Source organism: Meriones unguiculatus, chromosome 9 (assembly GCF_030254825.1).
Source record: "Meriones unguiculatus strain TT.TT164.6M chromosome 9, Bangor_MerUng_6.1, whole genome shotgun sequence".
NCBI classification, from domain to species: domain Eukaryota; kingdom Metazoa; phylum Chordata; class Mammalia; order Rodentia; family Muridae; genus Meriones; species Meriones unguiculatus.
In genome coordinates this window covers 56,244,399-56,316,487 of record NC_083357.1, presented here as the reverse complement: position 1 = coordinate 56,316,487, position 72,089 = coordinate 56,244,399, and the positions used below count along the sequence as shown (strand labels likewise).

At 40.8% G+C, this 72,089-nt stretch overlaps 4 gene segments (V, D, J or C); all 4 read left to right on the top strand.

Annotated features, from left to right (window-relative positions):
- Positions 1-20,099: 20,099 nt before the first annotated feature.
- LOC132656614 (T-cell receptor alpha chain V region CTL-F3-like) lies at positions 20,100-20,614 on the top strand. The segment is given in 2 exon segments: positions 20,100-20,151; positions 20,262-20,614. Coding segments are annotated over 2 exon segments (405 nt in total).
- A 13,835-nt stretch (positions 20,615-34,449) lies between these two features.
- LOC132656613 (T cell receptor alpha variable 23/delta variable 6-like) lies at positions 34,450-35,043 on the top strand. The segment is given in 2 exon segments: positions 34,450-34,501; positions 34,655-35,043. Coding segments are annotated over 2 exon segments (441 nt in total).
- A 6,757-nt stretch (positions 35,044-41,800) lies between these two features.
- On the top strand, positions 41,801-42,386 carry LOC132656353 (T cell receptor delta variable 1-like). The segment is given in 2 exon segments: positions 41,801-41,849; positions 42,073-42,386. Coding segments are annotated over 2 exon segments (363 nt in total).
- Positions 42,387-71,215: 28,829 nt separating this feature from the next.
- LOC132656352 (T-cell receptor alpha chain V region PHDS58-like) lies at positions 71,216-71,715 on the top strand. The segment is given in 2 exon segments: positions 71,216-71,261; positions 71,387-71,715. Coding segments are annotated over 2 exon segments (375 nt in total).
- Positions 71,716-72,089: the final 374 nt, after the last annotated feature.

The window sequence follows — 72,089 nt, the reverse complement described above, 5'->3', positions numbered from 1 at the left end:
TGGTTAGTGTCACCCCAAGGTACTTTATATTATTAGTGTCTATTGTGAAGGGTGTTGTTTCCCTAATTTCTTTCTCAGTCCTTTTGTCTTTGGTATACAGGAGGACTTCTGATTTTTTTGAGTTGATTTTGTATCCTGCCACTTTGCTGAAGGTGTTTATCAGCTGGAGGAGTCCTCTGGTTGAATTTTTGGGGTCACTCATATATACTATCATATCATCTTCAAATAGTGACAATTTGACCTCTTCCTTTCCTATTTGTATCCCTTTGATCTCCTTTAGTTGTCTTACTGCTCTGGCTAGGACTTCAAGTACTATGTTGAAGAGATATGGAGACAGTGGGCAGCCTTGTCTTGTCCCTGATTTCAGTGGAATTTATTTAAGTTTCTCTCCATTGAGTTTGATGCTGGCTATAGCCTTGCTGTATATTGCCTTTACTATCTTTAGGTATGTGCCTTGTATCCCTGATCTCTCCAAGACTTTAAACCTGAATGGGTGTTGGACTTTGTCAAATGCTTTTTCAGCATCAAAGGAGATGATCATGTGGTTTTTCTCTTTCAGTTTGTTTATGTGGTGGGTTATATTGATGGATTTCTGTATGTTGAACCACCCTTTCATGCCTGGGATGAAGCCTACTTGGTCATGGTGGATGATATCTTTGATGAGTTCTTGGATTCAGTTTGCAAGTATTTTATTGAGTATTTTTGCATCAATGTTCATAAGAGAGATAGGCCTGAAGTTCTCTTTTTTTTTGTTGTTGTTGTATCATTGTGTGGTTTAGGTATCAAGGTGACTGTGGCTTCATAGAATGAGCTTGGTAGTATTCCTTCTGTTTCTATTTTGTGGAATAGTTTGAGGAGAATTGGTGTTAGCACTTCTTTGAAGGTCTTATAGAATTCTGCATTGAAGCCATCTGCTCCAGGGCTTTTTTTGGAGGGGAGACGGTTAATGACTGCTTCAATTTCCTTGGGAGATATAGGGCTATTCAGTCTTTCTACCTGATCTTGACTTAATTTTGGTAGTTGGAATCTGTCAAGAAAATTATCCATTTCATTTAGATTTTCAAATTTTATGGCATATAGGCTTTTGTAGTATGACCTAATAATTGTTTGCATTTCCTCAGTGTCTGTAGTTATGTCCCCATTTTCATTTCTGATTTTGCTGATCTGGATAGTTTCTCTCTGCTTTTTAGTTAGTTTGGCTAAGGGTTTGTCTATCTTGTTGATTTTCTCAAAGAACCAGCTTTTTGTTTCATTGATTCTTTGGATAGTTTTATTTGTTTCTAATTCATTGATTTCAGCCCTCAGTTTGATTATTTCCAGCCGTCTGCTCCTCTTGAGTGTATCTGCTTCTTTTTTTTCTAGGGTTTTCAGTTGGGCCATTAAATTGTTTGTATGGGATGTTACAAATTTCTTCTTGCAGGCACTTAGTGCTATAAATTTTCCTTTGAGCACTGCTTTCAATGTGTCCCATAAATTTGGGTATGTTGTGCCTTCCTTTTCATTGAATTCTAGGAAATCTTTATTTTTTTCTTCATTTCTTCCTTAACCCAGATGTCATTGTGTAGTAAGTTGTTCAGTTTCCATGTATGTGTCGGCTTTTTGTTGTTTCTGTTGTTGTTGATGTCCAGCTTTAGTCCACGGTGGTCAGATTGTATACAAGGGATTATTTCAATCCTTTTGTATCTGTTGAGGCTTGCTTTGTCACCCACTATATGGTCTATTTTGGAGAAGGTTCCATGTGGTGCTGAAAAGAAGGCATACTCTTTTGAGTTTGGGTGAAAAAATCTGTAAATGTCTATTAGGTTCATTTGATTGAGGGATTCTGTGAGTGCTTTTATTTCCCTATTTGGTGTCTGTCTAGTTGATCTGTCCCTTGATGAGAGTTGGGTGTTGAAGTCTCCCACTATTAAGGTATTAGGATCAATGTATGATTTAAGCTTTAATAATGTTTCATTTACGAATGTCGGTGCTCTTGTATTTGGGGCATAGATATTCAAGATTGTGATGTCCTCTTGGTGGATTTTTCCTTTGATGAGAATATAGTGGCCCTCCTTATCTTTTTTGATTAACTTGGGTTGAAAGTCTATTTTATTAGATATTAGGATGGCTACTCCAGCTTGTTTTCTGGAACCATTTGCTTGAAAAACATTTTTCCAGCCCTTTACTCTGAGGCAGTGTTTATCTTTGTTGCATAGGTGTGTTTCTTGGATGCAACAGAATATTGGATCCTGTTTCCTTAACCATTCTGTTAGCCTATGTCTTTTTATTGGTGAGTTGAGTCCATTGATGCTGATAGATAATAGTGACCAATGCATGTTAGTTCCTTTTGTAATGGAGTCGGTGATCTTACCCTGTTTCATTGCTTGTTTTCTTTTCATTTTTGTTGGGATATTATCTGTATGCCCTGTTTTCTTGGGTGAAGTTGTTTTTGTTGGATTGGAGTTTTCCTTCTAGTATCTTCTGTAGCATTGGTTTGCTACAGAATATATATAGATATTGCATAAATTTAGTTTTGTCAAAAAATAGTTTGTTTTCTCCATCTATGTTGATTGAAAGCTTTGCAGGGTATAGTAGTCTGGGTTGACATTTGTGATCTCTTAGAGTCTCCATGATACTTGCCCAGGCCCTTCTGGCTTTCATAGTTTCTGATGAGAAGTCCGGTGTGATTCTGATAGGTCTACCTTCATATGTTACTTGGCCTTTTTCCCTTGCTGCTTTTAATATCTTTTCTTTGTTCTGTAGATTTAGTGTTTTGACTATGATGTGACATGATATGTTTCTTTTCTGGTCTAGTCTATTTGGTGTTCTGTAGGCCTCTTGTATATTTTTGGACATCTTTTTCTTTAAGTTGGGAAAATTTTCTTCTATGGTTTTCTTGAAAATATTTTCTGGACCTTGGAGCCTGCAGTCTTCTTTTTCATCAATTCCTATTATTCTTAGATTTTGTCTTTTCATAGCATCCTTGATTTCTTGGATATTTTGTGATTGGAACTTTTCTGATTTTACTTTTTCTTTGAGAGAAGTATCAATTTCTGCAAGTGTGTCTTCATCTCCAGAGATTCTCTCTTCCATCTCTTGTATTCTATTGGTGATGCTTACTTTTGTGGTTCCTGATCTTTTCTCCAAGTTCACCAGCTCAAGGGTTTTCTCAGTTTGTGTTTTCTTTATTAATTCTAATTCTGTTTTCATGCCTTGCACCATTTCTTTCATGTGTTTGAATTTGGATTCCTGTCTCTCTACGATGGTCTCTATTTCTTTGTTCATTTCTTTTTTATATGCCACTAATTTTATCTCTACTTGTGCCTCTATTTGTTTGGCTATGTTTGCCTGTGTTTCTTTAAGGATTTTGTCTATTTCTTCTTTCTTTAGCTCCAATTGACTGGCCAACTCTTTGAAAGATTTGTTCATTTCCTCCTTATGAGCCTCAAATAATTTGGCAATTATGGCTTTAAAATCATTTTCCTGTGCTTCTACTGAATTGGAGTATCCATCGATTTTGGGGTTTGCTGGTGAAGTCATGATGTCTTGATTTATGTTGGAAGTGTTCTTTCGCCTTCCCTTGGCCATTGGCTTATCTGAAACCTTCCCTGTTTGTTTTTGGATTCTGCAGATCAGACTGGTACTGTCTCTCTCTGGTGTCTGGAGAGTTCTTCAGGAAGCTGAGAGAGGTTCCGTGTCCTTAGCGTGTGCTGAGGACTAGCTGTACCTGTGGGAGAGAAGTACGCAGGTGCAAAAGGGGCAAATGCAAGCGTGCATGCGTGCGCATGTGTGCGTGTAAGTGTGCGTGAACGTGTGTCTCGAGGGACAGAGTGATGGCTAATGTTGAACCCTTGGGTGTGTGGGAGGGGCTCTGCACTGTATATGTTGCAGGCGCTAGTGATGATCGCAGCGCAATTTCTGGCATTAACTGCCTTAACTCCTCAATTAGACCCACAGAGCAGGAACTTCAATGTCCCAAGTGCCCCTCTCTTTCCCAAAGTGGGTATATGGGTGAGAGGGGGTTCGATGCCTGGCTTCTGTTTTAGAAGGACCCAGGATCTGGGGATCTGCAAATTCTCAAGGGTGCACTCACTTACATGCAGGTCAGTTGGCAGAGATCAGGGTATCCAGGCTCTCTGCTCTCTGGTTTGTCCCTACTTCTTTTATGTCCCCCTGCCAGCTCCGTGCTGCTGTCACTGCAAGGTTATGAGGTCTTGCTGCAGCTGGAGATTTCAGCGTGGTCACGTTGGTAGGGATTGGGGCAGCCAGGCTCTCTGTTCTCTGGTTTGGCACTGGTTAGTCTTAAACTGGAGGGCTGATGTGCCCCGCCAGCTCAGTGCTGCTCCACAGCCAGGTTAGAAAGTCCCTCTGTAACTGGAGACTGGGTTGCTAGTCCAGATGCTTTCTGGGAAGTCCTGGGGTCTCTTCACTGTGCTCTCCAAGCTTGGGAGGCCTAGCGCCTGGTGTGCCTAGCTTGTATGGTGTTTCTGCCTGGTTTTGGTGAGTATATAGCATATTCTCTGTCACTGTGGGATTGGGCATGCCGTACCGTCCAACTGTCAGTGATTGAGATCCTGCAGAGCTAGTATGGCATCTAGCAGACTCGGGCCCTGGGAGAAGGGTGCAGCCACTGCACAAATCTGGGACTCGGAGACACGTACTGCTGGCCTTTGCAAATAAAGGGCTTGGAGCTCCGCCTCAGCGGCTGCAGACCCCAGGCAGTTAGGTCTGCACTGAGAAAGATGAGTCCAGAGTCCACTGTGCCGAGGAGGAAGGAGGTCTGGGGGAGGGAAGTGCCGGGAGATCAAAGGGTCATTTCTCACCTTCCCCACACAAGTCCTCGGGTGAACCTAGACTAAAGTTTTCACCTCCTGCGATGTTCCCTGTTGTTTAGAAAGCTTCACCGTTGTTTTCCTGGGTTAGAGGTCCTTCCACTCACCAACTCAGTTGTTTAGCCATTCCACCGCTCAGAAACTATGTGTGTTAGTCGCCATCTTTGCTCCGCCCCCGACAAAATATAAATATTTTTAAACAGAATTTTAATATACCCATTTATGACAAAACACATTTTTTGAAACTGGTGACATAGTTGCAAATAGAATGGAGGAAAAATCACATTCTAAAGGAATTTACATTTTAAGTGAGGACCTAGTTCAGGCTAGTCATGATCATTAGCCTCTACTGTGAATCCTTTCTATTCAAACTTTCAAAAGTTCTTAGGCATCTACTTTCAGAGAAGGAAAGTAGATATTAGCTGTCTTATGTAGAGCCAGAGTTGAACTGAGGCCCTGAAATACAATCGTATTGACACTCTACTGTGGTTTCTATACATCCATAAGAATTTACATTCTGCATCACCTCGCTAACCATAAAAAGCAACCACAAAATGCTTACTCTAAGGTTTTGAGCAACTGTAGCTCTGATCGCGAGATGCCAGTGTTGGCATTGGTCCTGTCTCCAGTTGCTGATGTGAGCATCAGGTCTCTGATTGGCTGGTGGTACTTCTTGAGAGTTCTCATTTAATGTACAAGAAAGAGCTGAGGAAATGAGGCAGCAGCTTTGGAGCACACTTCTGCAGTAAAAATGGAGAAGCACCTGCGTGCCTGCTGGGTGCTTTTGTGGCCATGTTTTCAGTGTAAGTGAGTGGAGGTGTTAGCCATGGGCAAAGAACACTTCCGTAGGATTTGGGGGAAAGATGTAATACCTTGGGGTGGAAGGAAGGAAGAAAATCAACCTATTTCTAGATAACCTGAGATGCTTGTATAGGGTAAGGAAAGATGCTAACTACAAGTGCTAAGTGTGGATAATCGATGTCTGGAACTTCACACTGTTTCCTGAACAGGGGTGGCTGGCAAGACCCATGTGGAGCAGAGTCCCGAATCCTTGGTCGTACTTGAGGGAGAGAGCTGTGTCCTTCAGTGCAAATACAGTGTGAGCCCCTTTAACAACTTAAGGTGGTACAAACAAGACACAGGCAGAGGTCCTGTGTCTCTGGCAATCATGACATATGCAGAGAACAAAAGGTCAAATGGAAGGTACTCAGCAATTCTGGATGCAGTTGCTAAGCACAGCACCCTGCATTTCACAGCCTCCCTGCTGGAAGACACGGCCTCCTACATCTGTGTGGTGGGTGCACCATGCTCCCCAGGTACTTACAGCCAGTACCAAAACCTGCTCCTGGAGGCTTCAGGGAGGCAGAGGTAATAGAGAAGTCTTTCTAACATTGTATTGGGGAAACTGAATTTTGCTTTTGGGGTTATTAGTATCATTAGAAAGACAACTTTAAAATAGACTGAAAAGCAAGCTGGAGGATTTTTTAAATAGATTTTTGAGAGAAAGACAACAGCATAGGAAAGCAGAATATCCTGGCATTTACCATGAGGTGGGGAGATGGAAAAACCTTAGCCTTTTCAGTTAAGCACAGAGGTCAAAGGAACATCTAGGAAGCCAAGCATGTCAAGAAAAATAATTTAGGAGGCTGAGCCATGCATCTGTGCACAGAGGGCAACCAGTACCACACTCTTGTGTCACAGATAAAAGGATTGCACCAGAGATACACGCTTAGAAATTGTACCATCCACTAGACCTGCATAGGTTCAAACCAGACAGTGTCCCAGAACTGATAGAAAGAATAGGGGTAGGATAGTTGGTCCTACTCATAATAATGAAGCTATTTGAAATGTATATCTGCTCGGAAAGAGAAAACGAATTTTGTTTTTGCAGTAGATTTCTCACTGAGTAGACAAACCACACACCATTTTCCCATAACAAGGAGTTGTTCAACATAGAATGAACTCCATGGTTTTTGTTGCTGTTGTTTATTTTTATTTTGTTTCTTAAAAAACATGTATGTGAGGAGCTCTTTGTTTTGGCGGGTTTTGTCTCATTTGTTGTTGTTTTTGTTGTTGTTGTTGTTTTTATTTTTGTTGTTTTGGGTTTATTTAGGGCTCAAGAGAGAGAGCATGAGAGCAAGAGTGAGCCCAAATGAGCATGTGAGCCAGAGAGATTGAGAGAGAAAGAGAGAGAGTGAGAGTGAGAGGACAAAAATTTGGATGGGTAGGAAGATGGATAGAATCTAGGAGGAGTTGAGTGAGGGTAAAAGCATAATCAACATATTGTCTGAAATTTTGAAAACCCTTTCCAAAACAACGACAACAATTTTCAATAAACACCAGAAGTCTTCAGAGGAACAAAGAAGGGCTAGACACACTCTGGTGCTTTTGACTTGAGGAATGATAGACTGGTGAATCTTCTGGCTTTTTGTTTGTTTGTTTGTTTGTTTCACAACCCCTATCCTGTCATGCAAAAGATAATGAATTGGAACAGGGAATAGGCTCTCTCTCTCTCTCACTTTCATACTCACTAAAGTCTCATGAAAATCATGTTGCCTTCAGTCAGAGGCTCATGTTAAGAAAATCCTATTATTAGGGCAGCTGACCCATCTATAGTAGCCAAAAAGCAGATAAAATTTGCATGCACAAGAACTAACAATAAAAGTAATGAAAGTTATATTTTCTTATTTCTGCTCCATGTTTCTTTATTTTTCCTTTTATTGAAAATAGTTTTTTTTTCTCACATAATATATCCTGAATACAGTTTCCATGACCTCTACTCCTTCCATTTTCTCCTGTCTCTGCTCTTATCTGGATCTAACACATTTCTGTCTCTCATTAGAAAACAACCAAGAGCTAGGTACAGTGGCATATACTTGAAGTCCAGCTCTCAGGGAGGCAGAGGCAAGCAGATCTCAGTGAGTTCAAGGCCAACCTAGTAAACAAAGTGAGTCTAGGACTACCAAGACTACACAGAGAAAATCTATCTCAAAAAACAAAAAGAATCAGCGTTCAAAAAGATAAAAAATAAAACAAAACAGAGCTAACATTTTGGAATTGGACAAAAACAATTCAAAAGAAAGAGCCCAAAAAAGGCACAAAAAAGCCAGACCCACTTGTTCATACATCCAGGAATCCCATATATACTCTAAACTGGAAGCCATAATTATATGTATATATCCAAAGGACCTGAAACAGATGTGTGCAAGACTATGCATGCTGCCTCAGTCTCTCTGAATTTATATGAGCTTTGATCATGTTGATTTAGAGGTCCTTGTTTACTTGGTGTCCTCCATCCCTTCTGTCCCTTATATTCTTTCTGCTTTCTCTTAAGCAGGCTTCCCTAAACTCTAAGAAGTAGAGTGAAGAGATTTGATGAAGATATCTCATTTATGGCTGAAGGTTCCAAGGTCTCTCACTTTCTGTATAACATCTGTATGTGAGTCTCTGTATTTGTTGCCATCTGCTGATGGTTAACCAAGACACTGATTTATGAGTTTGGCAGAATGTCATTAAAAATAATTTAATTATTACATTTTTAAAGAATAATAATGTTTTCTTTTGCTCTAGGTCTCCGGGATATCTACTATCAGGTTCTTGGTCACCCAAGCAGTGTCAGGTAGAAGCTCCATATCATGGCGTGGGCCTTAGTCCTGATATTGATTGGTTACTGCCACCATTTCCTTAGTACATCTTGCACATAAGGCACCATCAAAGATCAAAGGTCTTGTAGCTGAGTTGGTGCTTACATATGTCTTTTGGTAGTGTGCAGAATATTTTTCTATATCGAAGATGCTAGAACGTAGAGGCAAAAGCTCTGTATAGGCACCAACTCAAGCTTTACTTGATAAATGAGTTGTGTAAGTGTTGATTTCCGCAATGGGACTTTGCCATTAATTTGTGGAGAGCAATGTATAGTCCTGACAACAGCTTGGGTTGTTTGGGGAATCTCATGGGACCTCTTTCACCAAGAACTCAATTAGATATAACCCAATCAGAAGTAATGGAAGCTTCATTTGGTGACAAGTGATGTCCAGTTGGGACTCTATCTTCCCCATTATTTGGCAATTTAATTTAGATCAACTTCATATATGCTTACATTTTATGAAGTTTCTACTATATTAGGTTTCTACAGCACTCCTCAAGTAGTCTTTAAAGTTCTTTAGCTCTTTCTCTCTCTCTCCTTATATTCCCTTCCCCATTCTCAGGTTCAGACAGTTTTTAAACTGTATAATGCCTATGTAGTGGATTGTTATCAAAGTGAAACTTGTTATCAAACAGGTGCCTCCCTAAGGATCGACCCAAAGAACCTGAGTGTATTTCCTATAACCCAGGATTCTACCAAGGCAGAGGAGTTACTTTGTGGAGGGAAATACTTTAAAAATGCACTAGAATGATTTAACAACATATTTTATCACACGAAATAAAAGATTCTTAAAATTGAATGTCAATTGCCATGACCCAATCTGAAAAGTAGGAATCACACACACACACACACACACACACACACAGAGAGAGAGAGAGAGAGAGAGAGAGAGAGAGAGAGAGAGAGAGAGAGAGAGAGAGAATGGATAGAATGTGAGACCCACAGAACGTTTTCTCATGTAAAGACATCAATACAATTATCGTAGGAGAAAGACTGAGAAAAAGGAGGAATGGTTGAACAAACCTTGACCACAAATCTCAAATTTGATGGAAGGTAAAAAGGCGCATGTCCAAGAAGCTCAGTACCAACCCAGAGGACAATGGCAAGGAAACCTGCCCCGAACTTCTCTAGAATGGCATTGCTGAGGAAAGAACAGTCCATAAAGCTGATCCAGAGAATGCCCAACACAGGAGAGTTAGCAAGTTCAGTAATTTTTCCTATGAAACTGTGTCAGCCTGAAGGTGGTGGGATGAGATATCTAAAGATATAAAAGAGAAAGATACTGCCCATTAGTGACTGTGTACTTGGTAAATTCACTTATAAAGGAAATACTGAGACTTCCTAAGGTAAATAAGAACTAGATTGTCCATCTCTTGTGGACTCTCATTAAGGGAAATCATAGAGACTACAGACTGTTGATGGCTTCTGGGACTAGAAGTGCCAATTTTCCTTTCCTTCCCTCTTTCTTTGTTTCCTTCCTTCCTTCCTTCCTTCCTTCCTTCCTTCCTTCCTTCTTTCTTTCTTTCTTTCTTTCTTTCTTTCTTTCTTTCTTTCTTTCTTTCTTTCTCTTTCTTTCTGAGATATGCCCTTACTGTTCAGTGATGGCCACACTTTGTCTTTAATGATTTATATTGAATTTTCAGACATTTTCTAAGGCATGATGGGTGTTTTCTTATGCTATTGCTATGCCTCTTTTGTCACTCATTATTGAGAACTCTCTTTGTTTCGTTTTTAAAGAGCAAGGTGTTCATAGGGAAAGGATTTTACAATGGGTTTCTTGGCTTGTGCTATACACATCAGATAGTTCTGGCTCATTAGTTGAACAGAGGTGTGTCATTAATGCAAAATACAATGCTGTATTGTAAGGGAATCTGAACTCTATATTTGTTAAAAGTCATTTTAATTTAAAATAAAGATAATTAAAATAAATAAATGAAATTATTATAGAAAATGAAAAGCATTCGTAGGACAGCTTGATTCATACAGTGGGTTCTGGGCCACGCAGTACTACAAAAAGAGACTTTAGGTCTTAGTCAGGGTTTGTATTGCTGTGAAGAAATGCTATGACAGCTGCACCTCTAATAAAGAGAAGCATTTAATTGTGGCTACATTACAGTTCAGAAATTTAGTCCATTGTCAGCCTGTCAGGAAATATGACAGCATGCTGGCAGACATGGTGGAGAAGGAGCTGAGAGTTCTACATCCATTTCTACAGGCAGCAGATAGAAAGAGTACCTGGGTCTGGCTTGAGCGCTTAAAAACTTAAGGCCCACTCCAAATGACACTTTCTCTAAAAGGCCACACTTCCTAGTAGTGCCACTTGCAATAAACCTATGTGGGAGGCATTTTCATTTATACCACCACCACACCCTGTCTTAATTTTCTACCATTATGATGAGACACAATGGTCAAGATAACTTGTAGAAGAAAGAGATAATGGGGGCTTATAGTTCAAGTGGTAAGTCTATAATCATCATGGCAGGTAGAATGGCAGGCATGCATAGTGCTGGATCCGTAGTTGAGAGCTTTCAACCTGGTCCACAAATGAAGGACAGAGAGAAAGGGCTCTCTGGAAGTGGCTTAGGGTTTTGAAACCTCTAAACCCATCACCAGTAACATACATCCTCCAAGAAGGCCACTCCTTTTAATTCTTACCAAATATTTCACCAACTAGTGAACAAACAGAAATGTATGCCTAACAGAGGCATTCTAATTCAAACTGCCATAGCAGACCCTGCCTCAAAAAAAAAAAAATGTGTTCTTTAGATTTAAAGAAGAACCCATTTTTAGTAAGTAATGCTTTTACCCATTTATAGTTTTTCCAGAATTCCTTTAATTAGATGACATTGCTTCAAAAGTCAAAGGTGAAATGTTTTATGCAGGTGTGCGGTCTGACCCATAGAGCAGCTGTGGCGTGTGAAAGACTCCTATTCTACAAGAACCTCACTCAAGAGTTGGGGACAGAAATAGTGTGGACCATTAACCACAGGAAAGTGGCTGCTTGAGGTAACAGGATGTATTTCAAACTTAACTTGAAATGCACAAAAACATGCATGTTCCCCCACACTGACTTGGAACAAATGTCTCTTATTTGTGTTTAACTAAGACAGCAGATTTTTAATTTTAGAAACTCACATAAGAAAAATGTTTACTTTTAGCAATTCTTTGGTCACTGTCAGTATCCACAAGATGGCAGGCTCTTCTCAAAGACTGGGGAAAAGTCTCAAGTGATTTTGAGTGAGAAAGTGGTGGGGGAAAGGGAGGGGGAGAAGAGGGGAAATGAAGAAGGGGAAGGGTTTGATGATTAAAAAAAAAAGAGGTGGTGAACTGTGTTTTTTTTCTCTACTTGGTGGAAGAATATCTTAATGTTTCCTGAAGAAGAAACATTAGAAACTTGAAACTAATTTGAGGGGTGAGGGCTTAAAGTATGAATCTTCAGTGATGAGAGAGGAAGAGAGAATGATAAAATCTTTTAGCATTTTGCTGGTGGTCCTGTGGCTTCAGATTAATTGTGAGTATGGACATTTATTTTTTGTATATAAAAAGTTGTTTCTATTACTCTAGAATAATGGTAAAAACACCAATGTTTTAAGTGTTTATTTAAGGGGTGGGAGGCCCATGGGCAATTGTCAGCATTCTACAGTGTTAGCATCCATATGCCCCCATTCCTGCTTGCCTGACCTTTGTCTTTCTGCACAGGGATGAGCAGCCAGCAGAAGGTGCAGCAGAACCCAGAATCCCTCAGTGTCCCAGAGGGAGCCATGGCCCCTTTAAACTGCACTTTCAGTGATAGTGCTTCCAACATCTTCAGTTGGTACAGACAGCAGTACGGGAAAGGCCTCGAGTTGCTGGTGTCCATCTTCTCCAATGGTGACAAGGAAGAAGGCAGATTCACAGCTCACCTCAATAAAGCCAGCATGCATGTTTCCCTGCACATCAGAGACTCCCAGCCCAGTGACTCTGCTGTCTACCTCTGTGCAGTAAGCATACAGTGCTCCCCAGGCACCTGCAGCCTGAACACAAACATACTATGCCACAAGTTCTGAGCTCAAGCATGCTTGATTTTGAAAGTATTTGCTTTATGAGAACACCTCACTGTGAACACATAGTGCCCTAAGCTTCATGTCCCCTATTCCTCCTTTTTTCTCATAACCCACTGAATCTATTTAGTGGTGCCATCCACTGGGATCATCCCCTGATGCATGGGAACCTACAAGTGTCCACCTTCCTAAAAAAAATGACTTTCCTCACCCACCATCTATCAATTACCAATATCTCCCCAGTAAGGAAAGAGGGGCCTCAGGATTCCTGTTGCCCTCCATACTTGAATTTCTAGCTGTTTTGGTTTTGTGTATGTCTGGTGAAGGAAATCACAGGTCCTGTGAGTTCATGATGTGCAACATCCACGTCATGTCCAGAGGACATTTTGAAGCTCTCCTCCCTTTCTTCAACATTTTTTTCCACTTCTCTTCCAAGATGTTCCCTAGGCTTCACTGTGATGAGGAGTAGGTAGAGAGGTTTCCCCTGTGGCTCTTCACTCACATTCTCCTTTTCTCAGCACTGGGAGCATTCTTCCTATCATTGGGATGCTACAGTGTTCCAACTCCTTCTTCTGTGGTATTTTCCTGGCCATGGAAGTTCTGATATAGATACCCCATTTAGGTTTGAGTTCTCAACACTTACTCTCATTGCCCTAGGTAGTTATGCATCTCTGAATTACGTCACTGAATAGAAAGCTTCTTTGACCAAGGTTGAGAGCAAGAATATTCCTATTGTTGGCTCTTGTTTGACATCAGCATCATTTATTCCTTGCAGCTGGGAGACACACCTTGTCTCTTCCTTTGGACGATCTATCATCAATGCTGGTTCATAAATGGAGTCTCAGATAGGGTCATACCTCTGTGAATTTCTTCAGAGATCCAGGTGTAAAGACTGGCCCTGCTTCTGTTCAGTGCATGCCAAAAAATTTCAAATTCACCCTGGTGAATTTTGTACATATCAATTCAGTTGGCTTTCTGCAGTCTCACAGTATTCTCTTGTCCCATGCAGCTATTTTTATTAGTAAAGAGAATAAAAAGCTTAACATATTTCACAACACTAGACACACATGAAAGGCAGAAGTGTCAACAGCAGCTAGTGACTATTGCTGTCACGCAGTCAAGATCAGCATCCATTTTAGTGCATGTCAGAGGCAGTATGTAAAGGTTATATGACCCAATGACCATATCCCAAGTTGGAACATGCATGAAGAATGATCACCCAGATGATTAAGTAATGGCAACATTATTACATCGGCACATGTCCAGTATCTTCCATAGCCTTATGAGGACCATATACAAGGAGACTGACAGCTCTTTCCTCTCTGAAATGGTGTTCTTTTGGAGGTTTCTCTCACTTTTCCTTAATTTCTCATGTTTTAATAAAGATTTCTTTGTACACACACACACACACACACACTCACACGAGCCCACATTTCTTCCATACACTAATATGAAATCACAAACTCAGAGCCACTATCCCAGGTTAAACTTTGGTGAGTATGAGTGTCTGGCACTGGGTCTTTTGGTCATTTACCTTGACATCCATGGGCTCTATATATCTCTTTCTGCATTCATGTGTTATTGAATTAAACTGTTACCTTTTAATCTGTTCTAGGAAAAGTCAGAGAATGCATGTCTTTGAAATTTCTTCTTAATCACCTCTGGACACTCAGGCATCTCCCAGTGTATTCTAGTGACAGGATGAGGTCCAGGTGGCAAGCACCAAATGGCAGATGATAGGATGGCAGTACTTCTGTTCCTATGTCTTGGTTTTAAGCCATTATCACTGTGTGTGTGTGTGTGTGTGTGTGTGTGTGTGTGTAGACTGAGCTTTCCTCTACCTGGTTAGGTTAAAAGCCAAGGGCTCTAGAAAACAGCCTTGATACATACTCAATAGATGGAACTAACTCTTCTTTCTTAGGAACCTAGTTCCAAATCTGGGTCTGATCTGTATTCCCTGTGATAAAGGAGAGCATGGATAAACTCTGGGAGTTATGGGGGGTGTAAGCCTACAACCAGCTGGTGAGGTCAATCTATCGATAATGGGAACAGGGACGCCTAAGTTCAGAAGGTGCATCATTGAAGAGGCCAGGTCTTCTTGATTATTTGTAAATTTACTTGAAAAATGTATCTGCTGAGTTCTGATCTCTAGCCCATGTTTCTGTCTAGCAGTGAACAACCTACAAGGAGAAGATTATTCCATGCCCCAAACATCTAGGAGGCTAGACATGTCAACAATATCTGCAGGCAAAAAACTTCCATAGCTGTACTGCAGAGGCACAGGCAGAGCACAGATAGAAGCTACCCTGCTAAGCTTAATAAATTTAACAGTGAGAAAGAAATAGTGGATGACTAAGAGTCACCACTGATGCAGTGGGAATAAGGGTTAAATAGATTGACTGTTGTGCAGACAGGCAGTCAGAGGGGCCATAGAGTTAACATCAATGTTGGACTTCAAGATGATTGGCTTTTTCATCAGCCTCTTGACCTGAGACAAGCTTAGCAGTGTAAAACAGAGGCCTGGTGAAGCTTCTCTCCATCAGTAGACCCCCTGCTGCTGTTGGAACTGAACAAGTTCTAGGCCTGCTCAGCACATGTTTATGTCAAAGCTGTGGGTCAATCATCCATCTTGTGTTTATTCAGACTGAGCAACCCTAAATGAGGGAAGAAAAATCTTTTAAAGACTCTTACAAACTTTAGTCTTGGAGAAGACATGAGAATTTTGTGTTCCTGAATGTCCTCTCTGTGTTCCCTGTTTCTCTCTCTCTCTCTCTCTCTCTCTCTCTCTCTCTCTCTCTCTGTTTCCTTCTCTTTATTTTTCTCTGTCTCTCTTTGCATGTGCTTGTGTGTGTGTGTGTTTAGCTTTCTCCATCAGTTGGTTCTGTCTACTGTGATTTCCCTGCTTCTGTGTGCTGTAGTCAATATTTTTCTTGCCTTGTACTTTAGCTAGCAGAGTAAAGAAATTTATCAAGGCCCCCAGATGGTCACAGTCCTCCACTCAAAGCAGTTTCCTGTCCCTGTCCTGGCTGCACACTGCTGCTTATTTCTGTGCTGCAGACAGAGTGCCCATGTGCCTGTTGCTGTAATGCCAACTCTCAGCGCTGATTCCTACATACCCTACCTATGGATGGAGGCTGTACTTACCTCTTCTCATGAAGAAAGGCCCATTATCAACCCTTTAAAAACTTCTGACTTTTCAAACTATCTTTGATTGAAGTAAAATACCATGTGCATAGATTCAAACAACAAAACACCAGGTTCATTTCTGGGCATTCTTACATACATGCCTTCAAGTGTAGTGACTTTGTATTTCTTCCCTTGAAAGGAAGGATTCAGATTACCAATCACAAAAGATTCCTCAAGCTCTGATATCACAATAAGGAGTCTTGTATCCTTGCAGATCATGAAGAAGGACTGCCCAGTACTACTGAAAGGTCCTAAAGGATTCATGTGCAGCCCCAAGGCCTAGATAGTTCTTTGAAACACTGAGATGAGTCTTATATTCTTCGAATTCCAGGAAGTGGTGGTTCATCACGTGTTATACTGAGTAGGTTTTTAAAATGATATGTTTTGAAAGTAGGTATTTCTATGAGGAATTATGTCTAGTATCTAGTCATCCTTGCTTCTAGCAAACACATGCACTATAGTTTTCAAATCCCTCAGCTTTTTTCAGCTTACATTTACTCTTCCTGGAATCTCAAACATCCATTCCTCCCATTGTAACTCATGTTTCATCCTCACTATGTCACTCATCGACCTCTCAAGGTTTTCAGGGACTCTGCTCTGCCCCACAGCATCTGGCATCCTTCGCTTTTTTTCTGAGCCTCAGTGCAGGCCTTGCTGATGCATGGCTGTTCTATTCTTCATGTCTTCAAAACAAGCACCATGCAGATGACACTGACTTCTGCTGCCAGCTTTCCCTGCAGCCTGCCCCTGTTTATCACTGCAGTGAGAGGAACAGTGTGAAGGGTAAACTGAGGAAAACACTTTCCAGCATGGCCTCTTTCTAGAGTGTGCCCAAAGAGACTATTTCCCTAAGAACTTTTTCTTTAAGTGAATGTCTTCTCTCTTCATACTCTGGGGAATCTTACCTTCCAGGCACCATTTCTCTTGTTCAAGTGAAAAGTAACAGGTATTCTCTACAATAGCAAAAATCTCTTTAATAATTACAGTTGAGAGGCTTTTGATGACTGCTTCTATTTCATTAAGGGTTATAGTTTATTTAAATTCTTAATCGATTTTGGTTTAACTCTGGTAAGTGGTATCTATAAGAAAATCAACCATTTCATTTAAATTTTCCAATGTTGTGGTGCACAGGTTTTTGAAGTATGATCTAATGATTCTTTGTATTTCTTTAGTGTCTGTTGTCACATCCCCTTTTTTATTTCTAATTTTATTAATTTGGACACTCTCCCTTTGTCTTTTAGTTAGATTGGCAAAGGGTTTGTTTATCTTGTTGATTTGCTCAAAAAACAGCCTTTGGTTTTGTTATGTCTCTGTGGTTTTAGTACAGAATTCTACTAGACTTTCAAAGAAAAATTAATACACCTCAAACTATTCCATAATATAGAAACAGAAGGAATATTGCCAAACTCATTCTATGAGAACACAGTCACCCTGATACATAAAATACACAAAGACTCAACAAAGAAAGAAAATTTCAAACCAATCTCATGAATATTGATGCAAAAATACTCAACAGAATACTTGCAAACTAAATCTGGGGACACATCAAAAATACCATCCACCATGATCAAGCAAACTTCATCCCAGGAATGCACGGATTCAACATTTGAAAAATCCATCAACATAATACACCATATAAACAGACTAGAAAAAAACCCACATGATTATTTCATTAGATGCTGAAAAGATCTTTAACAAAATCCAATACTCCTTCATGTTTAAAGTCTTAGAGAGATCAAGGATACAAGCCACATATCTAAACACAATAAACACAATATATAGCAAGCAAATAGGCAAAATCAAGTTAAATGGAGAGAAACTTAAAGTATTCCCACTAAAATCAAGGATAACACTAGGTTGCCTGCTTTCACCATAGCTCTTCAATATGGTATGTTGGTATAATGTTCTTTTAAAATGTATACACCTTACCCTTGTTCATTCAAATACTGATTCCCCCACCCATTCTCTGGTTTCAATCCAGATATTGCATTGTGATACTTATTCTAAGCATCCTGTCTCAACTCTTGTGTAAACAGGCCTAAATAAAGCAACTAGGCACAATGTTGAGCTGGGAGGAGCCAGAGGACAGGAAAGAGGGGAGGAGCTAGAGGGCAGGAAATGAGTGAGAGGAGAACAGGCAAGTTTGAAGGCAGAGCAGGAGGATAGATCTTGGGGGACTTGGAGTATGAACCAGACCTAAGATTTCACAAAAAAGCAAATATAATGTGGAAAATCTAAATGTTAGGAGACTATGAGGGCTTGGAGGTTTAGGAGGGAGTAACTATTGCCCAGCATTGTGTTCTAGGTTAACTAAATAAATCTAGTCTCTGTGAGGTGATTTGGTTATACAGCTGTTTAGGAGAACAGCTTTACTAAAAGATAATTATTAGACAATATTAATTGTCTCCTACAACAATGGTAGTTGAAGTTCTAGATAGAGTAATAATACAAGTAAAGGAGATAAAAAGGATGCAAATTAAAAAAAAACAGAAGTCAAAGTATCACTATTCTTAGGTGATAAGATAGAATACATAAGTGACCCCGTGATTCTACCAGAAAACACCTACAGCTGATAAACACCTTCAGTAACGTGTCTGAATAAAAAATTAACTCAAAATGTCAGAAGCCCTCCTTTATAAAAGTGACAAAAGGGCTGAGAAAGAAATTAGAGAAACAACACCCTTCATAATAGCCACACATAATATAAAATATCTTGGTGTAACCCTAACCAAGGAAATGAAAGCCCTGTATGACAAGAATTTTAAGTATTTGAAGAAAGAAATTGAACATTTTAGAAGATGGAAAGATCTCCCATGTTCATGTATCAGTAGGATTAACATAGTAAAAATGGCCATTATGCCCAAAGCCATGTACAGATTCATTGTAATACCCATTAAAATCCTAGCACAATTCTTTACAGACTGAGAAAGAGCAACCATTATCTTTATATGGAAAAATAAAAGATTCAGGATAGCCCAAAAAATTCTGTACAATAAAAGAACATGTGGTGGTATCAGCATCCCTGATTTCAAGCTATACTGCAAGCAATAGTATTAAAAAATGCAAGATACTTGCATAGAAACAGACAGGCTGATCAATGGAACTGATCAATGGAAATAAATCCACACTCCTAAGGCCACTTGATTTTTTACCAAAAGCCAAAACCATACACTGGAAAACAGAAAGTATCTTCAATAAACGGTGCTGGTCGTACTGGATGTCTGCATTTAGAAAAGTGCAAATACACCTATATTCCTTACTCTGCACAAAACTCAAGCCCAAGTGGATCAAAGATCTTGACAGAAAACCAGAGATTCCAGATCTATTCAAAGACAAAGTGGGGGAAATTCTGGAACTCATTGGCATAGGAGACAAGTTCCTGAACAGAACAGCAACAGCACAGACTCTGAGATCAACAGTTAATAAATGGGATCTCATGAAACTGAGAAGCTTCTGTAAGTCCAAGAACACTGTCAATAGAACAAAATGGCAGCCTAGAGATGGGTAAAAGTTCTTCAAGAACAGTACATCAGACAGAGGGCTAATATCCAAAATATACAAAGAACTTAAGAAATTAAATACCAACAATCAAGTAATCCAATTAATAAATGGGATAAAGAGCTAAAGAGAGAATTCACAACAGAGGAATCTCGAATAGCTGAGAAGCACTTAAAAATGCAGCTTCTCATATGAACTTACAGAGGTTGGCAGCAGGCATAAGACTAGCAAAGGATCAGACAAATGGGGACAGTGGGCATTCCCTCCCTTAGCTATGGAGCTGTTGGCAGTTTGTATCTGCTGAGAGAGAGAGATGCAGTTTAAAAATGCAGCTCCTGGTTCATAGACCACCCTCTACTGAGGGAACAAAGCTAAGAGTATATGAGAAGAACAGCTGGAAAGACAAAAATTGAAGTGTCTTATTTAAAAAAAGAGAGGGACAAAATGTGGTTGGTAGGGAAGTTGGATGGATCTGTTACAATTGGAGAGAGTAGATGAGTATAATAAAATTTTATTGCATAACATTCTCTAAAGAACCAATATAATGAGAAAAATAGATGAATTTTATCAGAGGTATGGGTGTGTACACTTTTACGTACACCCACCCCGTTAAATACCATAGGATACATATGGTTCATAACACAGGTGTCAGCTAGAGACCTGTCTGCTTAGGGTGAGGTTTCAAGTTTATTCACAGTGTCTTGTGCAGCCACCTGTGGTGCAGGTTTAAGGAGATCAGCAGAGGGCGTTGCTTTCTTAGATGTGGAGATGTGGGTTACATCTCCTTCAAGTGTCTTAGCATGACAGACTCACTGTGCAGACAGAGGTCCTTGCCCATGAGTGAGGAGTTTGATGAGGTCCTGAAGAAGACTTGCCCTGCGAGACTGGTGCAGTCAAGGACCAAGTGTCATTTCTTCTATGAACATGCTTCCTGTCACCTGTTCAGTTCTTGTGCTCCTCTTCATGCTCAGTAAGTTACATTTTACCCTAAGAGTTAATGATGTCTTTGTTGTACAACTATGGCAGTCTTTATCCTTCCTCCTCACATAGAACAGTAATTCCTCCTTGTTTGTTTTTTAGAAAGGAGCAATGGAGACTCAGTGACCCAGACAGAAGGCTTGGTCACTCTCACAGAGGGGATGCCTGTGATGCTGAACTGCACCTATCAGACTACTTACTTAGGTGTTTACCTCTTCTGGTACATGCAATATCTCAATGAAGCCCCTCAGCTACTCCTGAGGAGCTCCACAGACAACAAGAGGACAGAGCACCGAGGGTTCCACGCCACTCTCCACAAGAGCAGCAGCTCCTTCCACCTGCAGACGTCCTCAGCGCAGCTGTCAGACTCTGCCCTGTACTACTGTGCTCTGGGTGACACAGTGAGGGAGACTTCAGGAGAAGCTGCACACAAACCACAGGTGCAGGAGGCCTAGGGGAGCGGCCCTGTGAGGGAGGCTGTGTGCTTTCTCCAAGTGTTGCTCACCAGCTTCCTGAAAAACAGCATCAAGTCTCAGGTCAAATATCTAGAAACCTAGGATCTGTGGATATTCTGACAGGACAGGATGAAAGACAGTGCTAGAGACAACCCAGGCTGTGATCCCTTGAAATAAAGTTCTCTCCCTAACTGCAAGTCTTAACAGCAAACATCTCCAGGAAATGCCTGACATAGGATTTATCTCTACCAAGATGTCTTACAGAATCTAGGAACTCAAATTCTCTAACAATCTTTTGTTATTACCCTCAAATTTATGATTTAAATGAGAAACATAGACTCTAGTCTTTAAAATATTGCTTCAGTCTCATTCTACAAATTATTAAGATTCTTCCTTTCCTTGGTCCATTTTGCAGAGCATCCCCCAACTTCTACTCTTAGTTATTTGTCTGCTGCTTTGAAGAGACACCATGGATAATCAAGACAGCTAGTGAAAGAAAGCATTTCATTGGAGGCTTGACCACAGTTTCAGAGGTGATCATCATGGTAGGGAGTGTAGGAGAAGGCAGGCAGGCAGGATGGCCCTGGAGTAGTAGCTGAGAGCTTACATCTGATCACAAGCAAGAGACAGAGAGAGGGAGAAGCTGGGCTTGACTTTGGCTTTGGGATTCCAAAGCCCAACACCAGTGATATACCTCCTCAGGCACGGCCATACATCCTGATCCTTCCTCAATAGTCCACAAAGTGGGAGCCAAACATTGATAAATGAGCTTATGGTGGCCATTCTCATTCAAACCACAATGCTCCCTGACAGCCTTCACTTAGTGAAGCTGCTCAAAAAATACAGTTGTTGGCAAGTCCTTCCATTTCCTACACACCATGTCTGAAACAGCCTAGTCATAAAAGACTCTGTCCAAAAATCCCTTCCCCTTAAAGTCTATTCTTGTCTGCCAGTGCACTTTGCTTCAATCCCGATGATGTGGTGTTTGCACTCACCTGGGATTAGAATTGGGTTCTCTCATATTTTTTCTGAAACATGAGAAAGGAGACCAACGTTTTGATTCATCTCACTTTGTAAACAAAATGTTGGTTTAAAATAAAATGCTCTAGTACTTATACTTATCTCTCTGCACATAAAGAAAGAGCTGAAATAATAATAATAAACCACATTGCCTTTCAAGAAATATTCATGTTTATATACACAATGATCAGCAATAAATTACACATTTTCTTACTGGTTAGAAAGCACCAGGGGATGTCAAATTGCTTCTCCAAACACCCAAAACTACTTCTAATGGCATAGCATAGAATAGAATCTCTTAGGTGAGAGCTTGTCAAATCCAATAAAAGCCAGAATGTAGACTTATATTTAACCAAATGTATTTTATTTATGGTTCTTAAACAACTTTACCTCCCATCCAACCCCCAACCTCAGTAGGAGATTAGTATGGAAAAGGGCTGTAGGCCTTTTTTATCCCCTTCCTGCTGATAAGGGTCCATGGGTCTTTAGGGGATTACCAAACTTAGCCTTCAAGTTACCAGCAGTCCAATCCAAAGGCCAATATTAAACAGCAACATGAAATCAGCAAAAGCCACAAGACTTGGATGGATTAACCCAAGACGTACTCTGGAACATTTATCTTTGTGAAGCATGAAGATCAACACTGTGATGTCAATCCAAAAAGGGATGCCTCCATGGGGCCTTTTATTTATCTTCTCTACCCAGAGTCCTCCCCCCACCAAGGGATGTTCTCAGCTGGCCAAAGTCAGTCCCTTTGCATGAGAGGGCTCATAGCAAAACATCATGTACCCTTTCACAAGCCCACCTCCAGTAAACATCGTGTGCAGCTTAAAGCAAAACATCACATGACAAAGCTGAGTCTTCAAGGAAACCAGAAACTTCTACTTCACATGAGTTCCAAACTTGGGAACCCTTCTTTTAAGTTGTTAGTTAGGTGCTTCAAAAGACTCCTCCAAATAATTGCCATTGGCTTGGTTATCCGCACAGAATTTGAAGATAAGACCCTATTTCTAGGGATACCACTTACTTTAGACAAGGACTTCTGGGAATTTAGCTAAAACTGACCTGAAGACTCTTCTCTGATGACAGGTTCTCACAGTATCCAAAGGTTTCATGCAAGAGTTCAAAGGAGAAAAGCAATAGAAAATCTTACCAAGCAATAGAAAGATTGTGAATCAAAACAATGACCCCACAGAGCTAAACAGAGAATTCTCTGTAGATAAATATAGAATGGCAGAGAAATACCTAAAGAAATGCTCAATGTCCTTAACCACCAGGGAGATGCAAATCAAAACGACCCTGAGATTTCACCTTACACCCCTCAGAATGGCTAAGATAAAATCCTCAAGTAACAACACATGCTGGAAAGGTTATGGTAAAAGGGGAACCATGCTCCATTGCCGGCAAGAATGTGAACTTGTACAACCACTTTGGGAATAAATTTGTTGCTTTCTCAGACAACTAGGAATACTGCTCCCTCAAGAGAGCATTCCTAGGCATATATCCAAAATATGCTTAAATACACAACAAGGACATTTGCTCAACCATGTTCATAACAGCTTTATTCATAATAACCAGAACCTGGAAACAATCCAGATGTCCCTCGTTTGAAGAATGGATACAGGTATTGTGGTACATTCCACCAATGGAATACTTACTCAGCAATTAAAAACAAGGAAATCATGAAATTTGCAGACAAAAGGTAGGACCTAGAAAAGATCATCCTTAGTGAGGTATCCAAGAAGCAGAAACACACACATGGTATATACTCACTTATAAGTGGATACTAGACCTATAAGATAGAATAAACATACTAAAATCTGTACACCTAAAGAAACTAAACAAGAAAGAGGACTTGGGGTAAGATGATCAATTCTTACTTAGAAAGACAAATGGGATGGACTTGGAAGTAGGAGAAAACAAGAAACAGGACAGGAGCCTACCATAGAGGGCCTCTGAAAGACTCTACCTAGCAGTGTTTCAAAGCAGATGCTGAGACTCATGGCCAAACTTTGGGCAGAGTGCAGGGAATCATATGAAAGAAGAGAGAGTTCGTAAGAACTGGAGAGGACAGGAGCTCCACAAGGACAAAATATATCTGCGCACAGGGGCTTGTCTTAAACTGATTCTCAAACCAAGGACATGCATGGATATAACCTAGAACCCCTGCTCAGATGAAGCCCACGGCAGCTCAGTATCTGAGTGGGTTTCCCTAGCAAGGGGAACAGAGACTGTCTCTGATATGAACTCAGTGGCTGGCTCTGACCTCCCCCGACCCCTGAGGGAGACACAGCCTTGTTAGGCCACAGAGGAAGACAATGCGGACAGTCCTGATGAGACTTAATAAACTAGGGTCAGATGGAATGGAAGAAGGATCTTCCCTATCAGTGGACTTAGAGAGAGGAAGGGAGGAAATGAAGGAGAGTGGGTGCAATTGGGAGGGAATGAGGGAGAGGGCTACAGCTGGGATACAAAGTGAAAAATCTGTAATTTATAAAAAGAAATTAAAATTTAATTTAAAAAAAACACTGATCCCAATGGCAAGAACGCTCACAGAGGTGCAATGGTAGCACTTTCGTTTTAGGGAAACTATTATGCACTTTACTGGACATAAGGCCTGCTCAATAGGAAGGAATTAAGGCCCAATACTGTAAGCCTAGTTAACTACCCATGGCTGGAGATGTCATAAACACTAGAGGAGAACCAGTTGTGGCCATTTTACTAAATCAATATGGCTTCTAACTGGATTTTAACTCTGTATAATTATTCAAAGATAGGTGTAGTTCTCACTTCTCATCAAAGAAGCTTCCTTTTGAAACAAATAGAGGATAGTACAGTAATGGGCAAATGGTCAAAATTCAAAGAGTACCTGGTCTCAACTTTTCTAGTGCTAGTTAACACATCCAGAATGCAGTTCCTATATACAAGGCTCAGATTTTATCACAGAAGAGGAGCAGGGAGGGGCTGTAAAAACGGAGGACAAGGGTACAAACTGAGAATGTTGCATGAGGGAGAATACTTTTTCATTGCTAATGTGAATACAAATGGGGACAACCAATAAGGAAATCAGTATGAAGCTTCTCCAAATGCTGAACATAGATCTACCACAAGATCTAGATGTTACACTTTTGAGGATTTAACCAACAGATTCTACATCTTTCTACAGAGATACTTGCTCTTCCATGTTCATTGCTGTGCACTTTGATCTGTGTGAAAGGGGTTCTGTCCTTTGTGTTCTGCATTTGGACTAAAAACTGCCTCATTGAATGGTACTTGTTAAGAGGCTCAGTGACTTCATTTTAATTTACACACACACACACACACACACACACACACACACACACACACACACACACACACACGAGAAAGGGAGAAACTTGCACTTATTGCTAGAAGTTGACTCTTAAGTACCTTGCTAGGATGAGAACTGTGGTAGTGGATTTGCAAGGTGATGAGCCTAACTTCTGCCCCCTGGTGTCCATACATGGCATAATCTACTCTTGTGTTCAGAATCTAGAATAGGGCAGGTGTGTAACTCTTAATTGTGTTTTATTTTATGAAAAAGACCAACAGATTGCACAGGCAATTCAGTCTATTCCTTAGTTCACCATACCTTAAATTTGACTTGGAGTTCATCAAATGAGGATTGTCCATGACATGCATGTTTTCCTAAAATGCACTTTTACAATGTTTATTTGAATCTATACTTCCCAGAAGCATCAATCACATCATTTTCCCAGGCATTGTGATGTTGTTGTGTAGAACTGTAGCAGCTGCACAGTGCTCTGAATACTAAGTTCCTCACACTTGTTTTGAAATGTGTAAAGGTTCTGTAATTTTTTCACTAAAATATTTTCAACCATTTCTGCTCACAACTTTGTATTTAAAAAAAAATCTCACAAGTTTTACACTTAAACATAAACCTTCTACTGTGCGTGGTCAGAAAGCCTTGGAATTCACCCTGGGAAGGCAACAAGGACAGTGGGAAGTTATTACAATTGTGAACTTTTCATTTCTCAGTTGGGCCTCTAGAGGACACTCCTTTCTAAAGAATTAATGGCTTTTCCATAGAGCAGTATAGACTCATGAACCTTCCTTCTCAGCCTCAACCTGCCATCCTCCTCTCCACTTAGCCAGTCCCCTGTTGACATTGTACTACCTTTGCTCTACCACTCTATCTCTTAAGCTCTTTCCTCTATTAGCCCTGAAGCCACATTTTTAGTTCTCTGACTTCTGCAGGGGCACTGGGGTATAGTGGGTCCCAGGAGAAGTGTAGGAGAAGCAGGGTGGTGGTGTTGGATTTGATCTGAATATATTATGGTCATGTATGAAATTATTAATAGTTATTTTTTAAAACCTCCAAGGTTTCAGTAGGTTTTCTGACAGAACATATTTCACAGATGGTGTAGGTAGGCCAAGGAAAACAAAATATTTCTTGCTAACTGTCCCTCCGCTATCCCTAGGATGAAGGTATCTAAGCCTCCTGAAGCTCAGAGCAACCTCTGTCTTCCTCTCCCATTCTTTAGGCTTTATTTGCTTCCTGGGAATCTCCAGAAGGATGGAGCTGCTTCCTGCTCACCTTGCTGACCTTACTGAGCATCCTGAGCGTGGAGTACTCTGTGAGTGTGTCTCTGCTTTAGTTCATCTCCACAGAAAGTGTAATGTGTGGCCTCACTCAGTACAGAAACCCACCTGTGGCTGAGTCCACACAGCCCTGACGCAGCAGGAGGATGCAGAGCCCAGGGCTGCCCAACCAGATGGCTGAATCTGCGCATGTGCTGCAGCCACTCTGGGGCTGAGGGGCAGCTGCTCATCCTGTTGTTTTAAAGAAAATCTCAAAGGCTTCATGTTATTAATGAATAATCAGGAGGAAAATGCCTGGATGAAAGTCTGCTACCTAAGAGAGGCAGAGAAAGCACCCAGCTGACCTTTCTCCTCAGCCAACATCCCAAGAGAGAAAAAATATTTATCCATGCTGTCTCAAAACCCCCAAAACTGAGATTCCCTTCTCTCTCCTTCCTGTGCATCTCTCTACCTATCCTCCTGACTTCCTCTTACTCTCTGTTTTATCTCTCTATATTCACTATTTGTCATCTGCTTGCTTACTCTGCCCCTTGTCTTGTGGTGGACTTTATTTAATCCTCTCTGAGATTAAAGGTGTGTGCTATGGCTGAGCCATACCACAACTAGAAACAAGGTTTACACTAAATGACACCATCTTGGGGTTCACAGTGTGATCAAATATTCTACAACATATCCCTTACCCAACAGGCTCCTTTCCTGTGTGTGTTACACCCTCACCTGGGTCTCAGCCTCTCCTGAAGGTCACAGCAGGTAGTCAGCCTGACAGGCATGGAGGACTTTCAGACTGAGTACAGAAGGGTGGAAATCTTTCCACCTGAAAATCCTCTGACAATAGGACTGAGGAAGCTGGGGGAATCTCTACCCTGAGTCACAAGTGCAGTGCTGGAAACAAACCACCTGAGGCCTGCAGAGTAAGACCAGAGTCCCAGCCTCAGGTACTGTCAGGGAGCTGGCATGTTCTGTGAAGGCTACAGCGCAGAGAGAGGGTGGAATCTTGGGAAGTGCTTCATTCCTTTGGAATAGATCTTGGTTGCCATTTGTTTCTCATTGAAAAGATCTCATTGTTGAAAAACCTTTTACCGAGGAGTAAAAATTCTACCCAAGTTACACTACAGGATGTTGACCAAGCAGGAGATCATTCCTTGCTCTACTACTGTTTGAGACAATGACAGGCTTAGAGGGCATAGTGTTGGCTGTGAGCTCTTTTTGAGGAGATTGTGTCTTTCCTTTTCATCACTGGTCTCATCTCTCAAGCAATCTTCTTTTGCTGAAAACTTAAGCTGCATTCCTCTTTTGATATGATCACACTGTGCCGTGTTCCCGGAAGGCACCACGTGCAGAGCACACAGTGCTCTTGACCTGCTCCTCTGCAATGCAGCCCTCCACACTAGTTCCCCAATTTACTTCCTCCTTATGGGGTCACGTTTTTAAACAGCAGTTAGAACAAACCTTGACTGTTCAGAAGCAGGAAACCATGAACTTATACTTTATCAATATTATCCTGTTTATTTTTATTTTTTATTGCAGTGATTTCACTTAATTTATTTCACAGATGAAGATTTTTTTATATATATAGAGAGAGTGGGTCTGTGTAAATTTTGGCACTTGTGCACAGGTTCTGAAGAGGACAGAGGAGAGCATCAGATGCCCTGGAGCTGGAGTGACAGGCAGCTGCGAGCCACCTGATGTCATGCTAGGAAGGGAGCTAAGGCCTCGTGGAAAGAGAACAGATACCCTTGTCTGCTGAGCCATCCTTCAGGGCCCAATCAAGGGTCTTCTTTGAGCATGCACCTGTTCAGGGAATCAGCTTATGTTACCCTGAGTTTCCAGGGTCTGTGTGCAGCTGAGAAATGTTCTCCTTGGTCCTCTCCTGCTCCAGGTTCCCTAACACAACACAACCCCAGGCTCATGTCAAAATGTCCCTCTTCTCCACTGTGCTCCACCCAGACTCTCAGGCAGGTCTGGTGTAGGAGGAGCTTCAGGCTCTGAAGGCTGTGAGGGAACTCAGCAGGGTCTGGCTTGGCAGGGTTCCTGGGTGGAGCTGACTGCAGGAGAAGGGACACTTCAACAGCCCCCACAGCCCAGGAGTGGGTTGCTTGCTTCTGTCTCCAGCAGCCCCACCAGCACCATGAAGAGGCTGCTATGCTTTCTGCTGGGGCTTCTGTGCACCCAGGTTTGCTGTGAGTCTGGCTGTCCACATTCAGGGCACCTGAGGGGATATTGTACATGGAGGGGTGGGGAAAGCAGGTCAGGGGTCCTGCAGAGCTCCCACCATCTCAGAGGACATGGGGGTGCATTCAGGGCTCAAGGGACACTGCAATGACAGCCACCTGTGTCTCTCTTTCGATTTCCAATCAGGGGTGAAAGGGCAGCAAGTGGAGCAGAGTCCAGTGTCCTTGGTTCTGCAGGAGGGAGAGAGTGCAACACTGCAGTGCAACTTCTCCACGGCTATAACTCAAGTGCAGTGGTTTTACCAAAGTCCTGAGGGACCTCTCCGCAGCCTGCTTTCCAATCCTTCTGGAACAAAGCACAGTGGAAGACTGACATCCACGACAGTCCCTGTGAAGCGTCGCAGCTCTTTGTACATTTCCTCCTCCCAGAGCACAGACTCAGGCACTTATCTCTGTGCTGTCATCCACAGTGCTCCCCACACACCTGCAGCCTGTATGCAAACCTTCTGCTGGGTGGATGTGGCCCTTTACACTCACCAAAATTCAAGCCACCACAGAATCCCTGCATGTTTTAATAGGGGGAAGAGGGGGAGAGTTGAGGGAGGTGGTTTCAATTGGGAAATTTAATGATTAAGTTGTGAAGAAAAAATTAAAATAGAAAAGAACATAAAAAAAAGACTGTCTAAATGAACGTGTATGGGAAAAGGAGAAATATTTTGAGTGAGTTTATGACTATCTGGTTTACTAAAGTGGTGGTTGTAGGTTCCTTTTCAAGATCCATGACTTTACTAAAAGATGGAGGCCATTGCAGAAAACCACAACCAATCAGGATGCAGAGCTGTGGGTTCTAGTCACAAAGAACATATCTGCAATGTAAGTCCTGCACCTGCTCAGGCTCTGGACACCCTGAAGTAGACAGGAGGAAAGATGTTAAGTGCCAGAGGATCAGAGTTTGCTGTGAAATTGTTTCTTTTAGGAATGTCACCATAGCCATGCCAATGTGGGTGGGGAAAGTGCTCAAAGCCTCTGTCGTAGACAGTGAACTATTGGCAACTAAGGAAAACTGATAGGGAGAGAAAGAGTCTTTCCCAGAGATGAACACAGCAACTGGTAATCCAACACTGATCCGTCAGTCCTGAAAACATACTTACATGTAACAGCATCAAGACTGAACATGTTTTACATGTGTATTTATGAATAAACATGTATATAACATACATACATATGAAACATAATTAATGAAAGAGGAGGCCACAAGTTTGAAGGAGAGCAAGGAGGAATAGTTGGGCAGTTCTATAAAAAAAGGGAAAATTTATATTATAACTATATAATCTCTTTATAAAATGAGATTATGTTATAATCTCAAAATAGTAGAAATATTGAAAATGTAGTGAAAATATTTTTTGTGACTTAATAATCATCATGTGTACAAGTGGTTTATATAAGGGGCAAATAAAACATACCTTATGTCAAATCTAACCATTTATTCATTTCATAAAGCTGTATTGGAAATAACAACATTGTCATTTCATTATGTCTTATGATTGGCTTCTCTCATTTTCCAGAGTGAAGTGGTTTCAGGCAAGATAGAGAGATAGGGAATCATGATGATGCATGGAGAAAATGCTAGAAGGGAAGGATAGAAATCATGCTATAGCTGACCTCAACAAACAAAAAATCTCTTTCCATCTCAAAAGTATTGGCTCCAGAGAAAGATTCAATGCATCTCTTCAAGGCCTGAGGTTTTTTTTTTTTTTTTTAACTGATTCTTCTTGAGTTTCACATCATGTAGCCCAATTTTCCTCATCTTCCTCTCTCCTCATATCTACCCTCTGCCCTTGCAACCTCCCACACAGAATAAAAAGCAAGGAAACAAAAAATAAACAAAAGAAAACAATGCATAGAAGACATCTCATCATGGCAGCTGTACAGTGTGTCACAGTGTGTCCCATAGTACACCCCTCTTTCCACACATCTGCGCGGACAAATGTTCATGTGAGCATTTGGTCTGGATTGAGATCTCTGGCTTCTCTGTGACACCATCAATATTGGATCCTCCCAGTTGTCTTGTTGTCCTGTGTAATGGAGACCCTGCAGCTTTAGATCAGCAGGACAAGCCCTTTTAAATATCCTATCAGTTCCAAGATGATATAGATTTTGGGGTGCGCCAATTCAAAGTCCTTGATTTGGGCTTGCGGTAGCTAAGCTGGCAGCATACTGGCTCTACCTTATCAGCATACCCAGGGGGAGCTCTCCTGCACTGCTCAGGTTAGACCACTCTATGCCACCATTGGCAGGAGGCATGGTCAGCTCTCCTGCTCTAATGCTCTCAGGAAGAGTTCACCCCCCCACCTTTTAAGCTCAGGACACTGTAGAGTGAAAACCTTCCTATTTGGCCACTGAGGGGCAGTGCTGCTTCAGAGCAGGTGAAGGCTGTGGCTCTTCCACAGACTCCTCAGAGAGCTAGGATTTAAAACTATTTAAATAAGTCAAGCATTATTGTCTATGCTGCTTAAGTTTAATTAGAGATCATGATGGAAGATATTTGTCAACACTATGTGCCCAGGATAAACAGATATAGTATAGGTAAATGGCCCATAGTGTTGAAAAATAAGAATTTGCAAGTGAACACTTTACAAGATGCACACTATCCTTCAAGGCCATGATTACCTCTTTTAGTGTACATTTCTGAGTTTGTCACCTTCACTAGGTTCACTCTCCAGCTTTATTGATAAAACCTGTGTCTAAATGTATGTTATGTGTCCTTTCTACTGTGAAGTCTACTCACGATTGAAGCCAGTTCAATCTTCTTCTCCACCAGGATATTCTCTGGCTGGGTTGGGAGCAGTGTCCACACCCTTTTCTTCACCATCTTGTCTAGACAGACAGGTGCCTTTGGTATGCTTCAGTTTTCAGTTCTTGAGTGCTGAGTCTATGTTGAAGATAGAAACTGTTCCTGGTGTGAAAGACACCCAAGCATTCAGCAAATACATAGCACTTCTTCTATATCTCTTTTTAGTTTTTTTCAGCTTTCATGTCTTTGTATTCAGTCACAGTCTTTAAAACGTCAAGCAAACAATTAAGGAACACACAGTTCATTTATTAAAAATCAAAACAAAACAAAACAAAATTATTTTTGGGGCTGTCAGAACTCCCTCACCAGTGATTGTGGGCATCTTTGTCCAGCATCTCTCTCCTGTCCTTGCCACAGACCTGTTTTCACCAAGCAGCCATCTGTGTCATTAGAAAGACTGTTCAGTGCTGGTTGGTGCTACAATGTAGATATGCCAAAGAAAAGAATATATCCTTGTTTTCATTGAAACTGTTAAAGTTTTTAATAGGTACAGGTGAAAGCTCAATATATATATATATATATATATATATATATATATATATGTGTGTGTGTGTGGGTGTGTGTGTGGGTGGGTGGGTGTGGGTGTGGGTGTGGGTGTGGGTGTGGGTGTGGGTGTGGGTGTGTGGGTGTGGGTGTGGGTGTGTGGGTGTGGGTGTGGGTGTGGGTGTGGGTGTGTGGGTGTGTGTTTCAGAACTATTTGTGATTTGAGACACTCAGGGCATCATGGAATGTTTCTCCTACAGATAATGGATATAGTTTATGTGGGGTAGATGTATGGCTGAAAGGAGAGGAAAAAGAGAAAATAATAAAAAATATAACAAAGCAACAACTCCTCCCCTACACATGTTTAAGAATAACATGTTTGGACAGATTTTTATTTTTTGTTTTATTTTGGGGGAGAGTTTTAGGTGTTGACACAAACACCAGTCTTGCTTTGTAATTAAAATGTCCTTCATTTTCAGATCTTTCCATTCTACCTTCTGAGAGCTGGAATTCAGGTATGTGCACCATGCCCACTTTATACCTGCTGGCAACCAATGCCAGGGTCTTGGAGGTGCAAAATCTACTGACTGAACTACATCCCCAGTTCTTTCTCTGAGACTGTGGAGCATGGACAATTGTCTGCTGTTGGACTTTGATATTTTTATTTTTTAATTGGGCCTGTGATGATATATATATATAACATATATAACAAAGTTCTTTCTGTGATATAACTTCCTTATATTCTTTTAACTTCTCTTGTTATAGAACAGAGGTTCTCTACTTTAGGAAATGCTTTTTCATTTATTCTATGCTTCCACTTCTATGCCTTGTTGATATCAACAGAGAAAGCTGAACTGATTTTAATATTCGTATTTTATCTATGAAATTACATATAAGGAAGATACTCAATGTTTATGTAGACTGGCTATGAGAGTAGTCGAAATGCTGCATTCTTGACTGTGTCCTGTCTAGGATGCAGAATATTTTCTACCTTTCCTCACTGATCTGAAGACCAAAGCCTTTCCTGAGTAGATCTTTCTACTAAATTTTACTTTCTTTTTACAGGTATAGTCTTACCTACATTTAGTTAACCTGGTGTTTATTTTTATAAGAATATAATGAAATTTTAATAAACTTATCTCTGTAAATGGACTTATGTAAGTGGACACATACAAATGATTATAAGAAATTTGAAATTTTTCTTAAGCGAATGGAGCATATATGCTTCTTGGTTCATTTACTCACAACCTTAGCTGGCAATGGGATAGTATAATTCATTGTCTGTTTTCAATGAACTTTGTTAATGTATCCAATAAACCCTAAATGATCTGGAACTGAAAAGACAGCTCAGTGATTAAGCATGCTTGATGTATTCATGCTAATCTTGCTCTCCATGCTAGGATTCTGTCTGCCTTAAGTTTGCACAGGCCTTGTGCAGACTGTCACAAAACTGCTCCTTCATAAGTTCAGCTGCCCTGCTGTATCCAGAAGACACTGTTTCCTGTAGTCATCCACCATTCTGGTCCCAACACTGATTTTTCTTCTGCAATGATCCCTTAACCTTGGGAGGAGAGCATGTGGTAGATATGTGCCATGAGGACTGACCATCCCACACTCTCTTCTCTGCACGGTGGCTGACAGTAGGCGCAGGGCTAACCATTGACCAGCCCAGTGAGTTTCTAATGAGGACTGAGAGCTCCGTTCATCTATGTGGACATGATGCGAAGACATAAGGAGTTGGATTCATACTATAAGCATTCAGTAGACTACTATAGTCAGTTCTCCCATAGGGCATATGACATTATCAAAATTATCAAGACACATTAATTATACAAATTACTGGGTTTGTTGTGAAATTTTAATGTATGCCTATGTGACAATTTCCTTGTATTCATCTTGTCGTCACTCTCTGTTGTTCTCTCCTTTCCCTTTGTCCCCGTTACACTTCCCTTACTGGTTTGTCTAACTTCTACTTTCAAATACTACTTTCTTTTTCTTTACTCCTTTTTTCTTTTGTTTTTGATAGTTCATTTGTTTTTACAAATGAGAACACATACATATTGTGTATGTCTACAGGTCTGCTTTATTTTGCTTAACATTGTGTCCTTCAATACTATCCACTTTCCTACAGATGGCAGGAACTCATATTTCCTTGCAGCTGAATATGACTCTGTACCTTCAGGTACAATATTCTGTCCATTCATTGGTTGACAGGTGGTACCTAGGCTGTGTCTACATCTTGCCAGTCACGAATGGTGCTATAATACACATGCATGTGCAGGTGTCTCTCTCATGAAACGACCTCTTTCTCCTGGATAAATGCCCATAAGTGATATTAGTTGGATCATTGGTCTTTCTTCCTTCCTTTCTTCCTTGCTTCCTTTCTGCTTTCTGTCTTTTCTTCCTCCTTGCTTTCCTCCCACTCTCTCCTTTTTTCTATCAGAAAATCCACACTATTCTGGGTGTCTATATTAACCCACATTTCTATCAGTGTGTGATGGAAGAATTATAATGAGGAGATTTCTGATTCTCATGACTTTATTTTTAGCAATAACAAATTTGAAATCAAAGGAGAAGTGCTTCCTCTGTGAGAAATAGCTTTAGGGAGTGTTTGTGAAGGGTGGAGCCAGCTGAAAGAACTGAGGTGCCTGTGAAGTTGGAGTCAGTGTTCTGTGGGAGAGAAAAGGCCACCTGAGTTCTCCCCAATCTTCAGTCTAGGAGGAATGGACAAGGTCCTGAAAGCATTATTTTTAGTCCTAGGCCTTCACCTAGCTGGTGAGTCATGTAGGAGAAACCACATATCTCAGGATATGTGATTGATTTGGAGGCAGGAGGGAATTGGGGCACCAGACAAGTCATTAGTCTTGAAACCATCAGCAGACAGTACATCCTCAGGAACCTAACACCATTTGCTGTTTCCCTGCACAGGGGTGAGTGGCCAGCAGAAGGAAAGACGTGACCAGCAGCAGGTGAGACAAAGTCCCCGATCTCTGACAGTCTGGGAAGGAGGAACCACAGTTCTGAACTGCACTTACGAGAACAGCTTATTTGACTACTTCCCATGGTACCGGCAGTTCCGTGGTGAAGGCCCTGCTCTCCTGATAGCCATACGTTCAGTGTCCAATAAAAAGGAAGAAGGACGATTCACAGTCTTCTTCAGTAAGAGCGACAAACAGCTCTCCTTGCACATCGCAGACTCTCAGCCTGGAGACTCAGCCACCTACTTCTGTGCAGCAAGTGCACAGTGCTTCGCAGACACCTGCAGCCCAGACCCAAACCTGCAGCTGAGGCTCCAGCAAAGCCTGCAATGGGGCTGAGCCTGGAGGGTGTGCAGGACCAGGTGACAGGGGGCACTGTGAGTCTAAGGGTTAGACTCCCTCAGCCCAGAGACAGATCAAGATGAAGTCTCAGCATTTTCTACATTCTCTGTTTGCTCCTCAAGAACAGCTGGAATTTCAGATCCATTTCCTTAACTGGTTTAGAGGATTTGTTTTTTCATTTTTTAAAATTTATTATTGATACAGTATTATGTCTGCATGTATGCCTGCAGACCAGAAGAGGGCACCAGATCTCACTATAGATGGTTGTGAGCCACCATGTGGTCGCTGGAAATTGAACTCAGGAACTTTGCAAGGGCAGTCAGTGCTCTTATCCTCTGATCCATCTTCCCCAGTCCCTAGAGGATTCTTTTATTCCATGGTTATAGAAATAGTTCTCTGTGTGTTTGGTTTGTAGCAACTACAAATTATGAAGGCCCTGTTCCCTACACTCTTGTCAGTGAAGTTGTTCATGTGTGGTTGTTACAGCCCAGTGTCAGGAGACCTTGACTTTGGCCTCTGGGATAGAAATCACATAGTCTTTCCTTCTACATTAATCTCCTTTGATAACCACATCATTGGGAATTTATATGACCAATGAACGCTTCTACTTCATCTTGTTTTGCCTCCTATGTCTTCATTTACCTTCAAGAAATTCAAGTATGTAAACCAGGAGGCCCTCACAAGGATACGGGTATGTTTAAAATAGATAAATGACATCAGTGAGGAGGAAAGAATGCAAATTAGTCATATAATGAAAATACACAACTTTCACTAAAGAAATTATTTTACATGTGTATTTCATAAATGAACAAAATATAAAAATGAACATAAAGGCTTAGTCAATAGAAGCAGCTGCAGTATTTGTGGACATCAGCAAAACACAGAATTAAAGATTCTTTCACTGCCTAATACTTGGCGAGGATTGCACACTTAATGCTATATAAAAGCCAAAAAGATTTCTAATCAAGAAAAATTTAAATTTATTTTTATGCCACATTGTTAATGGCTTTGGAAGCCCTAACATCTTTGGGATCCTAGACAGGAGTAATTTTTGAGGTTTGGTAGGCTAGCCTGAGCAACATAGTAAAACTCTGTCTCAGAAAACCAAAACCAACAAAAACAACATGGAAGACATTATACTTAAACATCAAAAGCCTACAAGTTCTTTTTCTTGTCTACAGTGAATAGTTTTTCATTATGAAAAGGGGACAGTCACATAGGAAAATAAAGTCAATTGGCTCTTAGCAGTAGGAGATATAGCTTATAATACCGATATGTGAACTCCTCCTGGTTTTCAAGGTCTTCTATCCCTGCCAAGTTTTAAACTTGAGTCAAAACAAAACAAAACAAAACAAACAAAGAAATCCCAGAATTTCTATCTGATTGAAATAGGCTTCATTGAATACAACAACCTAGAATGGAAGTAAGCAAAGAGTGAAAGCATATTTGAGGATGTGCAACATAGAATTTGGAAACTCTGTGTACCTCAAGACACACCCTGAGCATCCTAGAGAATAAAAGGCTGGAAATAACTTCAAGAGTACTGAGGGAAGGTGAGGGAAAGTTGACTTAGAATAACCCAGTCATCACCACTTGGGTGTCTTCATACAGTTATCAAGCAAATTCTGCTTTTAAAGATTGAACTTTGACATAAATTTCGTTATCAGATGCATTTTCAGCATACAGTCAAGGAAAGTCTTCATTCCTTCAGGGTCTGAAGGCAAAAATGTTTATATTGGGCATTGCTCACATATCCACAGATTTGTGAATGAAAGATCATTTAGAAAGGAGTTTTGTTTTCACGAAAACTGTAACAACTGCAGAATAGCATCAAAAGTGGGCATGCTTCCGTGCCAGTGAATGACATTGCTAAACATCTGGTCACAGAGGCTCCTCACTCTCTTTCTTCTCCTTCTCAGACTCCTGAAGATTACCACAGAGTTGTGTCATCACAATAATCCTTTGTTGGGGTCAATGGCTCTCCAGGACCCAAACAGAGACTTCAGACTCTCTAGTCTGTTTTGATTTCATTTGCCTGAGCTGCTGCTTTATGGATGTTGAAGTCCCAGTGGTCTGGGGTGAGGATTCATGGTTTGTCTCTGAAAAGAGGCCAGGATTGATGTGAAATATGTGTCATACTTCATCATCAATCAAACCAGGGTCAGGACAGTTGGAAGTTGAGTGAATACAAGCAATACATTAAGGATTCTTGCTGTCTTGCCGTTTTTTCATACTGTCCACCAATTTCATGTTCTTTCTCTTCATCTCACTTTCAAAAAACAAAAACAAAACACCCCAGACAAAAAAAACTAAATCCCCACAAAACAAAACCAAAAGTTCAATTAAATTAAAAAACGCCAAAACCAAGGAAAACTCATGGAGCAGGAGTTAGAGAAGAGGAAAATTCTGATTAAAAAATATTGTATCAATAAAAGCATTAATTTAACAGGTAGCAATTGCTATCTCTTTAGAAAGGGGAAATTTCTTTTCTTCAATATAGAGACACTGAGTTTACCGACCATGACATGACTAAGGTAATGCCGTCCTGTCCTGACTCCATTTTGTTTCTGCTTAGACATTTCTCAGTCACATCTGCCTTGGCAACACAACCTGACCTTGGTCCAGACATATTGACCAAAGTAAACAATATTTATACAAACTAAACATGAATTAAAATAGTTGAAGAAGGCAAAAGTTAAGGTTAAATATCATTGTGCCGGAAATAACTACTATGTACTGTCAAAACAATTATTAAAAAGTTCCTATGACAATAAAAAAACTAAAGACTGAATGTTGGCTTGTCCTGAGAAAGCCACTCAGGCCTTATCACAGATTGATTTATTGACTTTGATATTTTTAATTTATTGCTTTTATTTTGGTCAAAATAGAATTACATCATTTTTTACATATTACGTTAAATTCCTCAAACCCCTTCTATGTCCTTTATCTCTAGTCTCTGCCATGTTCTTCAATAATAACTGCAAAACCATGGGCGCTTTTTCTATGATTACTGTTGTTTAACACAGATGCACACACACACACACAATTATGTACAGACATTCTTCTGAGTCTGTTTAGAGCTGGTTCTGTGCACATGATTTCAGTGCTGACCACTTGTTATTGTATCATTAATCAGGGCTCTTCCCTGGGAATGACCATTTCTGGCTCTCAGCAGTACTTAGTTGTCTGTAGTTCCTTGTGTAGGTACAGGGCACCATGTCATTTCTTCTTTTTTTTTTTTAAAGATTTTATTTATTTACACATACATATGCATGCATACATACAGTATTCTGTCTGCATATGTGCCTGCAGGCTAGAAGAGGGCACCAGATCATATTATAGATGTTTATGTGGTTGCTGGGAATTGAACTCAGGACCTTTGGAAGAACAGCCAGTGCTCTTAACCTCTCAGCCACCTCTCCAGCCCCATGTCATTTCTGTAGTGAAAATTTTCCTTAAAACACACAAAAACATTAAAGGAATATGTTTTTGTTTTTGTCAGGTGTGCAAATATGTGACTGAGTCATAGCAGGTGACTATGATTTGCCTCATGCTCTAACAGAGTTGTGGTTCTTCCAGCTGCAAATAGTTTCTGTGAGTGTGTCAAGTTTGGAATTCTGGGAAATTTTCAGAGGATCTTTAAATGCTAGAGGCCCAAGTAGCAGATCTGCTGTTGTTGGGTGCTTGTTGGTTGGATGCTGTTTGCCAAGTAGTTGTATACAAAGAATCAAGAAGTTAGGTATCCTGATGGAGTAGATAAATTTTACCCAAGGAAACTTGACATCCCGAATAAGCAAGAAGTAGTCTACTGATAACTTTGCTCACTTTCACCTTTATTAGTTTTTCTCTAAAGAAATGAAGAACATGGGGTGGTGAAGAGTAAAGGAGAGAAAAAGAAACCCCAAATGTAGCAACGTGCAGGTACAATTTTTCTTGGCTAGTGGTATCATCATTGTTCAGTACTTGCTGTGCAGACATACTTTTGTGGTGTCAAGGCTATTGCTCCCCCATAATTTCTAGCAGAACTTCTTGAGGCACACTTCCTGGTCTTCTTGTTCTTATACTTTCTTGGTGCCCTGTTTTCTTCAATGTTTTTTGGGCCTTTGTTGTAGGAGTCTTGTTGTAGATGTATTTGTTTGGGGTGGTGAAAGTTCCATAATCAGTTGTTTGTTTTTTTTTTAACCAGTTGTTATTTTCTGTGATGGTCTTCCTCTGCTGACAAGAAAACCTTTCTTGAGAGGCATGAGAGGTAATCTTCCAGGTCTTGGTCCAAAGTATAGGGCTTCCCTCAACTGAGACTTGCTTTTGATCTCTGAGAGGAAACCTAGCAGAACAGCAATAGTCAGCATTCTTCTAAGAGCCTCTTGGATTTCCTTGATCAACATATTGAAAAGAGGTTTCCCATGCCTGGCACTTGGTTTCCTGTTAGATGATCCTTCTTTTGAGGGGGTATTGCCAGCCCAAGTGGAATAACTTCATTAAAATATATATGAAATATAATTTCATGTAAACATGAAGTAATAAATATCCTTAAGGGTATTTCAACCATCCTCAGTGGCATTTAACTTCTCTCTGTCTTCTTCTGTGTTGACCTCCCTCCCAACTTCCAAATTAAGCCCAACATTATCCCCATTTTCCTCAATGCCTGATCTCTTCTTGTGGTTCTTTAAATCTAAGCATCATTCTTTAAAATGTTTTATTTTATTAATTTCTCTCTCTCTCTCTCTCTCTCTGTGTGTGTGGGTGTGTGTGTGTGTATGTGTGTATGTGTGGTGGGTCGAAGCACACAGGTCTGTGTGAGTATACACAAACTTGTATACATACATGGGTGGACACATCTGTGTACATGTAAAGGCCAAAAGTTGGTGTCCATGCACTCAAAGGTGGAGTTTCAGGCTTTTCAGAAAACATAACTTATTAAATGTGTCCTGGGATATCAACTTCAGTATTTATCATTAGCAACAAGTGCTTTGAATCATTGAGTTATCTGTTCACCAACCTTAAGCTTTATCTTCACTGGGAAGCACTGTCATCATGGAAGCACAGGAAAGACAAAGCAGTATTTAGAATGATACCAGTTGTCCACCTCAGCACTTAAACCCAGGAAAAACCCAGTGTATTACAAAGTCACGTCTCAGAGGCTGTGGCTATGCAGCTTGCAGGGCATCCACTCGCTCTCTGGAGATCTAGAGCAGGGGCACAGCCCTGCCACCCTGTGCTGCCCAGGCTGCTGTGGTTCCCATGGTCTCCTGATAGACAGCGAGAGAAGTCCAGGGCATGGGCTCTCAGCACTAAGCAGTGAAATGGGCAGAGGAATGTGACTCTGATCCCAGAAAGTATTCCCTGAAGTACATGTTGACCTGCTATTTTTTCTTATAGAAATACCTGGAGCTCTTACAGAGACCTTGTTTGTATCTTCTCTTCTGATTGCCTTTTGGGTAATTTCCTCCATTGGGATAATGAGAGCAGTTCAAGGATTAAGAGCTATATTCTAAATGGTGATATAGCTGTACACACAAAAACATTCAACCACAAACCCATGTGGTAACATGACTCTAATGCTTGCTGGTTATATGTATCTTGGACATATAATATGCTCAAGTCACAGGGAGACCTGCCATGCTTATCATGAGACTGGTTTCTAAATTAAAATACAGAAAGTTTACAAGTGAGATGGAATATGACAGTATAATGTTACAGAAACTTCTAGGACATGTAACAAAGAGGTTTCTCTGTGTGGAGAGAACAGAACACATCCTGTGAGTACAACTTAATGGTAAACTTTTTAAAAGAGAGTAAGTTTTTTTTAGCAGTGGATTTAAAAATTATTGTAACTTCCCAACCAACTGTGTATGAATGTGTGTGTGTGTGTGTGTGTGTGTGTGTGTGTGTGTGTGTGTGTGAACCAGTGGTCATCAATGGTTACCACTCTCATTTTTTTGTCACATTTGTTTATTTATTTCTTTTTGTGGGAACTCTTACTTAAACTGAAGCTCATCAATGACTGACTAGTGAGACCCCAAGATCCTCATGTCTATGCTTCTCAGAGCCCTGACTGCAGGGGCAGCCATAGCTTCTGGATTCTTACATGGGTCCTGGAGATCCACACAAAGGGACTCATGATGTACAGCTGTCAACCGACACACTAAACATCTTCTTAGTCCCTGAAGACTATTATTTTATTCCTGTTACAATTTGCCAGGGCATAAGCAAATGGGATGGGGATCTTCTGGAATGCTGATGGGACAGAATTTGGATAGACCCTGGCATTGAGCAAAGGAGGAAGACTCTTTCAGATACCAGTGTTTCAAAGGGAAATTCATGGGTCCAAGAGGACTTAATTATTTTTTTTATTAAGCTTAAATAGACAATTAGACAATGGATGGAGAGAAGATAACATAAGACAATGGTCTGCAGTGAACTACATATCACACATAGCTCATGATGAATTTTACTTTGGTTCCCAAAATCATCTCCCTGAATAACACCCATGTGTGCAAAGCTACTTCCCCCTCAGCAGGGATGGATTTTCTCAATCTCCCTTTTCAGACAAGGAAGCAAGTAGAGGCCTGTGGTGGGCTACCCTTTTCTCTCTGTACATGGAGGTTGTAACCTATGATCACACAAAACCACATTTCCTGCTTAAGGCATTGTAAGAAACACAAGAGGTACACGTGCTCACTGCCTGGCCCTCAGACACTGAACACTGAGCTGAGGCAGAGCTGACACACTCATACAGAGGGCCCGGTGACACATGCCTCCCTGCAGCCTGCTCTGTGTGTTGGTGGCCTTGACCTTCTCTGGTATGGACATTTCATATATAGCTGAGGATATTTTGTAGGAAGTATTGTCCCAAGCAAATGGCCATTTACATTGACATGAGGGGGGGAAATGGATTGGAGAAAAGTGAGCAGAAATGTCTTAAGTTAAGTTTGTCTTTGGATTTTAAGGGGCCCTTTTCCTACACTGCTTTGTGTACACTATCACAGGATAAGGTTTTTATTCTTTCCTCTGGTTGTTCTGCAGGATTCAATGTGGCCCAGAAAGTCACTCAGGTCCAGTCAACTACAAGCAGTCAGTACAGAGATGTCACCCTGGATTGTTCATATGAGACAAGTTATTACTATTACCATCTCTTTTGGTATAAGCAGCTTGTTACTGGAGAGATGATTTTCCTTATTCGCCAGAGTTCTTCTTCTATTCAGAATGAGAGGAACGGCCGCTATTCTGTCACCATGAAGAAATCAGCCAAGTCCTTCAGCCTTGTCATTTCAGTCTCACAGCTAGAAGATTCGGGGATGTATTTCTGTGCCCTCCAAGAGGTGACCCACAGTGTTTGAAGTGACAGCACAAGCTGAACAAAATCTGGGTCTCCTTAAGCATTGCCCATCGGAGGTGCCCAGCTGAGAAGCACACCTGCACATGCTGAACAGGAAGTCTCACTGTGCATGCTTCCTCTGTGGTCTGCGTCAGTAGTGTGTTTCTAAGTAAAACCTCATCCCAGGCAATTCAGAGACAGTTATGATGAGTGGTTTTCTTTTAATACTTTGTCTTGAAAGTATTTAATTAAAAATAGATCACAGAGAAGATATGTAGTGCTTCCTACAGTTGAGAATATGGCATCACAACAATTTAAAGTGTTAGTTTCAATTCATATTGGCAACAGCACACATCTGAGAGGAGTTATCTGAAAGAGCAAAGAACACAATTTTCTTGTGAAGTTACACTCAGAGAAGCAGAGCCATCATGAGTAAAGTGGTCAGAGACATCTGATAAGAACTTCATATGTGAAATACTGGAGGTTCTTGGGCTATCCCCACAAATCCTTGTCTTTGTATCTGGTACTGAGCCTGAGGTACTGAGGTCAGCTAGAGCAGCAATTGGGAAGGACAGTTGCATGAGGGCAGCACATGGGTGTACTGAGACTTGTGAAAATACAGCGAGACCCAGAAGAAAATTGATGTCTAGAAGGATGACCCACCACACCTCAATCTCTCTAGTTTTGGGGAAATTCAGAAGCCATCACATTTGTCAACACGATAGATGCACACAGACTTGACCCAAGACAAACAGAAGCTAGAGAAGTGAGGAGTAGAGGGTTAATGGTAAATGGAGCTGGCACCCCATTGACATCAAATGTGCTTGGAGCCTGAATCTGTAGAGCTATAACATAAATTATACAATATATAATATATAATATAATATTGTATAATCGCCTATGCTTTAAGTCTTCTAATGGTGCTTTTTCCATGTTCACCCCAAAACAGAATGACACAGGGAAAGTAATTCTGAGACATGTGTTTCTGAATGTGTATTTAAAGATTTTTTATAACATGAGTGTAAACTGTTTTTCCAGCATGTACAAGTGTGTACTGTGTGCATGTCTGGTTTTCATGGAGGCTAGAAGGGGCATTACATTCCCTGACATTGGAGTTATTGAAGGGAATGAGTTACTATGGAATGCTAGGAGCTGAATCTGATTCTTCTGTAGATATAGCAAGTGATTCTATGTACTGTGTCTAAGTTCCAGCCCCCATTTCAAAGAAATCTCTTTAACTCACCAAATAGAAGTCACAGAATAGCTGTCTGGATTAACAAACAATGCCAATTATTTGTGTTTCCAGGAAGCATCTTTCATAAAGAAGAACATCTAAAACTGGTAATCAAAGGTGAGAGATCAACATGCCAAATAAATGAAAGCTGTAAACATGACACAGCAAGTCTCATATCTAAAAGAGGAGATTTCTGACCAAAGCCAGACAGGAAGATGAAGAGAACAATTACATAAAAATAGGGAGTAGATCCTGGAAATGTTAGTGCATGGCAAAATGGCGCTCCCAGTTCAACAAACTAAACACTAAATGACATGAAATATCACATGGGCCCCTAATCAGTAAGGATCTGAGACTGCATTGCATCACTGTGATTTTAACAAACCCTCCTACATAAAAAAACCAGCAAATGAATCTTCAAAGTTACTAAGGACTTCTGCAAGTTCACCTCTCTGATTTTGGAAAGAGAATTCCAGGCAGGCAAGGCAAGGCTTGGGAAGAACTTAGAGAACTCACTAAATGCAAAAAAACCAAAATCTGTTAACAAATGTAAAATTTAAAGTCTCTACTCTGAGGAAAAAAAGCTTGGTACTTCATTAAAAGCCAGAAAAGTCAGCATGGGAAACAAATTTTAAGGAAAGGCTAATACATATCACTAACATCCTATGAACTTCTTTGCAATTGTCCTTGTTAAACGTTCCTCAGTTGGATTCAATGGCATCTGCCTGCTGTCTCTGCATGTGAGACAGAGGCTTGCCAGTTTGAATTCACTCAATATAACAGCTACATTCTGCCTAAAACAAAACAACAAAAAATTTTCTACACTGGGAAGTTCACTGGCACACTAAAAAATATTTTTGCAATGAAGAAAAAGCCCAAATGAACCCCATATAGAAGAAAAGAAAGGTTTTACTGAGAAAAAGATGGTTGACTTACTTTTCATTACTGTTAACATATATGAAAGACTACATATTTCACAATCCAACTCAGACATGATAACCTTGTATGAAGGCTCTTACTTTTCTCATTTTTGGTGTTCAGGATTGAGACACAGCATCTCTCTTTAACATCAGCCAGAATGTTGCACAAGAGCTGTACATAATGTGTAGGATTTTTTCTTCTCCTTTGTGTTTTGTTTCTTTGTTTTTAATCAGGAGCGGTAGCTTGGAGCAGGGTGGCCAATGACTCAGTAATGATGAGATTACTGGTTGCATCTGACCTAAGGGAATGAGAAAAGGATGACAAGCCTACACATTGCCCAAGGAGCAACTGATTAAAAAAAAATTGATTAACTCAGCTGTTAAAAGTGCTGAGTTTCTCAGCAAGGCTCTCTGCAGTCCCGTGCTGTGATGTATAAGGATCCAGAGGGAAAGATTTTCCCAGAAGCACACAGGGCACATTCCCCCTTCAGAGCCTGTGTCCCTGTCCTTTGCCCTGTCTGCCCACAGTGCTGTCCCATCACGTCCCAGCCAGGTGATGCCCTGCACTTCCTGGGAGTCTTTACTCAAAGGCAACCACTGGTGAAGACGTGGTCTTAATCTTTCCATTTTCCTTCCTTGAAGATCAAGCTCTAACACACATATTTCCAGGTGAGGAAAAGGAAAGTAGTTCATTACAAAATTATTATATCTTAAATGCTTTTATTGGTTTAAAAAACAGAATCCAAATGAACTTCTGGAAGAGTTAGAAGAGGGACGTGGTGGATGGGAAAACATAAGCAGACCCCGAGGTGGAGGCTTCTAGGTCCTAGAAGACACATGTAGAGAAGTGGCTGGAAGGTAAGGATGTGGGGTTCTAAACAGATGGACACAGGAAAGAGGACCAAGAGGGCTACAGAAGACTCAGCTCAGAACCAGTTTACTGAACTCTCAGCCTTTGGGTATCTCCCATTCCCAAGGGATAAAGCTTTACTTTCTCCTCCTCTGAGGTGCATCTGTCTGTCCCTGACATCCAGTCCTGTGTTTGTGCAGGGAATGTACTCTGCAAACCCTAGATGACCATCAGCATTACTGCTGCACCCCTTCCCTGTGTCCTTCTTCCTGGCTCCCTGACTCCCCCTTTGAGCCCCTTCTGGTTTTGTGTCACCTGTATTTTATTACTCTTTGTGATTTCTGCTTCTTTCCCTTTTTATTTTCATTTCCTGCCCTTCCTTAAGATCTTTTTTCTTTCCCCTCACTGATTGTCTTTTTATATTTCCATGGAGAATGACAATCCTCCACGTAGCTATGTATGCATAAGCATTAAAATCTGGGACCTCATATGAGAGGAAACTTGAAATATTTGCATTTTTGAGACTGAAAAATATAAAAAGGAAAAGAAAATATAATGAAAACCAAAGTTTTTGACTGAATCTCTTGCTAATCTCTACTTCAGTCTCTTATTGAAGTACTTTGCTATCGAGCTGAGCTCTTTGCTGCCCTCTAGTGCTCATGAGTTGAATGTCTGGAAGGCCTGGAGGTGGCAGCAGCCATCCTTGATGATCTGAAATCAGAACTTTGTGATAATCATGGCAGGGAGCATTCAGGAAGATCACTGTGGTGTTTGATCTACAGATGTCAGATGTGACAGTGGTTTGTGCAGGAGTGTCAAATATGATACAGGGGTGTTCTGGGCTGGAGAACAGAAGACTGCCTAAGATAAGTGGCTCAGCATTGTTGCCAAGATAGAACATTTTTTTTTTCCTGCAAGTGAAATTTGGGTCTATATTCTGCCCTTTCAAACTGCGGAAACATCCCGAGATGTGGAAATGAGTCACTGCTGGGAAGAAGCTGCTGTAGGGAACATGGCACAGTGAGCTCTGGCTGTCCTCCCTCTGCCTTCCACCCTCCCATCATAACACACAGTGTTTCCATTGGCAGTAAGACGTGACAGACCACGGATGCCTGTGAGAAACCATGAGAGCCATCATTAGGACGCACTGTCAGTAGAGCTCAGAAGACTCCATGAGCTTTGTCGTGTGGGAGACACTGCAACCTCAGCGTGTGCAGCTGGTCTTTATGGAGTACAGGAGAAGCAGACCCACTGTGTGAGGGAAGGTGCCGGGTGAATTCCATGTGTTTTCTTGTTTAGCACTTAGCAGATATGCCACAGTTCTTGAATCTTCCCTCCTGGAGACTAGGACTTGGCTTGAAGTTCCAGATCTACCACTTATTAGCTGTGGGGAATTTGGAGACTGCTGCATAACTTTTGTGCTTCATTTATCTCATTCCTGCCGTCGATTACTGGAAATATCTACTATAAAGTTCACTAGGAGGTACAGAGAAAATGATGACTACCAGTGCTTCATAAACCATACCTAAAGTGTACAACATTATTTGCAGAAAGGGAAATTACGTGTGTGTGTGTGTGTGTGTGTGTGTGTGTGTGTAAATGAATACCTTACCCAGTGCACAACAACCCTCTCACATCAGGTTTCTGTGCTGCTATTTAGAGCCTGCCGTCCTGTGCTTACCTGCACCCCTTTAAATGATCTGTTCAGTAGAATCCTCACAGCAGAAGAGATTGAAGTTACTAAAAAATATTTTTTTGTTTTTTATTTTATTTTTTTTCAATGCAATTTATTCAGGAACCTTGAGCAATCATCTGACCCTGGGGAAAGCCAGCCCACAGCTTAAATAGCCTCTGGGTAGCCAACCCCAGCATGCCTCATGGGCAATGCAGATAGGTCCACATACAGGGAAGCAAGCCAGATCCTCAGCCTTAGCCAAATATGGAGTTGTTTGTGACAGAGAGCACTCACCATCAGGAAGGTGGAAGGCAGAAACCAGCTCCATCTTTAAGGCATGGCATTACGCAGCTCTCTGCAGTTCCCCCTTTTTGTTTTAGACGCATCAGGCAAGAGTAGAGGTCTGATCTCTGATATTAGAAATAAATTGGGACTTTGTACCGATGTTCATTTAGGTGTCATCCACCCAAAGAGCATCAGACCCGTCCGATACCTTTTTCTCAGAGGCGGGACCTGGGGCATCAACCCGCATGCAATCAGACATGCTCTTCTCTGGGTCCAAAGCCGCTGACCCTGAGTGCATTGCTTAGCCTCGCATCCTGAGTGTAACATTTTAGCTCCCATGCTTGGGGAGACTGTCCTGCTTCAATGGCTGTAAAGGCCTGAATGGTCATGGCTGCATTACGCTGTTGTGAGACTCTAATCTTGCATATACACCACAGGCAAACCAAGGAGACCAACACCAGAAGGCTTGCAATGTGCACAATAATGTGTTTCTTTATGACATTTCATCCAAACGTATCATCCTTTGTTCTTATCAAACCAATCACCATACTTTATTCTAATTCCACTTCTACCAGTCTTCTCTTTCTCTAAGGATTCCCACTCTACTTTCTTTCTCAACACACACACACACACACACACACACACAAGTATTTGCAGCCATGCAACTTACTGATTCCATTTAATTTTGTCCATGGACATATGGACATGTGTTCAGGACTGAGAAGGTGGGATTGAAAAATATGTGTGGGAGCTTGTCCCTGGAGGAACCTGATCCTTCCTTTATCAGCTGTTGTTACAAGCTGAATGTGTTCCTGTAGAAGTTGAAGCATGGGGACTCTCTCTTACCCATGTTACCATGCCAAATGATGTTATCATGATATTTATTTTGCTCAGGCAAACATATTTTTGAGATGCTTTATTGCATTTCCTTGTCATTTCTGGGGGAATGTACCTAGCAGCAGGGATTCTAGACCTCTGGCTCTCCCAATTTCTCTGCCACCTCCTCTGTGACTTCCTTGAGTCTTAGGTGCAGGTATTTCAGTTGGATTTTGCGCCATAGAGACACTTATTCCTTGTATTATGAACAATTGTAGATTTCTGGCCTGTGAAGGAGGGGGATGCTCATAGATTTGTCTTTGGGGATTGTCTTCGCTGTTAACTGCTGCAGTGAGGTCCAGCTCACTAAGGGCTAGGCCATCACCAGGCAGGTGGTCCTAAACTGTATAAGAAGGAGATGAGTGTAAACTGACCTGCAAGCCAGATGGTAAGCGCCATTCTCCTGTTCTCCTGCTGCACCTCTTTGGCTGTAAAGTGTATTGCTTGTTCAGATGTACTGCTGTATAGACCTGGAAGCAAGGCTGATTGCAAGTTTCTGCACTAACCTCCCTCAGTGTCTATGCTCAGTGGACTGTGCTCTGAAAGTATAAGCTAAAATAAAATTTTTCCTCTTTTCCTGTCATCTACTCCGTTTTTGTGTGTCTGCTTATTTCTCTTTTGAACTTTCAGGTGTGTTGCTGGTATTATATCTCTCCAATTTCTGAAGGCGCTTAGTGCTATGAAATTTCCTCTTGGCACTGCTTTCATTGTGCCCCACAACTTTGGGTATGTAGGGCCTTCATTTTTTTTTTTAATACTAGAAAGTCTTTAAGGGTTCCTCCTTATCCCTTCTTATTAATTTTAGTTTAAACCCTAATTTTTTGTGCCATATTAGTATAGGATCACCTGCATTTGTGTCCTGGTATTCCCTTTGGCAATTCTTATTGGAAAACATTTCTATAGTGGGGTTGTGTGGGAGTGGGGTTGTCTTGGCCTTTCATATTTTCTGTTTGTTATATGATCTCAGCACGCTGACTTCTTTCATTGTGTCTGATACTGTAGCCTGCCTCTGCTGAGTAGCATTTTGTTCCTCTTTTTGATGTTCCTCAAGCTTGCTTGCATTCAGATCAGGTGCTAAGAGTTGGTAGGTCAGTTCTTCAGATACAGATACTCGTTATCGATTGCAGGGATGAAAGTGACTCTATTTCCGTGTTAATTAAGAAAGCATGTGAATGTGACTTAGGTCTGGGACTCTGCGCTTTGTGCAAAAGTTTTCCAAGCTAAGCTATGCCTGTGAGTGTGGGGATGGCACAGGGAGGTTCTGGGAAATTTACCAGTCTAGGTCACTTTGCAAGTAACAGGATCTAAAATATGCTTTCTGGTTGTGGGGAGATGTGAGTGGATAGAGATCTGGGCTTTCTAATTGGAGGTGTTGCTTTACATTGGAGGAAACACAGCTAGGCCTGTGAGTGTGGAGATGGAGTGGGCAAGTGGAGACCTGAAACACTCTTCTGGTTACACTGGTTCACAGGCCAGGAGCCCAGCTAGGTCTGAGAATGTGCTACTCACAGGGTGAATAAGAACATAAAACAACCCCCCACCTGGTTAGGCTGGTTCACAGTCTACATGAGCACAGCTATTTGGAAGAGTAGGGATGGCACAAGTGGGCTGGAGTCTCTTTTGAAGTTTGTCTGTCTATCTATCTATCTATCTATCTATCTATCTATCTATCTATCTATCTATCTATCTATCTAATGTAACTTAGAATACTAGGAAAGAAACTAGAGTCCAGTAGTTAGAAATCTGACCACAGGGTGGCAGTGCACCTCAGCTGATGCAGTGAAAGGCGATCTCAGAGAATTCTCAATGAACAGGATTGCTTCTCATTGGCTGGGCAATTAACTCAGCAGTTGTGATTGTCACAAGGGCCAATCTAGACTTGCAAGTGGCTCAGCTGCCTGGAGACTGAGCATCTACACTTGATCTGAATAGGAAGCACCATGAAGACAGCTGTTCATGCTTTATTCATTTTCCTCTGGCTGCAGATGGACTGTGAGTTGAGGATGGGGTGTTTGCAGGGATGGGAGATAGAGTGTGTTAGTGGATGATCCTTAGATGTCCAGGAAATGGCTTCATTCAGTTTTTTATGCTTACTATAGCAGTAATTAAGGAAGAGAAATGACTTGAAAACCTTTCTCTCCATCTTTCTGCATAGGGGAGAGCCGAGGTGAGCAGGTGAAACAGCACCCTTCTTCCCTGAGTGTCCAGGAGGGAGACAGTGCTGTCATCAACTGCACTTACACTAACAGTGCCTCAGCCTACTTCTCTTGGTATAAGCAAGAGCCTGGGAAGGGTCCTCAGTTCATCATTGACATCCGTTCAAATATGGAAAGAAAGCAGAACCAAAGACTCAGCCTTTTGTTGGATAAGAAAGAGAAACACCTGTCCCTGCATGTCACAGCCACTCAGCCTGGAGACTCAGCCATCTACTTCTGCACAGCAGATACACACTGCTCCCCAGATACCTGCAGCCTGTCCTCAAACCTGTCACCACTTGTTGAGTGCTTTGCATGGCCCTTGTGGTTCAAGGACAAACACAGTGATTGGTCACGGCCTTTGCTTTTGGTTCTGGGGATTGAGTTTAGAGTCTTGAAAGTACTCAACAAGTGTTCTATCATTTTGTCATGTTCAAGAATAATACAACAATTAACTTCAATTTTAGCATATCATTCCTGGGTTCTACTTTTTTCAGAGGATAACAGGTGATGAAACAGTGAAATTTCTGAGGTAGGAGAAGGTATACCCTCACTGTTCCAGGAAACTTCTCTTCATAATTATTACGAATTCAGGTAGAGAACACAAATGAAACTGAATTTTTACCATTATCTGTATTTTGGATGAGATGCCTCTAATCCTGTAGAAAACAAAAATACATGCTCTTGTTAATACACACTTTTAATTCAAACAAGAATACAATTTTTAAATTCACTGTGGAGATATTTAAATGATCCGATTGGCTGGAGTTCTTGTTAGAACAGCAGCCTTTCAGTTTCTGTCAGTTTTTTGTCATTTTAAAAAAGATAGAACTGCACATATGCATCTATTCTAAAAAAAAAAAACATTCCGTACCCTGGAACACCATTAATAATAGTTTGCTATGCAGAGAGGAAACTAACATAACTAACCTCTGAAAGGCTTCACACAGAAGCAGAATAAAATAGATGCTGAGACCCAAACCAAACACTAGGCTGAACTAAGGGAAGATTTGGGGGAAAGATAGAGACACTAGGAGGGTACAAGAACTCCACAAAAAGACTAACAGAGTCAACTAATGTAGGCCAATGGGCCCTCATAGAGACGGAACCACGAACCAAAGACCAAGCCAGGACTGAAACTAGACTCCGTACACACATGTAGCTCATGGGAAGCTTGGTCTTCATGAGGGTTCACTAATAATGGGAGTGGGGGCCCTCTCTGACATAGACTCTGTTGCCTGATTTTGGATCACTTTCTCTTAGCTGAGCGACCTTGTCTGGGCTCAGTGAAAGAGGACGCACTTAGTCCTGTTGAGACTGGATGTGCAGGGCAGGGTTGGTTGCTTGGGTCTTCTCTTTTCTGCAGAGAAGTGGAGGGGAAAAGTAGGAAGAGGTGGGACCAGGAGAAGAGGAGGAAGGGGCTGCCATTGGGATGTAAAGTGAATAAATAAGTTAATTAATTGAAAAAAAAAAAACATTTCCTACAAACTATTAACTTGCAGCCATTATACCCATGCCATGATGTGCTGGCTGTGCTGGACTTATCACGTGCTCATTGGACATCATCTCAGTACAGTAGACTACATTTCTAGATTTGATCATATTTTTTTCATTGATGAAGCAAATCAGTCCTTGTCATGTTTCTTTACAACACTGTGAACTATATTAGATGCAGGTTTTTCTGCACTTAAATGGACTAATGATCCCACCCATGTCTTAATTTTTTTTTAAGTTATCCATTCTAAGATGTAAGTCAGAAAGACATGTATAATTTACAGTGATCATCTTCTCAAACACTGCACTAGTTTCAATAATGTCTCCTATGTTGTAGGTGGTGTTCTCAATAACCCTACTTTTTCATAATTCTACTTTGTAGTATTAAGATTTCAAACAATTCATTCATTGTCTGTTAACAATAGGAATACATGTGCTACACATCTTCAAGAAGGTTAGAAAATATCATTGTCACTATAATACATGAAAGTTTTAGATATCAAAGTGTTTATCCTATCATTGCACATTTTTGTAATTTGGCATATCCAAGAGGGAACCATTAGTTTAGCAGCATGAATTAATTTCTCTTCTCTTCAAGGGTTGTATTTTATAATGGAGTAAAGAGTATTTGCAGTCATTACCTATATCAATGTTCAGCATGCCACAATAACTCCCTGGGAGCAGTAGTGGCTCATACACCCTAATTGAACTTATGATCTGCTCAAGAGGAGGGATACCATGCCTGGTATGGAAACCTAGTCACGTACTCAGAGCCATGTGTGTGATATTTCGATGTGAGTTATTTTCCAGAAGGCCTCACAGGTCTTCACACAATATATGATACTTTTCTTAGTCTTGGTTATGTAACATATTTAATTGAAATGGTTGTATCGATGAAGAAAACACAAACTATGATGTTACATACAGAAAAATAAAATCAGAACTGACCTACAGTGTGCTCTTCTAGTTAGAGGAGATACAACATCATTGGAGTTATCCTCTGTGCATCCTGTGTGTTAAATGACCAACCTAATTAGAAAGATGTGTCCACCGGTGCAACAGTGACGTGATTGTTTTTAGGATCAAACAACTTCTTTCTCATTGGACTTGAGATGTGCCCTGATAAGGAGGTACATTTCCATTTGTTACCCATTCAGAAACCTACAGCTATGAAAATGTAAAGATAAAAAGGAAACAGGAAAGAAATGCTGTTTTAATAGATGATTCCCATTTGTATAGAAGTGCAGCATGAGAGCACATTCTGAACTCCAAATGTCGCTAGTGAGAAAAACCCAGAATGTCTCTATATCCACTATCTTGAACTGTTAGAGACCAAGTTTCTGAGCCACAGGCTGTTGCTTAAAGATCACATTTGTAACCTCAAAGCAAGAATTAAGAAAAAGGTGCACAAAGGTGAGAAAGAACAATTTTGTGAGGAGACCAATTCTGTCAGTGGGAAAAATTACTGAGACAAAATTAAATGATAGACGGAGCTTCCACAGACTCAAGGCAGCCATGAAAGGTAGCCTCATGAGTGGAAGCTTTGAACTTGAAGGAAGAAGCTTTTCTGAAGACACGTTTGTGAGCTGGCTGTTTGGGATGCTGTCTGCAGATCCTCAAGAAAGAGCCACAAATGCCTCACCAATCCCAAATGATAGTGTGCTTCATGTTTCCTAACAACTGCCACCACTCGTCACAATGACATTTACAGAAAAGAGCTAAGAAAGGTCATAGTCTACATTGATGCAGAGTGTGGTGTAACACGTGTGTTATATCAGTTGTGCCAGTCTCAACTGCTTCCTTTCTTGTAGTTGTTCTGTGCAGTTAATGTTCAAGCATTTTTTCAAGACACCAATGACACCCTAAGTAAATGGGCAGCACAATCCCATTCTTTAAAATCTGCCAGAAGAAAAAAAGAGCAAATAGTAGTGATTACACACTCTTAGGGTCAATTTATAATAATTTTATAAAGTGTTTGTAAAATTTTAAAAACTTTTTTTTATTCTACTTTAGGTACATGAGTGTTTTTCCTGCATTTGTGTTTTTCTTCCGTGTGTGCCTGGTGCCAACAGAAGTCAGAAGAGAGAGTCATTTCCCCTAGAGCTGGAGTTACAGTTGTTGTGAACCAGTGCGTGTTCTGAGAATCCAACCTGGGTTCTCTGCAAGTGCACCAAGTGCTCTTTATTGCTGAGCCATGACTCGAGGCCTGCAGAGTATCTTTCTACAAGTTTGGATCAGTGAAAGTAAATTGTAAAAACCTCCTTTTTGCCATTCAGTTTATCATTTGGTAAAGACCAAAACAGAAGGACCATTAGTTGTTCTACTATAACATGTACTCTACTTTCATGTCAGGTATAATTCTCAGAATGATGACAGTCAATATGTTCATGGCCACTGTTTATGGCCACATTGTCAAGGGCCTCTTGAAGTCTGACATGTGCCCTACAATTGATGTAGATGGTGAGAGTACATTTCTGCCTCTAGGAGGATTGCCAGAGACTGTTGTTAAATTTCTGTCTACCAGGGAGTGGAGTTTCCTAACACAAGATGATCATCTATGTGAATTATAAGCTTCACAGGTTCATCATTTGATGTTGTTTCATCATTTCTTTGTGTGAAGAGTCAAGAACAGTAGCTGAAGATGAACCCTCCTCCAGCTTTAGTGACTATGATGCTGTTCATGCTTGGTAAGTCAGTGACTTCCCATTTGCACTCTTTCTCCTATGATGTCAGAAAAATATTTAATTATCCATGAGCTTTGTTGTTAATGTAACACAGATATCCTGTTCTTGCTCCAGGGAGGATACATGTTGACTCAGTGACACAGAAACAAGGTCAAGTGACCCTCTCAGAAGGAAATTTTCTATTTATAAACTGCACGTAGTCAGCCAAAGGGTACCCAACTCTTTTCTGGTATGTTCGATATCCTGGAGAAAGCCCACATCTCCTCCTGAAAGTCATCACAGCTGGTGAGAAGGGAAGCAGCAGAGGGTTTGGAGCCACATATGATAAAGGAACCACCTCCTTCCACTTGCAGAAAGCCTCGGTGCAGGAGTCAGACTCGGCTGTGTACTACTGTGCTCTGACTGACACAGTGGCAGACACTGCGGGGGGGGGGGGGTTGAGCACAAACCCTAAGAAGCAAAAGAAAGCCTGACTTCTGATCATCTGTCTTTTAGATCATGCTGTTTTCCGCCAGTCTGTGTGTGCCCCAAAGTTTCTCTGGTTGGTGAAAGTTGTACAAACGGTCAGAGCAGAACAAGAGGAAGATGTTATCACAGCTGGATTTTCATAGGGGAAACTGAAACCCTACAATATCAGTGGTTACTCATGGAGTGTCTGTCACATTGATTTCACAGGAAAGCTGTGGCTACCATGCAGTGGTCATTTTTCTTCATCTCCACCTACCTACAGGTCATTTTCTTCACGCAGAACAACATATGCCAGGAAAGGTGTCATCTAGATAATGTATATCTAAAACATTGGAAAGACAGGTTATCAGAGGGCTACAGGCTTTGTATACCTGAAGATTTGTAATAAAGATACATAGGTAGAAAAGACAGGAGAAAGGGAACCCAGAGCAGGCAGATGATCTTCAGAATTTCAATGTCCCCCATCTCCTCTAAATCCAATCCCCAGTCTCATCCTCAGCCCTGTAGTAGACTGTCTGCTGTGGTCCTCATACATTTGTCCACATTCCCAGAACACTAGACTGATCCTGATGGCACACCCTGATCTCTTCCCTACCATGGATCTCCTCACCCTACATCTTTTAGCCCACCCCTTTGCCTAAGTGTTAGCACCCAACTGTAAAGAAACATTCTGTCTGAAATCCAGTGTCCACATGGGGCAGGATATCAGAAGGATTCCCTAGCAGACAACACCCTGTTCTTAGAACCAAGGAGAAGAATAGAATCCAAAGAAGAGAGTGCACATCTGACAAAGGTAAGAACACACACCAGCACAGAGAATTACAATGACCACAAACCTAGATGTTTAGATTCCAGCATAAAAACAATAACACTGAGAATGATTTGTCTTCATTAAAGCCCCAAAAACCCTACTCCAGTAGGCCCCAAGAAACACAAGATAGCTGATGCACATGACAAGAATTTCAAATTACCCTTTATGACTAAGTTAGAGGTCTTGAAAGAGAAAGTGAATATATTCATTAAAGAAATCAATGACCTTTTTCAGCATCTAGGGAGATTATCATGTGGTTTTTTTCTTTCAGTTTGTTAATATGGTGGATCACATTGATGGATTTCCGTATATTGAACCACCCCTGCATACCTGGGATGAAGCCTACTTGGTCATAGTGGATAATATCTTTGATGTGTTCTTGGATTCGGTTTGCAAGTATTTTATTAAGTATTTTTGCATCAATGTTCATAAGGGAGATTGGCCGGAAATTCTCTTTCTTTGTTGAGTCTTTGTGAGGTTTAGGTACCAAGGTGACTGTGGCTTCATAGAATGAATTTGGTAATATTCCTTCTGTTTCTATTTTGTGGAATAGTTTGAAGAGAATTGGTATTAGCTCTTCTTTGAAGGTCTGGTAGAATTCTGCGCTGAAGCCATCTGGTCCTGGGCTTTTTTTGGATGGGAGACTTTTGATGACCGCTTCTATTTCTTTGGGGGATATAGGACTATTTAGTTGATTTACCTGGTCCTGATTCAGCTTTGGTAAGTCAAATCGATCAAGAAAATTGTCCATTTCATTTAGATTTTCAAATTTTGTGGCATATAGACTTTTGAAGTAAGTCCTAATGATTGTTTGGATTTCCTCAGTGTCTGTACTTATATCCCCCTTTTCATTTCTGATTTTGTTGATTTGGGTGGTGTCTCTCTGCCTTTTAGTTAGCCTGGCTAAGGGTTTGTCGATCTGGTTGATTTTCTCAAAGAACCAGCTCTTGGTTTCATTGATTCTTTGAATTGTTTTATTTGTTTCCAATTGATTGATTTCAGCCCTGAGTTTGATTATTTCCAGCCGTCTACTCCTTCTTGGTGTGTCTGCTTCTTCTTTTTCTAGGGTTTTTAAGTGAGCCATTAGGGTGCTTGAATGAGCTGTCTCGAATTTCTTCTTGAAGGCACTTAGTGCTATGAACTTTCCTCTTAGTACTCCTTTCATTGTGTCCCACAAGTTCGGGTATGTTGTGTCTTCATTTTCATTGATTTCTAGAAAGACTTTAATTTCTTTCTTTATTTCTTCCCTGACCCAACTGTCATTTAGTAACAAGTTGTTCAGTTTCCATGTGTGTGTAGGCTTTTTGCTATTTCTGTTATTGTTGAGGTCCAGCTTTATTCCATGGTGATCAGACAAGATACATGGGATTATTTCAATCTTCTTGTATCTGTTGAAAATATGGGCCCAGGAGGGCCTGCAGAGACTGATGAATCACCCAAGGGCCATGCATGGAGAGGACCTAAACCCCTGCTAAGATGTTGTTTATGGGCAGCTCAGTCTCCACAGGGGTTCACTAGTAAGGGGAGCAGGGGTAGTCACTAGCATGAACTCAGTTACCTGCTCTTTAATCATCTCCCCCTGGAGAGGTTGCCTTACTAGGCCACAGAGAAAAATGATCTAGACTGTCCTGATGAGACCTGATTATAGGCTAGGGTCAGATAGTAGGGGAGGAGGACCTCCCCTATCATTGGATTGTGGCAGGGGCATAAGAGTAGAAAAGGGAGGGAGGGTGAGATTGGGAGGGGATTGAGGAGGGGGCTAGAGTTGGGATACAAAGTGAACAAATTGTAACTTAAAAAAAAAAATAAAAAAAAATGCTTTCTTTATTCCTTGTATGGTTTTGGCTCCTTTGTCAAAATTCAAGTGACCTGAAAATACACAACACAGTATCAGTTGACCGAAGCACGAACCAACTACTTGGCTATGTTGATCCTACTACCTCCATGCCTCCATAGATCTTTACTCTGCTGGCTGTGGAGCTCTCACAGACTCCTGCAGGACAGTTGTTTTTAGACTTGTTCTATGTGGACCCAGTTCAGCTCTGGCACAGACATTCCCCTGGTTCAGATGGCTTCATGTCTATGTTAGGAATGGAGAGTGAGAGAAAGTAGAAGTGTTAGGGAAGAACAGAGATAAGGAAGAAAGGGGAGGAGTGGAGAGGGGAGGGAGAGTCAAAAAGAGGGACGGGGAGAGAAACCATATTTACAACTTTCATGATCAATCCCTACTCAAAGGACTTTATTCAAGAAGAGAGAATAAGAAAAATAGAGAAATTAACAAGTTCCCCGAGTTTTATTTATTGTTGAGTTGCTAGACACAGTTCCATCTGTTCTGCACCAAGCACACAAATATGTTCCTGGCTCTAAATAAAATGAATAATCCCAGGCCTTTCTAGACTCTAACCTAGATAAGCAGCCTGTCTAGGCCATCTGTAAAGCTTGTAGATGTATTTGAATTGGAGTGACAAGGGTTAGATTTATGCTGTGTGAAAAGCCTCACTCAGATTTCTGTGGCTGTCATGTCTAGGTGGTTTTCCAGTGCAGGTGAATGCCTGTGTGTGATACTGATTATTACTGAGAAAGATGACAACATATGCAGAGTGTGCACACACACACACACACACACACACACACACACACACAATCTCATTCCCCACCCACACTCGGGGGGCAAAGGTTTGTTTAAAATGCCAATTGTTTTCTCAGGAAATTTACTTTTAATAATTACATTAGAAGAATTTACAGTTTGATTATTTCTTTTGTCGCTATTGTAAGTCCACAGATGGCAGTGTCTTCTTAGGGATCCTAAGTAGAGTTCTCAAGTGGGAGAGAAGAAGGGAGGGCAGGAAGTAGAGGGAGGGGTGGAGAAAGGGCTGGAGGAAAGGCTTGGTGCTGCAGAGGTGGTGAAGAGAGTCCCTTTTCTCATAGCTAGCAAAGTGGCTTTTCATGTTTCCTGAAGCAGGAGATGTGGACATTTTTGAATGTGACCATATGCATTTAGAGTTGAGAATCTGAATCCTAAGTGAAGAGGGAGGAGAGATGAAATCCTTGAGTGTTTCACTAGTGGTCCTGTGGCTTCATTTAAGCTGTAAGTCTGGGAATTTCTTTGGGATCCAGGTGTGGTATATAAAGTTGTTGCCTGCTCCAGGCTAATGGTAGAAAACACATATGTTTTTAATCTTTAGTTAGGGGTGGGAGGGATATTGAAAAAGCATTCTGGAGTGTTAGCATGCCTATGCCTCCAGGTCTGTTTGTCTGACCTTTGTCTTTCTGGACAGGGGTGAGCAGCCAGCTGAAGGTGGAGCAGATCCCAAAATCCCTCAGTGTCCCAGAGGGAGCCATGGCTTCTCTCAACTGCACTTCCAGTGATCGTAATTTTCAGTACTTTTGGTGGTATAGACAGCATTCCGGGCAAGGCCCCAAAGCACTGATGTCCATCTTCTCCAATGGTGACAAGGAAGAAGGCAGATTCACAGCTCACCTCAATAAAGCCAGGCTGCATGTTTCCCTGCACATCAGAGACTCCCAGCCCAGTGACTCTGCTGTCTACCTCTGTGCACTGAGATACAGTGGTCCCCATGCACCTGCAGCCTGCATACAAACATACTGGGTCACAAAATGCCTTATAGAGAGCTCAGACCACACAGTGGAGAATTTCTGTTTCTATTCTGTATGCAGTGGGAATTAATAGCAAGAGGAGCAAGGGCTTGAGTGATTGGGAAGGTAGTTTAACATTTTGAAAAGAAGTAGTCCTGAAGAGAAAGGCAAACTATTGGTTCATTTGAAACATTTTCCACTTTTCTCTTCTCACATGCTGATGGTTATGTAACAATGTTGGAAACAAATATATGTCCATGACACTCACCACATGCTGTGTTATGAAGACCACCATCACCACTACAACACTCTAGCTTCCTTGATTTTAAGAGCTTTAAATAAAACCTTCTTGTTTTTTAATTTTTAAAAACAGCTTAGAAAGTCGCAGGTTTCTGTATGTCAGGTTCATACATATTTACTTCTGGTTGTCACTTCTTCCATCTTATCCTCTCTGCCATCTCCTGGTTCCCCATTCCCACTCAGTCCTTCTTGCTCCCAGTATCCCTGCTTCCACTTGCACATCATGGGTTCTATTACCTCCCACTCATCTATCTTAATGCTTCAATTTCTCCTCTCATTGGCTGCTTTCTAGTTGTGTGGTGTCTACACACACTCACATTAATGTGAATACATAAAAATAAAAATTAGAAGCTAAGATTTGCATGTATTTGTCTCTCCAAATCTGAATAACTCACTGTAGTATTTTTCAATTGTGTCCATTTTCATACCAATTCCTTAGTATTTCTGTGCAATACTCATCTGTCTATGTGTCTGTCTATCTATTTCTGTGTCTATCTATCTATCTATCTATCTATCTATCTATCTATCTATCTGTCTATCTATCTATTATTTATCTCTATGTATCTATTTACCAACTACCTATATATATATATATATATATATAGATGTATCTATCTATCTATCTATCTATCTATCTATCTATCTATTAGATAGGTATAAAACTACACAAAGTTATTATTCATTGTTTTGTTGATAACACATAGAATGCTTTCATTCCCAAAGAATTTTGAACAGAGCAGCAATAAACAGGATTGAGTGAGTATTTCTGTAGTAAGATATAGAGTACTTCAATTATATAACAAGAAATTACAAAGTTAGGCCACATAACACTTCCTCTTTTAGGTTTATGGGGCCATTTTATGCTTATTATCACAGGTGTCACATCAGTCTATGCTTCCAGCAACGGTGAATAAAATCCTGTTTTTCAACATCCGCATCAGCATTTGTTATCATTTGATTTCTTGAGGATAGCTGTTCTGAATGGGATGTGATGAAGTCTCAAATCAGTTTAACTTAATTTCACTGATGACTAAGGATGTTCAATGCTTTCATTATTGGCCATTTGCATTTTTTCTTTTGATAATTCTCTGTGCCCAAACCCATTTTTTGATTGATTCTTTTTATTGTTTAGGATTTTTTGTATGTGTGGTTTTATCTTCTGTCAGTTGAGCAGCTGGCAAGATTTTCTCTCATTTGTAGTTTGTCTCTTAGATTTGTTAACTGTCTAATCCACTGCCTTCCTGTATTTGCTTTCATTAATTCATTTAGCTTTGGATAAGATTTTGTTGTGGAGCCTAAGCTGACCTAAAACTCTTGCCCCTTCTGTCTCACCCCAAGATATGGGATTACAAGCTTGTGTCACCATAAGTACCTCCATTTATTACTATTTAAAATGCTGAAAATGTCCCCTCATTTGGTATATTCAGTGGGTGCTCACTGAAGATATACCACAAGTCAGTTCAGTAGCTCTGGATTTTATCATTCTTGGATACATGAAAATGTTATATAACAGATCTCCCTGGGAGTAAGTAATGTACTTCCTTTATCTTAGTCTCTCAAGACACTGTTTATATAGTCTACGATTCCAGGGAAACCTGTACATCAAGGACTGGATATTTGGTTAGGTGTGTTCACATACACACTTACTAAAAGGATGCTACAGAACCAGGATTTTTTATACATTCTCACTGTTTAGAAGTGGAGACTGAACAAATGTTTCCAGATCATGGAATAATAATGTGAAACACTCCAAAGCATGTATTTAAAAGACATTATATTTTACCATGATAGGTAGATATAAACAGAGACAGAGTAAATCTTTTTCATCATCATCATCATTATTATTATTATTATTATTATTATTATTATTATTATATGTGCATTGGCCCTTTTCCTGCAAGGATATCTGTGTGAGGATGTCAGGTCCCTGGAACTAAGGTTACAAATAGATGTGAGCTCCATGTAGGTTCTGGAAATTGAACATAGGTCATTTGGAAGAGCGGCCAGTGTACTTAACCCCTGAATCATCTATCTCTCCCACCCCATGGGATAATCATTCTTAATTAAAATATGGCCACTGGTGAGTTTCATATGGTCCAGGGTATGGCCCGGAATGGACATATGGTAACACACTAACTGGACATAGTAGATTATAGGGAAAAAAGGACCTCAATCTGGAGAGGAGCTTGTTGGGGAGAAATCTATCTATCTATCTATCTATCTATCTATCTATCTATCTATCTATCTATCTATCCATATACATATATAATTATGTTATATATTTTTAGTTTATCTCTTTGCTCAGATAACTGTCTCACTGCTTTTCTGTGTTTATTTTAATTAATATATAAATATATTATGTAATATTTATATATGATTATATAATATATACAGAATGTATTATATAATATAAATATATATGTATAGTTAGTGGAAAACTGGGGGTAGATGCAATATTTTATTGTGTATCTGTGTGGCATTTTCAAAAATATTGAAAAGGCATTGAGGAAGAGTAAAAGATTGATATACAGTAAAAATATTTAAAACTGTGCTCAGTTTTGTATTGTATAACCTCTGGGTTTGTGGCATTTTGGCAAGAATCCAGGGTAGTGTTCCAATCTGAGTGTGGCCTCTGTTACTAAGAGGTCTATGATGTTTTAATGAGAATGGTCCTCATGTTCTCACACACTGAAGACCTGGTACCCAGGTGGTAGCACTGTCTGTGGGAACACACTGAGATGAGGCCTTGCTGGTGAAGCTAGTCCCTGGGGCTGGGCCTTCAGAGTTACAGCCTCACCCCATTTCCAGCTAACACTCTCTCTGCTTCCAGCTCTTGGTTGAAGATGTGATCTCTCAGCTTCCTGCTCCAGCTGCCATGCCTGCTGCTCACTGTCTTGTCTGTTTCCCACCAAGATGGACTCTTATTCCTCTGTAACTTTAAGCCAAAATAAAGTCTTCCATAACTTTCTTTTTGCTTCAGTACTTTATCACAGTCACAGAAAGTAACTGATTTAGGTTCATTTGCTATGGAGTCTACTATGATAACAATTTCAATACTTGTGTTAGGATTAAAAGAAATGAAATAATGCTCTTTTATTGCCCATGAACAATTGAGGAAAATAAGATGAGATGGAAGAGGCTGGGCTTGGAAGAGGTACAGCTCTTGTATTGATTCAGCCTTATCTTCCAGATCATGAACTGCACCTCAGAGGTTCTAAAGGAATATTGCACACAAGTGAGGAATTATTATTATTCAAGAATCCCGAGACTTCTGGAAAGAATAGACAAATTACTCAACAATAAAGACATTATCTCAGTAACAGTAAGATTTTAAGATGAGCAAAGGATGAAGAATAAAAGGAATGGAAATAATCAGAAAGAATAAAATGGCATACCTTCACAATAACCCCAAGTGTAAATGGTCTATGTTCATCAATTAAAAGACACCACATACTTAGCAGTATGCTGTCTTCAAGAAACTCACCTCACTGACAATGGTATACACATACAGAAAGTGAAAGGGTGAAAGATATCATTCTAAGAATTTGGAACTCAAGAGCAAGCAGAAGTAGCTGTGCTCATTATCTGAAAAGCAGATTTCAAGCCATAAACAGTCAGAAGGCACAAAGGTACATGGACAAAGGGAACAATCCAGCAAAAACATAGAGCATTTTTAATTATATGTGCCAGTGATAGTTTGTAAAGAAAACTATGCTAGACAGAAACAGACACACCCAGATGTAATAAGTAGCATAATAATGGGTGACATCACTCTTATTCTGCCCAATAGGTAAATAATCTACACAAAAAAGTTAGCCATGAAGGATTAGAGATAAACTTCACATAGACAAAATGGCTTATGGGACATCTATAGAATATTTCATTGAATGGCCACAAAGTACATATTACTCTTGGCATCTCATATAACTTTCTTCAAAAGTGACCACATTTAAGCTAAAAGAAAATTTAAACAAAAGAAAAATTAAAATAGCTTCTTAAATCTTATTGCACATTAACAAAGGTAGTAGCAAAGCAAACCTCCACCCTCACAATTCAAGTGTCAGGTATTACACTCATTCTCGTAGGATTTTTTAAAAGCTAAGGAGTATTTCTGCTAACCAAGAGACAATTAACACTCAAAAATAATTCAGAATTTTAACAAGCATATGTAACTTATATATATATATATATATTATACATGTATATAAATTTATGTAAATACAGAAAATTATAAAGTTGTGATTCTAAATTATTACTTATGATTAGATTACATGACATGATCTTGTTGTTTAAAATATTAAAGACATTTTCACATGCAGAACTGAGACTCCATATGGCAGTAGCAACAAGTGATGCTGACCACATGGGCACATGACCTGGCCATGTATTCAGATGGATTGTTTTTAGATTTCTTTTTTAGAACAGGGTTCATTCTATGTTGCTTAGGCAAGCCAGAAACTACTGGATTCATAGTTTTCCTGCTTTATTCTTCCTAAGTAACTGGGACTATAAAGATGTGCCCTTGTATCCATCTCTGGGACACATATTTATGAAAAGGCTAACTTTCAGAATTTATAAAATTTCATGGAGTCGTAAGAAAAATAAGCTATAAAATATGAAAATGGAGCCATTTCCAAGCTTACTCACTAGGAAAAAAAAATAGTGACGCTTCATTGTGTGTTTCATGTGCATTTTTAAGTTATCCTCTGTGTTACTGTAGTCAAACAGGGTAGATAAATATGTGACTACCAGCAGGGAAAGTGGTAGTTAAGTATTCTGGAAGCTTTCGTCAGAAAACACATATAGATGGAAGAAGAAATAAATGAGCCTCATATTGGGAAAGAAAGGGTCTCACTAACACAGAGTTGATATATTGAAGTTACCATGTGTGAGGCAATGAGTTATCTACTCAGTCACCATCTAATTTAAGTACCCTGCCCACCCCTCCCATATTTATCAGACCCTCCCATCTCCTAACATTCTCTCCTTTTAAGAAACCGTCCAAGTCCAATTACTGCTGCCCATTTATAAGTGGACATGGCACCACCCACTGGAACAGGAAAAACCCAAAAGAAAACTGATTCATAGCCAGATACGGTGATGTCTGCCTTTAATCCTAGCACTCAGGGAGTCAGAGGCAGGCCAGTCACTGTGAGTTCAAAGCCAGCCTGCTCTGCAAAGCAAGTCCAACACAAGCAAGGGTACAAAGGGTACAGACAGAAATCCTGGCTAAAATAAACAAAAAACAAAGAGAGAGAGAGAGAGAGAGAGAGAGAGAGAGAGAGAGAGAGAAATAAAGAAACAAAGAACAGTGTTCTCCTTCTTCTAACAGTCTTCAACTGTCAACAATTCCATAGCTAGTTGTGAGAGTCCTGGATCTCTCCCATCCATGCTGGAATGCTGGCTTGATATTGTGCAGGTCTTGTGCAGTCAAGTGCAGATGTGTGAGTTCACAAGCACAATAGTTTTGTCAAGTCCAGAAGCCATTATTTTCACATGTTCCACCCTCTCTTCCAAGAAGGTTATTGAGGTGTGTGTGTGTGTGTGTGTGTGGTGTCTGTCCGTTATAGATGAACCGTTTATGGCTGTGCAATCCACAGAGAGTATTTCTCTGTGTTTTGTCCAGTTTTGAGTTTCTTCATGAATGGTTCTCCATTGCATAGAGAAGCTTCTCTGTTGAGGTCTGTACTTTAGTTTGCATGTTTATACATACATACCTGTCTATGATCGTCATATGATGGAGAACATGTTTTGTAGCTTCTGTCTATGATGGTCATATGACAGAGAACATGTTTTTTTTTTTTTTTAGCTTCTGTCACCTTGATTAATAATATACATTATAAGTCCACAATTTTCCTCCTTTTTTATGAGATTCATGTGTAAAATGTAATTTGATACTATGTTTATGTAGGAAAAGAATGGGTTTATCCACAAGGTGTATGATCTCCCAGCCATAGAGTTTTGGTGAGATTTACAGTACCATCCTGTATGCATTCAGACAAGGCTCACCACAGTGTAAGAATGTCTGAATCTGTTTTTCTTTATTGAAAATCAGTCTCTCAATGCTCTCCATGGAGGGGGCGGTAGTGTATCATTGAAGCAGCGCCATCTGGTGTCCAGCTAAAATATTTATGCTGGTTATACTGCCTTCATTGCTGCCCTACAGTGTTCATGTGCTAAATTATGAGAAAGCCTAGTGCAATAAGGGAGTCCAGCGCTAAACTGAAGTCAAATTCCTGTTGTAGCATTAATGCCAGAAAAAAAAATCAGGAGGACAGGCTCTTCTATCTGTTTTCCTCCCAGGTCTGCTTGAGGTTGATTTGAAATAAATTCACAGGGATGGGGGGTTAGTGCTATGTTTGGAAACCATACTTGGCATTGCTATGCTGGTGGGAGAATTTTTAACTTTTCCTTCTCTTCCTGGTAAATGAAAGTGTGTCTGCAGCTATGTCCCTCACTGCATTGTAGAAATATTATGAGGAGTGGAAGTGAGTGTAGAGGGAGTAAATGTGTCATTTAAGGATGTTTATACAGCAGAAGGTTTTCTTTATTTTATTTATAGTACCTCCCAGTATCCCAATCAATACAGTAATTTCTCAAGTAAGATATTTATTAGGCCAGGAATCTCTATGGTGCTCTGTGAAATATGCTATGTAAATGGAAAAGTACACCACAGAAGAATATTATGAACTTAGTTTATGAATCAATTTCACTTCAATTTCATGTGTCTTTTTTACTTTATATGTCAAGTACATCATATTGAATGCCCAAGATGAGGAGTTATTATTCTAGACTTTTTATGTGCATTCTCTTTGGAGTTCCTTAAGGTTTTAGCACCTCCTCCCAGGGATGTGGTGTGATAGAGAGTTTGACACTATAGAACTGGGGTAGATTTCAATATTTAGGGGACCTCTGGGTCCTTCTTGACCAAGAACTTACAGAGAGGGTGTATCCCATATGGCATTGAGGTTTTGTATAATAACAAAAATGGTGATACTAAAATTTTCTGAATTATAATCTCACACAACACCCAAAACTCAGAAATAGAGAAATATTGGCATAAAGAGTAAAAGAGAAAGCAAAACAACAATAACAAAATCCTTCAAAAGCAATACAATATCAGAGTTTCTTTTGTTTCAATCTACAACTTAAAATAATTACATTAAATAGAAGCAGGAAAACATTTCAATCAAAAGAGAAGAACCATGAAGTTAGTTAATACCACCAGGCAATACACAGTTCTTTAAAAACAAAACAAAGCAACAAAACAAAACAAAACCCTTTTCACTGACAAGACAGACTGAAAAATGAAAACATAGAAAAAAATTGTTTACCATTCTAGTACCTGAGAGACTAAAAGATTAAAAATCAGTGGCTATTATTTTAAAGTTTAAAGCACAGGCTTGAACGAAGGCTAGCTGGGTGGAGATATGTCCAGCCTTAATTCCCTGAGGGGAAGAACTAGTCTTACTGCATGCTTTTCCTGCCCATTAGAGATAAAGTTATTAGAACATTGGCCCATCCACCTAGGGAGGGACACCAGATCATAATGGTTTGGGGATTTTCCTATAGCTAATTAATTCAAAATACAACATCTCTTTTGCGTTTTGACCAATACATGCTTGCCAGGCAGGAATCACCCCTGCTTTGGACATGCTGGGAGGGATCAGAATCTTTAAATCACCCACCTAACCTGAGCATGGGGCTCTCTGCTCTCACCACTTTGGTGGTAGGGGGTGTGAGCCCAAGCTGCAGCTTGTAATAATTTGTAATAACCAACTTAATTTGAATAGACATTTATAACCTTGAATTTTTTTATTATTATATAAAATTTCTTTTGAAGCAGGGTTGAATCATAGATAGTAAAATGTAACTTTGAATTTTTATAAAAGTCCATACCAATTTAAAATGAGGCTTGTCGTTGTAGCCTAGTTTAAAAGATAAAATAAACAGTTAATTATGATTAAGACTTATAAATGTAAACCTAATGAGAAAATTATATAAAGCATTAAATTAAGAATTTAAAGCATTTTAAAATATAAGAGTAGAGTGTTCCGAAATCAGGAAGAAAAAAAGCTTGGAAATAGCCTCTTTTTTAAAATTTTTATTTATTTATTTATTATTACTTACACTTTATTCACTTTGTATCCCCCCATAAGCCCCTCCCTCCTCCCCTCCCAGTCCCACCCTCCCTACCCCTTCTTCACGCAAGCCCCTCCCAAGTCCACTGATAGGGGAGGTCCTCCTCTCCTTCCTTCTGATCTTAGTCTATCAAATCACATCAGGAGTGGCTGCATTGTCATCTTTTGTGGCCTGGTAAGGCTGCTCCCCCCTCAGGGGGAAGTGATCAAAGAGCAGGCCAATCAGATTATGTCAGAGGCAGTCCCTGTTCCCATTACTATGTAACCCACTTGGGCACTAAATAGCCTCTTAGAAGAAAGGATGGAGCCAGGAGCAAAAGGAAAGCAGCTTGGTGGGGGAGGGGCAAGCTCATGGAAAGGCGGAGCCCCGTTGCCTGAACTCAAAATGTTGGAAACACACCCATGTGAAAGTCTATGATGAGGCTATGTTTCTGACCATTTCCTCCCCAAACCAATATGGCTTCAGAGATGTCGTGGGAAATTTTAAAATCTCTGCGGCTACATTGGTTTTTTAGAAATTTCTTACCTAAATCAGCGTGTCAAGTTTTGCAAGCTTATTTTTTTATGCTGAGGCTCGGAGCACTTGCCGGGGCAGGGCTATTACCATGGTGTGGTGGGAGTTTGGCACTGGGATAGCAACGCATGGTTCCTTAGGCTTGCCAAGTTCGGCACAGGAATAGCAACACACAGGGTCCCTTTGGTTCTCCGCACAGAGGACCCGGGCATAGCTCTTACCATCACTGCCAAACACGCTACTCTGCTGGGGCCAAAGGGTCCAGAAACAGCCACCATGTCTCAGGCAGCTGCAGCAGACAGCTGGGTCCTATGCACAGGGATCCAAGCCTGGGGAGAGTGGAGGCAGCCCGGGAAACCAGGGAGGGCAGAGAGAGCAGCGCAGCCTTGCACAAGCATGAGGGCAGTTGAGAGAAAAGTGGAGGTTTTTAGGTATAGAGCAGAGAAAATAGGTTGCAACCATTCATGGCCCTATTAGATTAAAGGAGTCCAAAAGGGGTCCTAGCAAAGCCAGGGAGACCCTTTCCCAGCCACGCACCAATGTTAGATTATTAAAAGATGAGTCTGTCTACTGATGCAAGAGGTTTATTAGGTGGGTATGGAGGGAAGGGAGAACAGGACATGATGGGGAAAGAGAGAGAAAGGGGAGGGGTGCTGAGAGAGAGAGAGAGAGAGAGAGAGAGAGAGAGAGAGAGTAATAGAGAGGAGTAAGAGAGCAACCACATGTCGGGTTGTCCCTTTAAGAGGCAAGGTAACCAAGCCTTCCAGGTGTGGCCACCTGGCCAGTGACACATAATGACATCATAAGTTGCTAGGTAACCCAGAAGCAGGTTGTGTTCCAAAATACTAACAGTTTCTATTTCTCTGGACTCTGCTTCATTGGTGCTCCCCTAAGGAGTCCATGGCTCTTGCAAATCTTCTTTTACTCATTTCTTAATTCTAAAACCTCTCAAGGTCTGTGTGTGTGTGTGTGTGTGTGTGTGTGTGTGTGTGTGTGTTATAAGAAGCTTCATCAGTCTCTTGTTTCTTTGATGGTGAATCATCCCCAAACTGGCCAGAAAAATTGATACTAGCATTTTGCTGTCTCTTCTCAGTATTGTGTTATCATTATTGCTTATCTAAAGCCACTGGGTCTTCACAAGTCTGATTAAAATAGATACGTTTGTTTAATTCTGAGGCAAGGGTTCACATGTTAGACTACTATATTATATGCATGTCCCACAGGCCCTTGCATCAATGTAACTATCTTTATATCTACCAGAACATTCCTTGATCGGATGCTCACTGCCCCCAAAGGCTTATAAAGGCCAGCCTGAGAAGATTAACTTGAATGTTTCTGCATAAGTAATGGCTATGATAGGGGCATAGTGAGAGAGCACTGCATCTGAATTGTAAGAGCATTTGTGGCCTTCATTCTGTAAGAAGGAATCTGCAGGCAAACACCACTAATGAATTGTTTGTTGTAAGTTAAACAAGGGTTGGGTGTGTGGAGGTGAGGAAAAAGTGGGAGAGATGGTGGGAGAGAGAGCATTAGAGTTGAGAAGGCTTACAAGACTCTGTCATATTGGCCTTGTTTCTGTAAATCCTCCCCAATACACTGAGAATGGGAGAGAGTCAAGCACGTGCATACACACACACACATGCACACACAGGCACACACACACACACAGAGAGACAGAGAGAGACACACACATCAAAGAGATACAGAGAGAGAGAGAGACACATACACACACAAAGGGAGAGAGAGAAAGAGAGAGAGAGAACCTTAGATCTAAGAGCAATCTGGCCATAGATGGGATAAGACTGAATGTCAAACTGATTTCCTTTGTTCTGGTTCTCTACAAAAATGCTAATGAGAAAATGGTGGGGAAGGCAGAATTTTCTCTGGCTGCCCACATTGAAAAAAAGCACAGCTTAAAGCTTCAGTCTCTGGGTTTTGACTATGTGACAGGCTCTTGCAGCTTACTGCTTTTATACCCAATGAGCCCCAAATTTAATGGCTTCATCATATGATCATTTTTTTTCCTAAAGAAAATTATCCTTCCATTATACACAGCTTGTTTTTCTTTAGGTTAGGATTTGACACAATATAGATTAGTTTAGAAACACAAATTGCACTCTAGACAGAAATAATGCCCTATTTTGTTTCAAAAAGTCTTCATCTGTGTGTCCCCTAACAATGGGAGCAGGGGCTGTCTCTGACTCTGTTGCCTACCACTGGATGCCTTTGCCCTAGTTTGGCTGCCTTTTTAGGCCCCAGTGGGAGAGAATGCATTTAGTCCCTCTGTGACTTGAGGTGCCTGGGTGGGTTGATAAGACTTGGGGGCCCTCACCTTCTTTGAGAAAAACAAGAGGGGAGAGTGGGGGCAGGGATTGGGGGCAGGGAGTGTGAAGGCAGGACTGGGAGGAAAGGGAGCTGAGATCAGGCTTTAAGGAGATTAAATTAATAAAAAAAAAAATGGTGAAAAAAAAAGAAAAGAAAAAGAGGGGGAAAGTCATCATCCTGCACTGGCCGAGAGAGGGTGACATTGCACAGACTAGAGGTCTTCATTTCTGATCTTAACTTTCAACTCAGTCTTCCCCTGCATCTTGCAGAGTACCTGCCAATTGAAGACACTCAAGAGTCCAGAAAGTGAGGACCAGGAACACATCTTCAGGTTTTTCTTTTTCTTAAGAATTTCACCTAAACAAGGAAGCTGTTTTGTCAACCTTGCGCCACCTGTCCCCAAAAACTGGGAACCGCAGCCACTATCCTGCTTGAACCATGCTTTTTCATACAGGCATCAGCGGTGTTTCCTGTAATAAGCCATGCTCTGGGTCCTCACCGCCTTCCTGGGGATACAGTTTTTCCTGGGTGAGTATAATTATTGTTTGTAGATGCACACAATTCGCTGTTTTTCTTACTTAAACTTCAGGAAGATCATTTTTCATCATAAAGTCCTCATCACATTTGCCGATTTATCATTGATTTCTCAGGAGCTGTCCAAACACAGTCAGTTACCCAGTCTGATGCCCAAGTCACTGTCTTTGAAGGGGAGTCGTTGGAGCTGAAATGCTCGTATGTTGGAGCCCCTTACCTCTTCTGGTACATCCAGCACCGTGGCCGCGGCCCCCAGCTTCTCCTCAGGTACTACTCAGGAGACTCAGTGGTTCACGGCATGAACGGTTTTGAGGCTGAGTTTAGCAAGAAGGACTCTTCCTTCAACGTGAGGAAGGCCCCTGTGCACTGGAGCGACTCGGCTGTGTACTTCTGTGCTCTCAGCGCACAGTATCTGTGGCTGCAGGGGGAGCTGAGCACAAACCTCTAAGAACCTGGTGAAGATACCACAGCTGAGTGATATTAAATCATCCACACTCCTGTAAGGAATTCAAATAACCTCCCTGGCTTTCCAAGTTGGACTTCTCTGGAATTGTTATTTTTCTCTGTATCTGGGGTATACCGGCATTTGGTCATTGCCCCAAGGAAAAGTGACATAGCAGGGTAAAAAGCACTAAATGATTCCTGAGACACGATTGCTTCCTTAATGGCTGTTTTGTAGACTGTTTTTTCTACTGACAGATTATCTCCATGAGACTTGAAGGTACAAGTCAGTTCCTCCTGAGAATGACTGCAATGGGTGTTTCCATAGTGTGGACCAGAGGGAGAGGTGTTCCTCAGCGTCAGGCTAGTGTCAGGAAGGGT